General features: G+C 39.4%; 1 protein-coding gene across 1 annotated transcript; it reads left to right on the top strand.

The window, feature by feature from the left end:
- The first annotated feature begins 29617 nt into the window (after window positions 1-29617).
- Window positions 29618-67086, top strand: LOC110870457. The gene is made up of 6 exons (XM_035975849.1): window positions 29618-30604; window positions 31039-31110; window positions 48136-48201; window positions 61556-62533; window positions 62828-63727; window positions 66005-67086. Exons 1-6 carry the CDS (start codon window positions 29621-29623, stop codon window positions 66998-67000), a joined length of 3996 nt encoding a protein of 1331 aa, XP_035831742.1. The 5' UTR covers window positions 29618-29620; the 3' UTR covers window positions 67001-67086.
- The last annotated feature ends 5003 nt before the right edge of the window (window positions 67087-72089 follow it).

The raw sequence follows: 72089 nt of genomic DNA, 5'->3' as shown, positions 1-72089 counted from the left end.
GCACGCAACCATTTCATTTGAGCCGTCAAGGATGAAGAAATGGTTATGACCATCTCCGGCAAGGAAGGCTTGCCAAAGAAATGGGAAGACGTCATGGTCGCGGTCAAAACGTACGCCCAGACTCAGTGGTCCCTCAAGCCGCACGTCGCAACGGCACAACCCCAAGCGGAAGGCCAATTCTCCCGCCAAGAGCCCAAGCGCAACAAAAAGCGCAACCGGAATACATGGAATCGCGGCAGCGATTCCAAACCATATTTTCCGCGTAATAACCAGCCCGACGCAAGGGCAACAATCAACGCCCAACGAGAAAACCGGGCATCGAAGAAGGAATCTCGGGACCGTAACTGGACCGAGATCAATCAGTTGCCAAGCGACGTTCTCCTTATGGACGTGCAATTCCTGCGACCGGCCCAACCAATGAAGTCCAAGAAGAACTAGGATCTCACACTCTACTGTGAGTATCACAAGGACTCGGGACACACAACAAAAAACTGCATCAGTCTCCGACTGAAGATTGAACGAGCCCTAAAAGAGGGGAAGCTGCAACATCTATTGCCCGCCGCGCAAAAGCAAACTAAGCGCATCACCCCCCACAATGAGGGCACCTCCTCGGGTAAGAGGGCCATATACGTGGCCTCAACCCACATGATCAATGGAGGAAAAGAAAGGCCGCGCAAGGCGGCAAGAAGACCGGACAATGACTGGAAGGACGAACAAGTTGTCTTTCCAAAAGTCTGAGGTGTACCGCGCGACAGGCGCGCCGTCGTTATCACAGGCTACCTGGCTCACTACTGCACCGAGCGACTATTTATCGACCCGGGCAGTACTTCCGACATCATATACGAGTAGTGCTTCAACCAGTTCGATCAAGAAGACAAGGATAGGTTGCAAGCGGTAGACTACCCCTTGGCCGAGTTTGCGGGGGAAACCGTATTCCCCCTGCGCCAAATCACTTTTCCTGTGCGCCTCACCAACGGCAGGCACACACGAACGGAGGAGGTAAGCTTCATGGTTTTACCTCACACCTCCAAATACGACGTGCTTCTCGGGAGGGAGTCCTAAGGCGACTTCAACATGATTACGTCTGTACCCACTCTGCTGTCGGTTTCACAACCGAAACGGTGGTCGCGATAATCTACGCATGCAGAGAGGTCATGTCATCGGACGAGCTGCGTCCGACCAAGATAGCAAGGCCTACACCCAATACCCAACTAGAAAAATGGGTTCTTAATGCAAGACACCTAGAGCAAACGGTCACGTTGGGCCACACCTTGTCCCATAACATCAGAGCACGCCTGAAGCAACTCCTCTTCAGGAACCAGAATATTTTTGCGTGGACACCCGCAGACATGACAGGGGTGCCACGCGAAATTGCGCAACATTTCTTGAATACCTTACCAGGTATCAAGCCGATGATCCAAGGCCAACGCCACCTTGGATCCGCAAAGAACGAGACGATGCACGAAGAGGTCAAGGAACTACTCTCCGCAGGCATCCTGCGGGAAGTCAAATACCAGACTTGGTTATCCAACCCAGTCATGGTAGAAAAACCAACCGGGGGCTGGCGCATGTGCGTCGATTATAAAGATCTCAACAAAGCTTGCCCCAAGGATTGTTATGCACTTCCGGAAATCGACGAAAAAGTCGATAGTCTCGCACCATTCCGATGCAAGTGTTTCCTCGATTGTTACAAGGGTTATCACCAGGTACAGATGGCAATCGAGGACGAAGATAAAACGGCATTACGCACACCTACTGGGAATTACTGCTATACAAAAATGCCGTTCGGGTTGCGCAACGCGGGTGCAACCTATCAAAAGTTGATGAACGACACTTTCCGCGGTTAAATCAGCAAAAGTGTCGAAATCTATATGGACGACCTAGTCGTCATGAGCATGGAAGAAGATACCATGCTCACCGATATTGAAAGAACATTCCAAACTCTGCGAAGCGTCAATATGAAGCTCAATCCAGGGAAATGCTAGTTTGGAATGTAAGAAGGCAAGTTCCTTGGATTCATCGTAACCAAAGATGGATTCAGGGTGAACCCAGAAAAAGTTCAGGCGATCGAGCGCATGCCATCTCCTTCCACGATGAAAGAAATGCAACGGTTAGCCTGAAGGCTAGACGCACTAAATAGATTTTAGCCAACCATGCAGCTATGTCTTATCCTTTCATCAAAACCCTGCGGAACTGCTTAAAAAATGAGCAATTTCAATGGACCGCAGAGGCCGAAAACGCTTTCCGGGAGATGAAAGAGTGTTTGTTACAACTCTCAACTCTAATCGCACCACGCAAGAAAGAACCACTTATCTTGTACCTATCTGCCGCGGACAACGCGGTAGGTGCGGTACTCATCGTGGAGCGGGAGGGAGTTCAGACACCCATCTACTACATCAGCAAAATGCTCAACCACCGAGAGACAAGGTACTCTATCATGGAGAAGTGGGTACTGGCACTAGTGCAAAGTAACCCAGAGGCGATTACGGAGTTACTTTGCAAACCACGTCATCACAGTGTTAACCAACTATTGGATCGGTCTGATCCTATCAAAACCCGACATCTCTGAGAGATTAGCAAAATGGGCAATTGAGCTGGGCGCACACACGCTAAACTATAAGCCGTGCCCCGCAATCAAAGGCAAAGTTCTGGCTGATTTCGTTGCCGAAGTACCGGCAAATCGCATCCAGGAATGCGAAGAAGAACAAAACCCGGCACCACCACTATCCTCCTCAGAAACCTGGGCACTATACACCGATGGTGCATCCAACGAGGATGGTGCAGGTGCGGGTCTGCGACTCGTCAGCCACGATGGCCAAGAACTTACCTATGCAATCCGCCTCGATTTCAAAAGCACAAATAATGAGGCAGAATATGAGGCCTTACTGGCAGGGCTACGTCTGGCAGTCAAACTCGGCGTCCAACATTTGGAAGCACATGTCGACTCATTATTAGTTGCAGGGTAGGTACGCGGCGACTATGCCGCAAAAAGGGATATCATGATCCTCTACCTCGAACAGGCCTTGCAACTAAAATGAAGATTCACTTCCTTCAATATCCGCCATATCAACAGAAGTGAAAACAAACCTGCGGATGCCCTCTCAAAACTCGCATCCACTAGCTTCCAACACCTGGGAAAGGAGATACGCATTGAGATTCTGCAAAATCCCTCAGTATCCCTGCGCCAAGTCAATGTCATCCAGTACGGTACAACATCCTGGATACACCAATAATTGCATACTTGCAATCAGGTGTTACTCCCGAAAGCAAGTCAGAGGCACGTAAGTTGCAATACAAAACGTGTCATTATCAAATGGGAGACGGTATCTTATACCATAAATCATACCTGGGGCCACTTCTACGATGCGTCGACCCCCAAGATGTCACATACCTTATCAGAGAGATACACGAGGGAATCTGTGGCATACACGCGGGCCCACGCATGGTGGTGGCCAAAATTATGAACGCCGGACACTACTGGCCCGACATGCACCTAGACGCGGTCAAGGTCTTACGCAAGTGTTTTAACTGTCAGCGCCATGCTCCCAAAACCTTGCGCCCCAAGAACAACCTGATCCCCGTCACCACCGCATGGCCATTTAAAAAATGGGCAATCGATGTGGTGGGGCCATTTCCAGACACACCAGGTGCGGTGAAGTTTATTATAGTGGCTGTTGATTACTTTACAAAATGGGTAGAGGCAAAACCGCTCGCCTCAACCACCGCTATGATAACAAGGAAATTCGTTTGGGAACATATTATCTGCCGTTTCGGTTTACCAATGTGCATCGTTACCGACAACGGCACCAACTTCGCTGCCGAAGACTTTCAAAATTGACTAAAGGAACTAAACATTGAACACAGATTCTCCTCAGTAGCGCATCCACAAGGGAATGGCCAAGTAGAGAGTATCAATAAAAGTTTAGTCGAAGGCATCAAAGCACGGTTGGGAATAGCCAGACATGGCTGGGTCGACGAACTCCCAAGTATTTTATTGGCCCACAGGACAAACCCAAAAACAAGTCACGGTGAGACACCCTTCAGCCTGGTCTATGGCTCGGAAGCGGTGCTCCCCGCGAAAGTAGGTTTTCCCTCACCCCGAATATTGGCTATCAACAAGATAGACAACAGTGAGGAACGTAGGCTTGACTTGGAACTCCTAGAAGAAAGGCGTGAAAACGCTACCATCAACGAGGCCAAGTACAAAACCAAGCTTGAAAAGTACTACAATTCACGCATGCGCGTTTGTACTTTTAACCCGGGAGACTACGTCCTTCGCGATAACGAAGCATCTAACACTGAGCGCCTAGGAAAACTTGCCCCCAAGTGGGAAGGACCCTACCTCATCCTGGAGGTCCTGGGCAAAGGCGCGTATAAACTACAAACGTTAGAGGGCGAAACTATCGCACGCGCATGGAATGCACAACAGCTTCGACGCTGTAACATGTAAGCCATGTTTTTACATTTTCCATGTAACCTATCGGGCTGCAGGCCATTTTCAAATAAATAAATAAACGATTCAATGAATATTGTTTGTTTCCTTCTATTACAAATGCGTGTTCCACTTTGCGGTATCTGCAAAAACAGATTGGCAAAATCTTCATTCGCGATACCCACACAAAGTGGTAACCGCACACAAATATTGTAATAGGCCAACAAAGGCAAAACGTTAAATGTCTATCCGGATGGATACGCACATATGGTTTTCGCAAAACCTACACAATTCCTAAAACCTTAAACGGGATGAATGCAGGAATTGACTAATACTCATACGACAAAGGTATAGAGTATACTCAACCGCGTTTCCAACGGCTAGAGTTCTGCATATACACGTTCAAACAGGCAAGTAGGAAAAACACTTGTACAAATTGAACAAAAAGGGTTAAACGTTATATTCAAAAAATTTCAACACCTACGCGGTGTACAAGAGATTTACATAAAGTTCTAACATTTACATCGAGGAAACAAAAAATGGCATGCAGGCCAACCTAGTCCTTCCTTGTACCGCTGGTACCCGCGCCACCCTTGCCATCACCAGCGGTCTCTTCCTCTTCCTCTTCATCATCACCATACAGCAACCGCAAGCGGTCCACATAGTCTTCCGCGTCCAAGCATTTATCAAGTTCCTTAAGGGCGGAAATGGACATGTCGTTGTACGCCGCAAGAGCGGCAGCAAGACGCGCTTCGGTATCCACGCCATGGAACCCGGACCTTTCATCAGTATATTTGCCTTGGGATAAAACGTTGATATGACTGATGCATCGGTTGTGGCTAGCTTTAAAACCAGCCTCCCGCGCGCGCAACCTAATCTGATCTACACAGGCTGCGTTCTCAGGTGCGTCGAGGATAGCCTTAACAATCTGCAAAACAAAAGCAATAAGGTTATTACAGGCAAATCTAAACAAAAGCAAAGGCACCGGGTACTTACATGCCCAATACCGTGATCACGCATCCAATCGCGATCGGCCTTGAGCTGATCAAATGAAGAAACAAGGCTATCTCTAGCCTTGGTAGCATCCCTTGCCCGCGCTTCAGCTTCAGTCGTACGAGCAGTGACATCCGCGAGAATGGTCACACGGTTCTGCACTTCACCCTTTCAACAACAAAGAAAACAAGTATATAAACATACTCAAAACATACTTGTGAAACAAAGGTACAAGTTCAAGAGCAAATACAACTCATACCTGGAGGCCCTCAACAGTCTTGTTTAAATTGGTACGGTCAGCATTTGCCTCCGCAAGAGCCTTGACAGCGCGGCCCTCCGCCTCCTTGGCCTCTTTGGCAACCCCCTCGGCTGCCGCCTTCTCCTTCATCAAGGCAGCGTTCGCTGCTTTGAGATTGGTGACCTCCTGGCGAACATGAAACAGCTTTTCATTCTATTTTGCCCAAGATTCTTTCCAGCTGTTGCGCTCATCAGAAAGTGTTTCTTTCCAACTCTTGCGCTCATCAGAAAGCAACTCGGCAAGAGTACGAACCTGTTTAAGGCCAGCAGTTGCAGCCCACTCCTCAGTCTGTTTGTGCTTCTCAAAAGCAGCCTTCTGCCTTTCAAGCTGCTCCGCACCCTCCCGAGCAGCTTTAACCAACGCCTCAGCCTCAGCTCGCAGGCGAGCATTTTCTTCCTCCTTGCGACCCAGCACCTTGTAGTCTTCCATAATGGCATTCGCCATTATGGAATTGCCAACAAGCATGGAAGAAAGTTGGTTGATCCGGAGCTCGCGGGGCAAAGCGCGAGCCCGGTTTACTTCAAAAAGGGTGCCCAAACCACCCGAAATTTCCCTGCAAGCAGAGGAATCGGTCGACACATCATCCCCTTGCATAATATTCCAAGGGGGACGATTGTAATTCACAGCCCGGTCTTCCGTATAGGTACGGTAGTAGAACCCCAATTCAGACTCATCAGGCTGAATAGGAGGCCCTTCAAAACCCGTACCCCCATAAGCGGAACCGGAAGCCTTCTCGGCGGCAGGAGACTTGTGCTTTTCCGCATCAGACTTTTGCTTTTCAGCATCAGAAAACTTTAGATTCAGATCATCAGTATCCTGTGGGGCGATCAGATTATCATAAGAATCCACCGTGTCAAAGATCTGAGCCGCGGTTTTCTTCCCAGTATCCTCTGCCTGCACAGAGGGCTCAGTCACCACCTTGACAGAAGGATTTTTTGTAAATTCTTTATTAACCCCCGCATCCGCAGCCGCGTCATGCGAGGGGGAAAGAGGATTATCAAATAAAAAGGAGAAGCCTCCATCTTGCGGTTCTGCGAACAAAGCAAAAATAACTATCAATTACAAATTACAATGACAAACACTTGTAAAGTTATAAGTCACTTACCAGCCGCAACCGCAGGCTTCGCTTGAGAAACAGCAGTCGTCCGTTTTGTCTGTATCCTCGGACGCTTCTTCTCGCCAGCAACAGCAGACTTATCCTCTACCTTCCTTTTCTTCTCATCAGCAGGTTTGGAACCCGCAGAGGATCCACCTGCCGCCGCACCACCACCTGCAACACCCAAACCCTCAAGGGTGTCAGACAATACCACGTAATCGGTATATCTGCGGAAACGAGAACAAGAGATACCTGCCCCCTGCGGCACCAAAGGAGGAACAACAGCAGCATCAGGTTTTTTCTTGTGAGGACCCCGCACAGTTTTCTCCACATGCTTCTTCTCCGCATGCTTCTTGGGAGCACCCTTCACCTCAAACTCGCCCAGGGCCCCAAGAGTACCTGCGTTTAAATCATCAAACAAGCAAATCAGAAAGGTGAACTTCTTTACAAAGCAAGAAGATTATGGAATATACCTTTGCCTTGCGGCAGGGGTGCTTTCAACCCCTCGCGATCAGGGATGCGGAAGTTGTCGCGAATGGTTATGTTAAAACCATCTTCATCTTCCGCACACCGAAGTATCTGAACCTTGCCCGTGAAGTTCAGATCAAAAATCCTCCATAGGGCAGCATCGTCTGATAGTACACTTACAAATCAGTAACACACAAGAAAGTAAGGAAACCGCGCAAGAGTAAAAATACGTACCACCACTCTTCTCCCGCACAACAGGCCTTGCTTTCCTATCAGGCCTGGTCAACATCATCCGCAGCACCCACAACTGCGAGTTGTCCAGCTTCTTAAACTCGATGGTCTTCAACCTTGGGAACCACTCCACTGTCTTTGCACTAGGAAGCTTAATATCCTCCGCAAGGATAGTCTCAGCCACATTCCGCAGGGTCATATTGGCAACAACTGCGACAGCTTTAATGTAGAAGAACCTTGTCTTCCACTTCGTAATACCCTTCGGAGGGGTCATCAGCTTGGGGCTACCATAACGCTAACCAAAAGAAAAGAAACCAGTATTCACTGTCAACTAGTAAAACCGCCGGAAGTTTTCAACGAAAATTTCCAAACCAAGAGCACGAAAAGTGTACTCAAATTTTCGGATCCGGATCATCCCGAACGGGCTCAGTTGGGAAATATGGATCCTGTAATACTCCAGAACCTCAGCAACAAAGACAGTCAATGGTAACCGAAGGTTACCATCAACGAAGAAATCGGCCCACATGGTGACATACCGGCCGGAGCATCGGCACCGGTGTCACCTTCCTGTGGGTATATAAACCCATATTCTTGGGGCATCTGGATACTGGTCATAAGGATATCAAACTAACCCTTTGACCACTTCAACACTGGTAGGCCACCGCCGGGGCCACCACCACCTTCTTCTTCCTCTTCTGCCGCCGCTGGCGAAGATGGATCCGGGTTTTCACCCTTAGCACTATGTGGATTAGTTGGTTCCGCCATCAGGGAATGTAATGAAGAAGACAGAAGAAAATGAGTACAGAAACTCAAAAACCTCACCGTAATATTAAAAAAGTTTATCGGAGAAGACAAAGGAAGCTCTGAACTCTCACCGGAAATTTTTGAAAATTCGAAGAAGTGGGGGGAAACCACAAACGGTTTCCCCTTATATACCCATCGCAATTAATGTGATGTAGTAACCGAATCATCACGTTCAAAAAGGGCGAATTATGCGATGCCACGTGTTCAGCAACGGTTCCGCTGATGGTTACCATTCGCGCGTGGCCGCCCACGCGCCTGATAAAGGAGACGTTTATACTCCTGCTACAGTGCATTTATGACCTTGGGCAGTGCAAACGTCCTTTCGTTTCAGCACATACTAGGAAATCCTACCAACTTTCACCAACTCACACGTGCGTTCAGCCACGTATGCAACAAAAAAGCGACAACGTTATCCAAATATAAGCGGCATGCGGTTTCTCTGGTATACCGCACCATAACCCGTATCGCATGTCGTTTTTTACATACCCCTCAAAAAAGGCAAAAATATATATCTCTACATTATGTAAAGGGGTATAACTAATATCCTCATATATCCACGAGCACACGTGGAATATGCGGAGATGACACACACGAGCCCGCACAGGTGTGTCAGATGCTCAGAACCAGCATTGTTCTGTGGACAGCGAAAACCGCTTTTCAGGACAAAGCAAACCGCAATCCTTCAGTCATCTTCAAGCTTCAAATCCCTTGTGTCCGGTTCACAACCACAGAGGGTACACAAACAACTTCTCATTAGGGAAAAGGATAAGTATGATGCGCGATCGCACATCAGCAACCCTGACTCCTGATCCTTCAAGAGCCGCATCCAAGCAAAACACTCTTTTAAAGCGAGTCTTTTGTTGAAGGACCGCAGATACTCATGAGTCACTGCGGTCCCACCTCCAGCTCCGCGAATGGTAGCTACGGAAGAGCCACGACTAAGTCATCACACAGATGAACGAAGCTACTTCAAGGAAAACGGCTTCCCATTGAAGCATGAAGGAAAGTGGCTACAAAACAAGTGCGGACGAGATTCCCAATCATCTAAAGAGATCTCGTTGAGCAACAAGCGAACGAATAGTGGTAACAAGTCTGCTTATGACTTTGTTTGCCCACTTATGAGCTGGATAGAATAAACAATGGTGGGCATAGCCATGCTTATGACCATGTTTATTTGACCATTATCCAGATTCACATTGTTCGACCAAACACGGCCAACAATGACGCAAGTACCCCACGTTGTTCGACCAAACATGGCCAACAATGCAAAGGAACAAGGTAACCGCAAAGGATGTGCGGTTACTTGAGAGCTAATTAAAAGAACATGAACACCCCACAAAGTAGGGATCATCATTACATGTCCAATTGCTGAACATAGAGCTTGAGCAAAGGCCCTCACAGCATTGCATCAGCTACCGTAGAGGTTACAACCAGATTTGCGACCGCGGACATCTTCCGTCACCGTCACAAAGGTTGGTTCGAAGCCTGCTGACATCTTCAGTCACGATCTCAGAGGTTGGTTCGACACACCAACAGGTGGCACCCAACCCTGATGACATCAGGAAACGGTAGACCATACTACCAGATCAAAACCCTAGTCTGAGAATTTCGCATCAGACGAAACTTGCTCACCGGTACGGAAGAGACGTCACATGACTCTACCGGATCCCCGGCTTGATTTTCTAGAAGCAGGAGCCATCTACATGGCCTAGAATCTTCTCCAAACTACGAGCTACCTTCTAGACACCATAGTCCAGTACTCCTCCCACATGCAACTTGCATAAGGGAGCAACACTAGACTTGGGGGACTTGAAGGGGTATGGTCCCAGATCTCGCGTCAGCACGACCGCGAGTGACCATTACCCTTATCAAAAACCCCCACCAGCAAGAACTTATCTGTGTCCGTGCGGGCACGCGCGAACACAGCTGTCGAATCCAATCGGTCAAGAGATGGGAAAACAAAGATAGGCATAAGCGATTCGACCTAGCACCGCATCCTATGAATATCTCCTTACCTGGTGTATGAAAATGGGTGTGCACATAGCGATGCGGCCTCGCACCGCATCCTGTGAACGTTTTCATCAATGCAAGGGATCTGGACAACAGCAACAGTCACCACAAGCGGCAATGCGGCCTGGCACCGCATCCCACAAACTTAGCCGGAGTGAGAACGCGGAAACAACAGTAGTTACCGCAGGCAGCGATGCGGCGCGGCACCGCATCCTGCCCACGAGGCAAGTGGGACTGACACCACAGAGCAAGTGGCACCACTGGCAGTCGCCTGTCAGTCCATACGTAAGCAACAGACTGACACCGCAGTAGGACGTGGCTTCACCTCCATAGCCGACAAGCCTGACACACCTGCATAAGGGCAGCACGTTGTCTGTCTGTCAGCTCAACCACCCTCCTTCACTCCTCGGCTATAAATACTCATCCCAAACCAGGTTTGAAGTATCTCTTCACAACTCTCTCACTACTACTAGTATCACACTTTGCTTCCCAAGCAAATTACTGATTCTCACGCCGGAGAGTGGTAACAAGGAGCACCCCCACCCCATCCTCCTTGTTACGAGTCACGGTTTGTTTCCTTGTGCAGGAGATCAACCAGCGGACGATCTAGCCAGCGATCCTCGGGAGGAAGAGATTAACCCTTCTTGATGAGACCAGTGAATTAACCTCCCTTGGTTAACCACTGTTTCATCATTACTGTTTTTTATTTGACGGTTTTGATGCGCCGAAGGTGGTTGAGATGGTGGTTGTTTAGTTGTGAAGATGATACTGTAGTGGTATGTGTGATATAATTTTCATATCTACTTTCAGGTCCTAAAAATAGTTTAAATAAAGTGTGGGAGGATCTTAACTCTTTAACTCATCTCTATTCTTAAAGCTAACTCAGGTTGGTATTGCTTTGGGTTTTTAAACTGCAGCTCGCTTAGGCCCAAACAAAACCGTATTAATAATTGAAATCTCTTTTTAAATTTTACGAAAACACTCAGTAAGCTACAGCCAATTAAAATCTCTTTTGAGATTTTACTCGAACACTCAATAAGCTACGACTTTATTTAAGGCATCAAGATCACACACATAATGATAGTGATGGTACAAGCTTAAAATAGTAAAAGAATTTTATGGGAGAGTAATCTTGACTATCTATATGAAGCAACTTAAACTCACAATGCAATTCAATAAAGTTTAATATTTTATTCGGGGCCAAACTCTGGCCAAATAATTTTATAAGAAACAAAGCTGAAACACAAAATCCAAGAAAAATAAAAATAAAATAATTTTATATTTTTTTAAGTTGCAATACCGAGTGTCAAATTATATAATCAAGCAAGTGCACCGTCTGAGCCGCCGCAACGCGGTGGGTGTTCGACTAGTAAACTAATAGGCCAGCCCAATTCACATATGAGATAATGAAATCAGGGTTTCTATGTGAGGATGAAAGAAGTTAGATGGTATATTGATAATTTAGTATTGCTCTAGAGGAGTAGGATCAAATACAAACCACATTTTGTATACAAACTGTAAGAACCATTTAAAAAGTGTCACGTGTCATCTAACCAATTATAGAGAAGTGATAAAATAACATCCTAAATAATATCAATTATATTGAATTCCCTATAAATATGTTAACAAGTAATTAATTCTTTATTTGGATCTTTCTTATGTTTTCAATGTGCTAATTATCTTGGATCTTTCTTATGTTTTCAATGTGCTATTTGGATCTTTCTTATGTTTTATATGCTAATATAATTCAAAAGTGCTACTTTTATGTATGTATTGTTTTGGTATTTGCTAATTTAACTTTTTTAAGTGCTAGGATCTGTTCTTAGACCATGGGGTATGGTGGGGCTTGGGTTGGGCATTGGTTGACACGTGGAATGGGTGGCAGACATGGGCTAAACCCACATTCAACACGGTATGGTGGGGCGGGGGTTTGGGGCGTGGGTTTGGTGGGCTTCGCTGGGCTGACCCACTGGGCTGACCGCTGGGCTATTTCAATATTATTTAAAACAACAAATTTAATTTTTTTAATATTTTTAAATAAAGAAAATTACAAAAAAAATTCCTAACTTTTATATTTGTTTTTTATCTCTTCTCTCAACGCCAAGACTAGTTGTAACTCGTCACCCTGTAGGTGATCAATGGGCTGGGATAGAAATTTCAAATCATCCCGTTTTTGTTTCTGGGCATCTCTAGCGGCATCTCTAGTTTCTTTGCTCCTTCGTATTTCGGCCCTTTGTTGTTGGAATACGTTGAATGTATCCAACTTGCATGAAATGTCATCCAACTGGTCGCCGTATATTCCCCTACGCGAGCCAGAACTCCCAGCTGAAGGCGATACCGTACCAGATCCAGATTTTTGAGCACGCCTTCTTGAGGCATTTCTTCCGATATACGATGCATAACCCGCCATGTCGGGAATATGAGAGTGTATGAAAAATGGACGAGCCATTGGACGAGTGGGTGGTGGGCTAGGATTATTTTCTTGGAATGCATACGGGTTGTTCGGGTCAAAAGGACGGTTGTAAGGATGCATTTTTTCGTTTTGTAGAAGGAGAATTGAAGATGTATCGAAGATGTGGTTGAATGTGGTAAAAAATGGAAGAAAAATGTGATTTTTATAGTGAAAAAATGGAAGAAAAAAGTAAATTTTTTTTAATATAGCCGTTGGCCAACGGCTAGCCCAACGGCTCTTTTTCTTTTGGCCATAGACAGCCCGCCATGTCAGCTCGCTTCCCCCGCCCCACGCTCGGCTTGAAACCCAAGCCCCAAGGGCCACGCCCCAACCCAAGCCCACCTGGGGTGGTGCCTTGGGCTTTTTCTCCCAACCCACGCCCCAACCCAAGCCCCATACCCTATGGCCTTACAGTTTGTAGGATAAATATGGTTTGTACCGGAACCAACCCTTGCTCTAGAAGTAAATTGCTCAAGACGTCGCTTCTCTAAAAAAAATACACTAAAACTTGGGCTTCTATGATGGGCAACGACCCACCCTCCAACCAAGGTGCTACAAAACGAGCTTCATGACCCATGATCTCTTGAAGTGGGTAGGAACACCCCACCTGTATACTAATACAACTGCTTCGACAACACGATGGTTAACATTAAACAATTACATTAACCTCCTTGTTTTTACCCGCATCACGGAGATCTTCCACACCCAATAGATTTCTCATCTAAGGGTGTAGGGAATGGTTAAGTGGTAAACTTTAAAATCAACTAATCAGAGGGTGCCATGTCATTCTATCTAAAAAGTTTAGACTATGCTGAAAAGTGTTGGCAATGGTTAAACACTTGAATTGGTAAACTATTATTTAAAAGAAAAAACATAAAACACAATATACCATCCAATCATCGCTCCCCAATACATCACTCATCATCTTCACCGATCGGTAACCAAACACCGATTACCAACCCTCACCGCTCGGCAAAGGAGGTTGGCGGCGGTGTGCCCGAGCAGCAAAGTCACTTTGTCGAACCCCTCTGCCGCCCACTCCCTACACCCTAAGCAAATTTTACCCCTGCCATGTCAGTTCTCTACAGCTCCCGGCTGACATGCTCAACATTGATTTGCCCCGTTAAACACACACTCCCTTATGAAATGGCACTTCATGTCTTTATGTTTGCTACAACCATGTCGGGTTCTTCATAAGAGCAAGTGTAGCTTCATTATCCACACACACAACTTGAAGAGACACCAAGTTAATTCGGAGATTAGCTTGTGGTTGTGTCTCTTCCAAATAAAGGTTAATCTTCTTTCGTTCCCAACAAACAGCTGTGATGATCCTGCAAAACAATCAACACACCGTGAAGCTCGTTACAAGGAGGAGAATAGGGGGGTTCTCCTTGTAACAATAAGAACTTGCTTTGAGGATAAAAGTGTGTATATTAAGTGAGAGAGAAAGAGAGCGATCCTTAAACCTGGAGATGAAGTTCACTATTTATAGCCGAAGAGAGTTGTAAAGGCTGATGGGCCTTGGGCCTGAGATCGACAACAAGGAATATCCGTTTTGCCTCTCCTGTCACGACCGTTAGTGTTTACAGGCGAGGGCATAGTTGGCGCAAGTCGAATGGATCCACGTGTCCTGATGATTGTCCTTATTGTCTGGTCTGGTCTGGCATCAGCAGTTAGGTGGAGATCATTGGGCAATGGTCAGCGCATGCTAATTGGTGCCATGCACGTGTCTTTGTGTACTTCTTGTCTCTTGCACGATTGTTTATCATGCGGCACGATAAATTACAGCCTGTCGTGCGCTCATTGGCCAACTGCTCTGGCGATCGTACCTTCTGTACCGTCCAACATTGTCTTGCGCTTATTGGCCTTGCGCCAATTTTCTTGTAGATTGAACTAAGTGTTAGATCTAATCTATTCTGGACGTTACCTCGCACACAACCTGATGTTAGCTCATGCAGTCTGCGTAAGGTCAGGAATGCCAAATCTTTTGTAGAAAGAACTAAGTGTTAGGTTTGATCTATTCTAGGTATGGCCTCACGCGCGACCTGAGGTTAAATCGAGTGGTCAGTACAAGATTTGAGACCATACCTAAAGATAAAAAACGCTCGTTTTCTTGGTGCAATTTTTATAAAAAAATAATGTCGTATGAAAGAGTTATTAACGTTTAAAAAATGGGGGGGGGGGAATTGGAGGAGAGAGAAACTATTGCCTTGGATTGACTAGAATGCCCCTAAACAAACTCACGCGCCTCTTTTCTTCCCTTCAATTTCCATCATTTAATCTTAGCCATTGATTAACTAAATGGATGGTCAAGATCACTTCGTAGCCTTCTTAGCCAAATAAACTTCCTATTGTATCTCCACCCTCCATTTATAACCGGCCCAAGTCAAATGTATTTCAATAGCTACTCCTTAACTCCTTTCTTCCCAATTATTTAGCTAAAAAACGGTTTGTTAACGGGAACCGGTTAATACCAGTAGAACAATAACCGGGTGGTTAACAGGTGGTAGTAACCGATTATAGATCGTTAGGATAATAAATTGTTATTTTTTACCGGTTTTTAACAGATGTAACGTTTAACTGAGATAGAAGCCCAAAAAATTGAATAAAAAATGAAAATAACTGGTTAGTTAACTGAAAATGACCAGTGATTAACCGAACCGGTTAAAGTGAATAACCAAACCGGTTAAAGCAAAATGTTGAAATTAACCGGCTAAATTGATTAACCGAACCGATTTGTGCACCTCTTCCCAAATACGTAGCGACAAACAAACCCTAAATCTAATCCTCCTCCACCATCATCTTATATTCCTTAAGTTCGATGCACACCTATACATTTTTCTTTTTCTATATATGTTTTACTCATCTTCAACAAACACATACTCCGATCAGTCATCGACCAAATATGAACACATAAAAAAACACCAAGTTCGCTTGTACAGATAAATTCGTGTGAAACTCTGAATCACATTTGCTTGAAATTGATCTAGTTTCACTTTTCAGAAGTCCGTTCACCAGAAATTCACTTACACCGGAAAACTCATCAGAATCTTTCGGATTCTATCTCTCCCTACTCGTTATTCTCTCTCTAAAACACACACTAATTATGCGTTTCTTTCATATTCGAATCACAAGTAAGAACAAGACGAAGATTTTCTAAAAACTGATGTTAACTTTGTAGCTTTGAATTTGATTTGATTGTCGAACGATTAGATCTCAAGATTTGACTTTGCACAAATTTTGAGATTTCATACACTTATTGACAATTCACTAATTGAATCTTGAATCTGACATCAAGAAAGTAATTGTTGTAATTTTTGAGATTTTATACATCGATTGACAATTCACTAATTGAATCTTGAGTCTGATTTCTACACTGCCTTGAACAAAGTTTTTAGCGGGGATTCCTACACCTTATGTTGGGATGGAGGTTGTTTCTTTGGGAGGGATGATGGTGAACAAGCTTTGCTTGACCGTATCTTCTCCCTTCCTATCAAGACTGCTAAGAGTTCCCATTATAGTTGTCGTATGGCCTTTTCTTAGGCTTTTAGAACTATTTTGTGCGAGGTGGTGGTGATACAAGAGTATGTTGAGGCGTGGGTTAGGCTTCTGTTGTTTTCACATTGCACGTTATAGTTTTCAGGCCTTCTGGCCTGTTAAAGCACCGGATCGATGATGAACATCAACATTGCACTTGATTCAAGACATAGAAGATATCAAAACAAAACAAGATAGAAAGCTGTAGAAATGAATCTCTTTACTAATGAATCAGTCATCACATATTACAAACAGAAAAAGTATACATCATCTATAAGCTGGCTTAGATCACAAAGATCTAAAATGAGTTTTCTCTCACTAACACATAGTCACTCTCTCTAGAATATGCACACACTGTTGAGGAATTCCTTAGGGTTTGTGAGAGTTTGCACACAACATATCACCACAGAGATGGATAGATGCCCAATTTTAACCTATACCCACATATATATAGGCTAGGGCATAAGTCATAAGTACTAACAATATCATATCCACAAATTCGGACAACACTTAAGGAAACAAAATATCTGACAAACCCTAATCCACAAATTCGGATGCCATAGTACATAACTTGTCCGAATTTGTTAGGGTTTCAACATATTCTATCCGAACTTGTTGGATCTTGACTTCTCTTTGACTTTGGACTTTGACCAGAACTGATAAAGCACAGTTACTTGACGAGAGCTGCACTTACAGACTCCCCCTTAACTGTGCTATCAGGTTTGTTTGGCATCGATAATCTTCAGTCCCCGGATACTGCGCTTACAGACTCCCCCTTGACTGATGATGTCATGCCTGCTTTCTACTTTCGCTGAGACTTGATCTTTCCGGCAGAGCACAACGATTTTCAACCCTTCTAATTAAAGAATTGTTGACGATCACTTGAATGGCCGCTTTGTGAAACCAGAAGAATCCAACATCAAACACTGTAGATTCTCCCCCTCAAACTACTCCCGAATTAAGTTAAGGCAAACCAACCTACAACCAAATGTAAGAATATCACTCAAAACCTTAATCTTCAAACCTAACCGGCAACATAATGAAACATTGGATTTCCAATCCCCAACCTTGAACGCTTCAAACTTCACAAAGACATGAAGTTCAGTTCGATAAGTTAATAACAAACTGAACTTTATAAGTACATCCACCATCTTTATCATGATCTGCAACCCTTCATGTATGATATCATCTCGTCACGAATCTTCATGAATCAATCTCCTATCTTCACGAATCCACTAAATCCCCGATGGCTTTCATCTCCGATCTTCCCCTTATCAAGAATCACCATAATATTTCGAGAACAGACTAGCAACCATCTTAGAAGAGGGACCAAGAAACCAATCATCTCTACTCTAAACAACAACTAATAAGGCTGAATCTTTAACTAGTCGTCAACCGAGAATCCAACTTCATCACGTTAATACTTGATTAACAACACAAACACACGTGACAAAACTCCATCACACAAGAGCCTTTTTACACACAAGCTGTCAGAGTCTAACCAAGTCACGATAATAGTCCAAGATTGTCCCAAAACTCAAGTAAGGACCAAATCCGTACTCCGAGAATCTTGAAAAGAACACCGTGGACCACCATTTCCACTTCTCATCCCCTCACTTGATTCGGACAACATAGTTACCTTGTAACTTTTCAGTAATCCGAAAATGACTTCAAATTTCCAAATTACACAAAATTCTGACATTTGCTAATTATCCGGTACCTCCGGTAACCCAGCATAACTAGAAAAACTCGGAACATGCACAAATCGAAACCTCCGAACTACACAAATTTCTAAACTTAACTAAATATCTGGTACCCCAGGTAACCCGGAATTCTAAAAAGTTCGGAACTCGTAAAACCCGAAAGCTTTTGAAACCGCGGATCAGATTATCTAAACAATACTTCAGAATACAAAGACATTCGGATCAAGCAAAGAAATTCCGAATATAACTCATAAATGCGGACTTCAAAGGAATGAAGAAATTCAGAAAACACAAAGAGAATGAAGAAATCCTGACAAACACTTAAACTCGCACAAAGAGAGAATAAGTACTGACAAACACTAAGTTCAGATAGAACAAAGAATAAGTTCTCACTCTTAAACTCGGACAAGAGAGTTTATGTACTGACCATTTATAAGTTCGGATAGATGAGTCTATTTACTGACCAACTTATAAATACGGACAAAAGAAGGAATAAGTTCTGACTCTTTTAACAAATGAGCAATTAAGTGCGGACAAAAGATATGTTCTGACAAAACACAAGCCCTAAATGCGGACAACATCAAATAACTTTATAAGTTATGACAAAACTATTCCACAAATGTGGACACTTTAACACAAGTGCGGACTAGAACCGATAAATGCACACAAGGTATGATAAGTGCGGACAAGGATTGATGTGCGGACAAATGAATAAGTGCGGACACCAATTGATAAGTTTAGACAATTAGACTTAACAATATGTGGGGACAGCCAAAAATAGATTATAAGTGCGCACAAAGACACATGATTAAGTTCTGACATATCAAACCAATAAGTGCGGACACCTAAACATTGAATAAGTCCAGACAGTAATGCTTGATTGAAAAGTGCTGATGAGGTCTTATAAGTGCACACATCTTATCAACATTAAGTGCGGACAAGAGAATATTATCACAAGTGCGTCAGGAGCACAGGTCGGGGAATATGAAGTATTTACAATGTCTTAGTATTCAGTGTGCCCTAGCAGCTTAGGGAGATGGGGATGAATTCACTAAACTTATCATATCACCTTTTGTCTAAACCTCGGAAAGTTATGAATGCCCACTTCACTGCAGCGGTTAAGGTGTTATGCTCTTCGGGGGTATCATCTCTTAGTGAGGATACTATGAAAGTGTCGGTGGCTAAGCATTCTAGCATGCCCCCTCTGCTAGCCTATGTAATGCCCTTGTAGCCCCATCTTGCTATGGAAGTTGATAGCGCGCTTAGGTGCATTAAATCTTTCCCCAAAGAGACCTCTTGTGGGAAGGATGGATTAAGGGCCCAACACATATGCTCTCTGTGGAGAGGGATCAACAATCGCTAGTAGTTAATTTTAAAATGTATTTACTAATTCAATTTTCTAATTTGAGATTTCATTTAAACTTCTTCATTTATTCGTCATTTTAGCATGTTTTATCTTAAAACCAGAAAACCTAAAAACTAACAAAACTAGTATATTATATAATAATTTCGATGCATTTTATTTTAATTTAATTAATATAATCTACAGTGAACCTAAAATGCACCGATCAGCTAGCTGGTTGCTTAGGGCTATTTTTGTAGCGGTCAACTTGTGCTTTAGTGGGAGGTGCCCTAGGGTTTTAGCGGAGTTCGTTGTTTTTGCCCCCCTCGTGCGTTTGCTTAAACTAGACAATGGGATAGGCCTATTGCTGTTAGCACGATTGGGAGGAGGTTAGCTTCTAAGGTGGCCATGAGGAGCATCGGGAAGGAGATGGCTAAATATCTCGATGATTATCAATTTGGGGTGGGGATTCCTAGTGGGGTTGAAGACAAGCTCCATAGTGTGAACAAGTTCTTAAACGAGTTCCACTCAGATGGGTTGTTGGCTATGATTATTGTTGATTTCGTTAATACCTTCAACTTGGTGGATAAGAGTGTCCTTATATCAGAGGTTCAAACCAAATGCCCGTTTGTTTTTTCTTAACAACAAACTTTTATTTTTTTTTACTCCTTGTGAGACTCCCATGATCTCCCTAATTTAGGTGCTCTTAGAAGCTTTGCTTCTCCAATTGGACCACCACCACAATGGCGGTCGTCCATTACCCTATGGATGGATTTTCTATATGGGAAGTTTGCTAGGTTATATGTCAGAGATCATATTTGGTCCATCACCAAGGTTCAACAGGGAGACCCCTTGGGGACTCTTTTTTTTTGCTTAGTTTTGCATCCCCTCATTAGATAAATGTAAGTTACTCATCCATGGTTGGTACCTAAATGATGGTACGCTTATAAGAGATGCAAAAGAGAAGGTTAAAGCTTTAGATATCATCAGGTCTAAGGGGCCCTACTTCGGATGAACGTCAGGAAAACATAAGTTTTTTGGCTGTTGTGCAATGGAGTTAAGGTGTAGGAGGTTCTGTTTCCTTGCGGGATTCGAAGGCTGATATTAGGTGTAAAACTCTTCTGGGACACTGTTAGTCAGGAGGATGCGGGGTTTATCAGTATTTAGCCGTGAAAAGGGTATCATGTGCAGTGGATCCGATAAGTAATCTTCCATATCTACAGGACCGTTAATGCGAGCTCCTCCTGCTCCATTCCTTCATTGGTGTTGCTAAGTTGTTGTTCGACCTTAGACTGTGTTAGCTTAAGTTTGTTGGCGAGGTTGTTTATGTTTTTGACAACGACCTTCGAAGAGTGATCATCAATATTATGGTTTACGGGGTCCATTTTTGGGATCTTCAATGGAGGCTGGCATCCCTCCTGACTCGTTTTGGAGGTTTAGGTTTATGTTTACATATGCTTCTGTGGCCTCGAGGGTGTAATCTTGGAGTTTGGAGGATCGTATTCTTCGGGATTGTGGTATTCTCGGGTTAGATTATGATTATGTGGGTGCGTTGCATTGTTTACACATCACCCTTCCTGATTTTGATCTTGACGATTTCTCTATTAGGACACCCCCCCCCCCAAAACTGATGATGCTTTGGTGAGAGCTCTATTTAGTAGAAATATCCAGAGTTTGGGAGAGAATTTTGATTTATCCCGTCATCATAAATTGGTGTTTGATTGTCTTCGGGCTTCTCATGCTCATGATTTCATGATAATCATCCCCGGATTGGGCCAACACATGTCGGTTGTGGAGTACCAAGAAATTTTCTGAAGTACCGATTAAGGATCCCTATGTTTCCGATTGATGAGCCTTACCTAGTTTGCTGCAAGGTTTGTTTAGATACTTTTGACGAGCATGTGGTCAATTGTATACCTAGGTTTAAATCCATGATTTGGTCAGGCGTGTTCTACACGATGTTCCAGAGCAAGCAAAGATTACGGCGAAAAAGGAGGCTCCGTTAAATTTTCTAAAGGATCTGCTCGATGGGAGGTCTAATCTTCGGTCAGCGGATATTCTTGTTTTTGGTTAGGCAGGGGAAAACACGTTTGTTGGACCTTACAGGTGTGTCTGTCTTGTTGGGCTCTGAGACAATATGTTTCTTGCTAGTGTTCAAGGCGGAATCATGTAAAGTGGCTTAACAAGAATAAGCTTACTTAGAGAATCGACACGTATTTATCCCCTATGCTTTTGATACATTTGGTTCCCTAGCCCCGGAGGCCATTGAATTTTGACCAAGGTCTCGTGGGTCGTCGATAGTAATTTCTCGATCCCTAAGACCCATAGTTTTGCCTTTAGTAAGATCATATTTACTATTTAAAAGGGGGTTGTGGCCCAGTTTGTTACCTATTTACCTGCCATTTATTTGTAATTGGTTGTTTTAGCATGATATGGCATACATCTTATTGTATCTATATTATTTAGATCATGGTTTTTAGGGTGAGACTCATATTTAATAATGCAAATTTTTTTGAGAAAAAAAATTGAATTGATGATGAAAAATTTGATGCAATCCACAAACAAATTTGATTCTTGAATATTATATGAATTGAAGCACCAATTGAAAACGATTGATTATGATGATTGATCAACAACAACTTGAGTTTGACTTATTATAGTCAACTTTTTATCACAAGCTACTGATCTTCAAAAGTCAACCATATATTTCTAAATTAATCCATAAATTTGAACAATCAACCAGTATCCTCAACGGAATTCGAATCAATTTTCAAATTCATACACAAATCAAACGAATCCAGATGAATTTGAAGATTGTCAAATATTGAAACTCGAGCACCCGTTGTGACACCACTTGTAACCTCCGGGGACAATCTTATCCATTCGATTAACGAGTTCGACGTGCGGAATATGTCAAACACGATGTGGTAATCAATTAAGAACACATGATGTAATTAATCGGGTTTTTGTATAAATGTTGACAATGTTTGCCTATTTGGTTATAACTAGAATGATCTGAGCAATAAAAAAGGTGTGCATGAACTAGGGTTTTATATGATCCTTCATATTTATGAGTTATGATATCCTTCATATGAGATCCAGTTGTAAGTTGGTAAGTAATCCGTAAGTGGATCAAACTCAAGAACAAGTAGAGAGAAAAGATCAAGCCTTGGGGCAATTTTCTGATGATTTTCTATTGCAAAACCAAACGTGATTAAATACAAATGCAATGCAGAAATAAAGGATGAACATGGATGCATGATTCCTAAATGCATGGATAATGGTAGACATGGGTTATACTCCTAAATGCATGCTGGAAAATGGGAAACGTGAATAATGGAATGGTAACTAACAACTCCAAGCAATCTGGCTGACCTAGTCTTGCAGCTTTTTAGGAATCCTCATTTGCCTCTTGGGTCGGGTCTTGGGCTCATCGACTGGGCTATCTTCCTCTAGTACGTTTGGGCCGCTTCCACTGGGTTGATGCGTATCAACTGCCCCCTGCTGAAAAAGGACATTGTCCTCAATGTTAAATACTGGAAAACGTTGTTTCAGTGTTTCTAAATCTTCCCACGTTGATTCCTCCATTGGTTGGTTGAGCCACTTGATCAATACTTCGGTTTGTCCCAAGTCACCTACTCGAACATCTTCAAGGCTCTCTGGTTGCAATTCTTCGAGGTCTTGGTCTCCAAACATATCGAGATTCCCAGTGTGACATGCAGGATCCCCGAAACATGGCTTGAGCAATGAAACATGAAATACCGGGTGTACTTTCGAGCCCTCCGGTAAGAGCAGTTTGTAAGCTACTTTACCAACACGCTGGACGATCTTATACGGCCCAAAATAGCGCCTTGCCAACTTGTGATTCTTCCTGTTCTGGACGGAAGACTGGCGGTATTTTTGCAGCTTTAAGTAGACGAAATCATCGACGTTAAACTCTTTCTCCAGCCTATGTTTATTAGCTTGCTTTGTCATTCTTGCCTTTGCTTGAGCAATTGCCAACTTCAATGCTTCCATGAGACGTTGATGAGTAATGAGAGACGTCTCCAGTGATGCATTTTAGTAGAACCCGGTAAATAATTGTGAATGGACGAAGCCTCATACCCGTACAACGCCTTAAAAGGTGACATTTTGATCGCTGAATGATAGTGCGTGTTGTATGAAAACTCGGCTAAGTATAGATACTTATGCCACGTTGTTGGTTCATCCATAACATAGGCCCGTAAATAAGACTCCAGGCATCGGTTCACCATCTCGGTTTGCCCGTCGGTCTCGGGATGATACGCACTGGAATGCAATAACTTGGTACCCATGAGCTTGAATAATTCTTTCCAAAAGCGACTAAGAAAGAGTGGATCACGGTCTGAGACAATGGTTTTGGGCAGCCCGTGTAGCCGATATATTTCTCGCATGAAGGTAGCTGCTAAGGAGATGGCCGTATATTGAGGTGACAAGGCGATGAAGTGGGCAAACTTTGATATTCTGTCCACAATAACCCATATAACCGATTTCCCCTTAGACGGTGGTAAACTTGTGATAAAGTCCATGGAGATATCGAACCATGGTGCTTCGGGTGTGGGGAATGGTTGTAAGAGGCCGTACGGTTTATGAGTGGGTACCTTGATCGCTTGACACGTTGGGTAGGCTCGTATGAATGCTGCCACGTCCTTCTTTATGCCCAACCAAGAAAAAGAAATCGTGATGCGCTTGATTGTTGCCGTGACACCTGCATGGCCTCCCAAGAATGAGGAATGAAACTCCTCCAACAACTGTTGACGTAGGTTCTGAATAGGGGGTACCATAACCTTTCCGTTTACGTACACAAGGCCATCTCTCAGTGCATGGTGTGGAAAAGAATGTGGCTCGTCTTGTATTTTCGCTATCAACTGTTTGCCATTCGGGTTCTGTGAGAAATAATTCTTGATGGTTTTCAACCATTCCGCTGTAGGGTAAGAAATAGCAAAAATGGTTGGCTGTTGAACCCTACTAAGAGCATCCGCCACATGGTTCTCCTTACCGGGTTTGTAGTGGACTTCAAAATCGTACCCCATTAACTTCGTGACCCACTTCTGCTGTTCTGGAGTCTGGATTGTTTGGGTAAGGAGGTGCTTCAAACTGTGGTGATCGGTGTGGACCCGGAATCGTCTACCCAAGAGATACTGACGCCATTTTTTTACAGCTTCTGTAATGGCATACAATTCCTTTGTATAGGTAGATTGCCCTTGCATGGTGACACATAACTTCTTGCTGAAAAACGAAATCGGACGGTTCTGTTGTGACAATACGGCCCCAATTGCGTATCCTGACGCATCCGTGGTGACATCAAACGGCTGTGAAAAATCGGGTAAGGCTAAAGTGACTAACCGTTGCATGGTTGTCTTCAATTCTTCGAAAGCCGTGGTCGCTTTATCATTCCATGCAAACTCTTTTTGCTTTAGAAGGTCTGTTAACGGGGCAGCAATTCTAGCATAATGATGAACGAACCGCCGATAATATCCCGTTAACCCCAGGAACGCCCGAAGTGTTGTGAAGGAGTCGGGTCTCGGCCATGTTTGAATTGCTTCTATTTTATCTTGTTCAGGTTCCACGCCTTCTCCTGATATCTTGTGACCCAGAAACGAAACCTCGGCGACGGAGAAAACACATTTTGATGGCTTCGCGGTGAAGTTGTTTTTCAGCAACGTTTCGAACACATGGCGAAGATGCTGATAGTGCTGATCTGTGGAGCTGCTGTATACCAAAATGTCATCAAAAAAGACGAGAACGAACTTGCGTAAAACTGGGCGAAACAAGTCGTTCATGGCTGCCTGAAAAGTCGATGGTGCGTTCGTAAGGCCGAAAGGCATTACTAGGAATTCATAGTGGCCGTCAGCAGTACGGAAAGCGGTCTTGTGCACATCCTGTTGGGCTACGCGAATCTGGTGATAACCTGCTCGTAAATCAATTTTGGAAAATACTTTCGCACCGAATAACTCATCTAGCAGTTCATCTATTGTCGGTATTGGAAAACGATCACCAATCGTTACAGCATTCAGTGCACGGTAATCCACACAAAAACGCCACGATCCATCCTTTTTTTTCACGAGGAGAACCAGGGATGAAAACGGGCTATGGCTGGGTTGGATAATGTCGTCGTGTAACATTTCTTCAACCAAACCCGTCATAATTTGTTTCTGGTAATGCGGGTAACGGTATGGTTTGACATTTACTGGGGCTGATTCATTGGTAAGGGGTATGTGGTGATCGTTGTTTCTTTTAGGGGGTAAGGTGTGAGTTGGTTGGAACAGTTGGGAGTAGGTGTGAAGCAGGGAACAAATCATAGGGTCTGTATGTGATGGAATGTTGGGTTCTTGGGTAACATGGGGTGCATGGTACATGAACATGGTGTGTAGGGAGGAAATAGAATCACGTTTGAAAAGGCTGGAAAGTGAACTGGTAGAAAGTTGTTGGTTCATGGGTTCCCCTCGTATAGTGCATGGCTTACCGTCTTTGGTAAAAGATATTTCCGGGATCGAGAAATCAGCCGATAAACGGCCCAAGGTGCTCAACCATGTGATGCCTAAAACGACATCGGCACCCTCCACAGGTAAGATGAAAAGCGGAAGTTGAAACTGGCTTTGGTTGATAATAAGTTTTACCTCTGGGCAATAGCCGGTGCATTGAATAAATTGACCGTTCCCAACCATAACCGAAAACGGAACTATGGACTTGGATTCCAGTTGTAGTTGTGAAGCGACACGAGGTTGAAGGATGTTGTGGGTACTGCCGCAGTCCACGAGGACGGTTACCGGCTTCCCTGCTGTGTAACCCGTTACACGCAGTGTCTGGGTGGAAGCTAAACCGAAGAAAGCGGCGTCTGACAACGACATCATCTTAGGGTGTGGTTGATCGGTGGTTGGTGTTGGTTCCTTCTCGGCAGGATCGGGTCGGTGTCGGTGTCGTCGTTGTCGACGATAAGAAGGAACTGCGGACGCGAGCATTTATGGCCCGAGGTGTAGCGCTCAGGACACCTGAAACATAAGCTGTCCTTTCGACGTTGGGCTATGGCTTCCGGCGACAGGCGGGTAACCGGTAGAGACGACGATGATTTCATGGGTGTGGGTAGTAGCGGCGGTGATGGTTTAGGGTTTGATTGGGGCGGAGGGGATGTTATTGTGGAAGATGACGATGAGGATGGGGCCCAGGAAGTATAGGTGGGTTTGTTATAGGAAAAAGTCTTGGGCTTTGGGTTCGGGTTTAACTTATCCTCAATTAATCTAGCGAGTGCACATGCTGCATGAAGAGATGCCAGCTTATGCAAGGCTAATTCATTCTGAATGTCGGCACGTAATCCGGAGATGTAACAATCTCGTAAAGCCTCTCGTGAGAGACCCGTAACGCGATTGCTAACACGTTCGAATTCCGTTTGATACTCGGAAACAGAGGCTGTTTGCTATAGTTTAAAGAGGGTGGCTTTGTGATTTTCATAGGTCGACGGTCCGAAGCGCAACTCGAGGTCCCTCTTAAAGGTCGGCCATGTACCGAGAAGGTCGTTGTGTGCCAGATTTTGATACCATGACAACGCGTCACCAACCAAGTGAAAGGCGGTGAGTTCAATGCGTTCTTCGGGTGGGACTTTGTAATATGAAAAGTAGTTTTCGGCTTGAAAGATCCATCCCAACGGGTTCGATCCATCAAATAACGGAAGGTTAATTTTTGGAGGTTTAGGAGTGGGGCGACGGTTGTTGGAGGAAGAGCTATCATCAGTGGATTTGGGAGTGCCGTTGCGAAATGAATCAGTGGTGATGTTATCGGTAAGTTTTGTGATTTGGGTGGCTAGGTTAGTGGTGGTCTCGATGAGGGCGGTGAGCTGGGCGGCAGTATGGGATGACGAGCTGTTAGTGGCGATAATAAGTTATGACAGTTGATCGGAAACGGTGGGTGGAAGGTCGTCTCCGGTGGTGTCTTTGCGGGGCGGCATGGTGGGGAGGTGATTCGGGAATGAAAGCACCAATTGGTAAGTAATCCGTAAGTGGATCAAACTCAAGAACAAGTAGAGAGAAAAGATCAAGCCTTGGGGCAATTTTCTGATGATTTTCTATTGCAAAACCAAACGTGATTAAATACAAATGCAATGCAGAAATAAAGGATGAACATGGATGCATGATTCCTAAATGCATGGATAATGGTAGACATGGGTTATACTCCTAAATGCATGCTAGAAAATGGGAAACGTGAATAATGGAATGGTAACTAACAACTCCAAGCAATCTGGCTGACCTAGTCTTGCAGCTTTTTAGGAATCCTCATTTGCCTCTTGGGTCGGGTCTTGGGCTCATCGACTGGGCTATCTTCCTCTAGTACGTTTGGGCCGCTTCCACTGGGTTGATGCGTATCATAAGTCCTCGGGATGATCCAAGCCATTCGATTAACGAGTTTGATGTGCGGAATCCGTCAAACACGATGTGGTAATCAATCAAGAACATGTGATGTAATTTATCTAATTTTTGTATAAATGTGGATAGAGTTTGGTTATAACTAGAATGATCTAGCAATGAAAGGCTTTTTTTTTATGATCCTTCATACTTATAAGTTACCAGATTCTTCTTACTCTAAGATCCTTCATTTGTATGAAGGCCATACGTATAAGACCATGTGCCCAATGTTTTAAAAACCGGTATTTTAATCGTACCGGGTTAGACTCATAAATGGTTTAACCGCTTAAACCGAGTTGTAACAGACGGTTCAATCGTGTTGACTAATTAACTATATAAATCCATAAAATATAATTACAACTCAAAAAATAATCCAAAACTACATCATTTTATAATAAAAAAAAAATATTCCAAACGTTAATCCATAATCAAAAAATTATCCAAAAGTTTATGATTAAATACCCATTATATAGCAATTGCAAACACTATAACAATTAACAACATAAATGATTGAACAAAAGTCAAAAGAAGGTAAAGCTAGATGATCTGTTGAAGAACTTAATTTGAAAAACCCAATGATTTTCTATCTTTGAGTGAGGAAGAAGTTTGATCGATGTGGATTGTCAATTGTGAACGCTAAGTTTTACACTTTAACTAAGTAAGTAAATAATCACCTTTTTTAGGCACATAAAAATTAAAAGTTCAAAATTTTGACCTTTTGCCCGGTATGAACCGGTACCGGTATAACCCAATTTACCGGTGATACAACTTTTTTGCCGTTTCCTTAGTTTACCGGTATGATTTGTGCCGGCCAAGCATCCGGCATCCGGTTCAACCGGCCGGTTTAAACCGGTTTTTAAAACATTGCATGTGCCTCTTTATACGTCCCTTTAGAGTAAATTGTCATTTTAGTCCCTGAATTTTTGTCTAAATTGTCATTTTTGTCCGAATAGTTTTTTTTCCTCCTTTGGATCCCTGACTTTTCCTTTTTCTTACTATTTTGATCACATTGCCTAAGTTAGTCTAAAAACCAGGTTAAAATCAGGGGTATTTTTGGCATTAAATTATTATGAGGTTTATAAATTATGTTAGTAAACTACCCTTGGTTATCGATACACAACATTTATGCCAAAAATATCCCTGGTAATTATAACCAGATTTTTAAATTGAGTTAGCCAATGTGATTAAAATGACAAGAAAATGGAAAAGTCGGAGACACAGAGGAGAAAAAAAAACTATTTAGACTAAAATGACAATTTAAACCAAACCTCAGGGACTAAAATGACAATTTACTCGGTCCCTTTATATGCTAGTTCGTGCACAATCTCTATCGACCTATAACCAAACTTTAAACCAATAACAAACACCATACAAAAAAGACAAACATTATCTGGACAATATCTTTAAGCTATTGACACCAAGCGTGAACTAACATTTATCACCTAAACTAATAGATAACAAAAACAAATCTTAGAGAAAAAATATATCACCTAGAAAACTAATAGATACTCATTATTGCCTAGTGGAGATGGATATGATCGGGTGGTTCTGCTGGTGGCACGATGATACTCCAGTGGTCCGTCAGTGATCCAAATTTGCCGTTCAAAAAAAAAAAAAAAGAAAAGAAAACTAATAGATAACAAAAACAAATCTTATATTTATGGAGTAAACAAGCCTCAGATATGGTGATAGTTTTGAATGTCTTTATTTTCAAAAGCAATCAAAAGTTAATTAACCACAAAAAATTGTTCTCATATTTCTATAAATTTCTATAAAGTACATATAATTTCACAACTTGTGATTCTCTTTTCCCATTGTCACATGTTTGTAGAGAAAAAAAATGGAACACTTGAAGATTTCACTCGTTGATTTAAAATCAGCAACCCATAATTTTTCGGACACATACGAATTTGGATCTTGGGGTTTCTATACTTGGTACACAACTGAACTCGGCCATTTTGATATAGAAAAACCATCCTCCATAGAAGAGAAAAGTAAACGTGAACTACCTAAAAGACACGGTGCTGTAGAAATAAAACGCTTCCCTCCTGAGCAATATGAAGAAGAAATATTTTTTACAGATCTTGAAATGCTTACTAGCGTTAAACATAACAACATAGTCACTCTAGTAGGTTTTTGTGTTGAAGGATTTGAGATGATGCTTGTCGTCGAGAAATTATCTAGTGGATTCCTTTGGAATTATTTGGGAAACGTAAAAAAGATGTGTACGCTGACTTGGGAAAGACGCTTAAAAATTTGCATTGGTGTTGCACACGCACTAAAGTACCTTCACTCTGAGATGGAAGACAAAAAAATGATAATACATTGTGATATAGCTAGCAGATTTAGGTTGGATGAGAAATGGGGGGCAAAGATTGTTGACTTTGAGTGGGCGGTCTTCCAACCTTCAAATCAAAAAGACAAAACTCTGCGTGAAAGAACATATTGTAATTGCCATGTGGATCCAGAATATGTGAAGACCTGTAAGCCAACAAGAGAGTCAGATGTGTATAGCTTTGGAGTAGTGTTGTTTGAAATTCTATGTGGAAGGCATGCTTACGACCAAATTTATTGTAAGGAGAGTGAGAAAGGGTTGGTTCATGTGGCAAGACAGAAGTTTAGCACGGGAACAATAGAGGACATAATAGATCCTACATTAAAGGAAGAAACCGGTAAAAAGAGTTATATTTCAAATACAGGAGCCAACAAAGATTCTTTGCATACCTATATTAAAATTGCATACCAATGTGTGGCGGAAACTCAAGACCAGCGTCCAACAATGAAATATGTCCTAAAGGAACTTGAGAAAGCATTATTCTTTCAAGTAAGTTAGACGTGTGTTTGTGTGTTTTTGTTACTTGCTCACATTCTCATCTAGATTCAAACTGTGTGCATATTCCATTACATTATATGCATTTATCAGTAAAAAAAGAACCTAATCTCATGGAACATCAGATTTTTTTTTGGTAGAATGCATATACTATATGCATATTTGATTTTAATTGAACAATGATATTGTTTCTATCATATTTTAGTTTCCTTTTTCTTATGTTTTACTTTAATACCAAATTTGACTTGTTATTTATTGTTAAAGTTTATTTGATGGTTTTTAAGGTATTTTCTTTGAACACAAATATCTTATCATCCATTGTATCATCATTATATTCATTGTTTTATTTCATCACCGGTGTGTCGTCATTATCACAAATTTATAGTTTTTAACAATATCTTTTTTTCTCTCTCATATTATTCCTTAAGGAGGAGCCAATACAACATCTAAATAAGGACCAAGTTGTCAACGACGTTGAGATTGCGACTCATGAAATTCCTGTAAGAACTTCCTTTTGTTTTCTTTTTTCACTTCATTTTTTAGTAGTAATATGTTTTTTAAGAAATGAAAACTAAAGGTGAATTCGAATTTGATAAAATGGGAATATGATAAATTTGGAACCGTCACGATTTTTTTACTGAATACCAAGCAATTGAGATAATAAATATTCTAAATATTGTTTTGAAGTGAAATAATAATATAAACAAATATTAATAACAAATTATAACTATGATACATGAAAAACTAGAATAACATCCTACAACTAATTTGTCTACTGATATGATGTTTGTCATTCACAAAAGTAGCGCAAGTTATATTTTTGCAAGTTGAAGAATAGATTTTGTTTGATGTGAGTATTTTTTTTTTAAGAAAAGGTAACTAAAATAATAATAGTAAGGATATAATTCAAAGTTATTCATGACCTTTTGTTTGAATTATGAATAGATATTTAGAAAATTTAATAACAATGCTTACACCTTTAAATTACACCAAATAAATTCTAAATTACACTATGGTTGGCATTAAACTCAAGACGTCCCTTCTAAGAAGCATAAGCCTCTATCAAGTAGGCTAGCCTCACACTAAAAAAATATAGTGAAAACTTTTTTTTTTTGACAATATTATATGAAAGCCAATGATTCATCAAACAATAAATAAGCAATTAATAATTTTAATAAAACACTATTTTAGCTGATTTGTTTTATGTGGAAGTTGAAATCAATACATGCAATCTTGAAGATATAGATTTTTCTGTTATCATCCGGTTTGTAAAAGATTTACTATAAAGAATAATTATATATACAAAAATTCTACCCATGTGGAACAGAATATGTTCCGGGTGTTTTGATGGATGAGAGAAAAGATTTTGAACTGATTGAATGCTCTCTTCAAATCAGTTGCCTTCTACATTTGGTTGTATTGCTATTTATAGGATAAAGATTCAAGCATGTTTTTTTGAACGGCGAAAATTCTATATATATATATATAGAACCCAGCAAGGAGCTGGGAAAAAAAACAACCAAAACGAGACACCTCCACATGGAACAGAACAAATAAAAAACAAGGAAGATTACAACAATTCATAAATGTCAAAGTTAATCCATTTCTTCCAGTCCAGGGCATGCGATTTCCTCCTATGGCAGATCCAAAGGTATGAATCTTTCTTGATCATTTCCACACTTCTGCTGACAGGAACGAAGAATCCATCAAACGTTTTCTTATTACGCGCTATCCAGATCCTCCAGATTGTAGCTAGAACAACGAGGTGCACCGTCTTTCGCCACTTGCTCAAACCCGGACTGTGTTTGATACAGTCGAAGATATCCAAGAGCGATGTAGCTGTCAACGGGAAGGGAACTCTAATCTACACAAAAACATTCCACCAAATACTTCTGGCAAATAAGCACGAAGTAAATAGATGGTCAACATCCTCCCTTCTGAGCCTGCGTCTATCGCAATTGTTATTCGGAATGCTCACTCCTCTTTCAGATAGACCCACTTTTGATGCCACCTTGCCCATTAACGCGCGCCAAGCCAGGAAATTAACCTTCAAAGTTGCCCAATTGTTCCAATCGAATGGCTGAGCGAAGCTTTGATACAAGAATGTGTAATAAATAAACTATTTGTTTATTTATCCCAGTTGTCAACTTGTACTTTATCCCTTTGGAGTTCGCACACAAATTGCCCACCTGTATTGACTTCCTTTGCTTCTAGAAGGCTTATACTTAGAGTCTTCAATCAGTGAGGCTCCAGGTGTACTGAATGATTTTACTTCAAGATTCTCGTATTCTAATTGATGGCTTTAACCTTAGTTCAGCAACTGATGTCTTCTGATAATTACAGAAGTCTCCTGATCTTCATCTAAATAATTCCTTCATCGTTTGAAGTTATTATCAGACGTCTGAAAATAAGCTCCATTCATCTAATCTTTTTGGTTTAGTCGTCTGATATCTCTTCTTCAATACCTAAGATAAAGTTCTTCCACACTTGCTATATGCTTCCGGAGAACTTTAGTTGCAGCTGAGTGGACTTCAGACGCTTCATTGTAAAGTTCAAATGACTCGTTCTGTCATCAATGGCTCATCAGCTGCTTACGTTCTTCTTAAAGTTTCCTTTTCAACACTTACATAAAAATGGACTAACAATCTCCCCCTAAGTGTTGTAAACAAAATAATATACTAAACTTTTGAATAACAAATAGAAAAAAATGAAGGTTACAATTTTAAGACTCAGAACCCGTTGTTATGTCAATTTTCAGTTGAAAATCTGGGTGTATGGTCGTTTGACATATATGCATCATTTTTCAGACAGTTTTATCCCTTAGCTCCGCAAGGTTTTTATTGTAGTGTAGTATTCTTTTGTTAATGTACCTGAGTGTTGTATTTGAATGTTTTCTTACTTCTTCTTTGGAGTACATCTTTTTCTTTTTATCCTCGCCTCTGAATACTACTCGGTTGTGTTCTCCAAACCCTTTGAATATTTCTTTAGATCTAGCTCTCTTCATTGTTTCAAATATTGTGTCTCTTGGAGGACTTACTGAGATCTTGGCAATTTTTCCATCTGACTCAGTGGCAAGTTCCATATCATGTTTTGAAAATCTTAGGAACACCATTTTTCCAACTTTGTTTATCTTGTGGATCACTCTTCTATGTTTGAGCAGTAGGGAACGCATGTTTTCAAAATGTGCCCTAAGATCAATTAGATCTCTATGATGTAGATCATCCAAGTCTTCATCTGAGAAGGTGTCAATCTTTTCATCATATCTAAGTACCTCATTGATGTTATACATCTTCCTAACCATTTTCCAAAGATACTCCTTTTCTGAAGTCCTAAGCATTGACTTGATTCGGCTTTGACTCCAGAAAGTTGTTCTTTTCCAATTCCATTCATGTTTATTCAAATAGTAGAGCTAAGTTCTCATGGCTCTTAGACTTCCTAAATATGTTATATTATCCTTGTGGTAGAGTAGGCATATGTTTTCTCAGGAAATTCTTCCGGCTATGAAGTGTTTTGCGTTTGTGTAAACTCGCAAGTTGTTGGTTCTTCTATTTTGGGTACTTTGAGTTGAGTGGCGGGACTAACTTTTGTTCTTTGTTTCTTTTGAAGTTGTTCTTCAGCAAAAGTTGTCATGCTTGCTTTGTAAGCTCTCTCTAGTTCTTCTTCTTCTCTTTTCAGAATAGGGATTTTCTTAGCTTTAGGAGGACCAATAGGGAACTTGCTTCCAAATGCTTCTTGATGTGCTATTTTAGTTGCTTCTAAGCTTTGATAAGTAATTTCTTTTCCTTTTTCTTTTCCTTCACCGAGTCCTTTTCTTAAATTTTCTTTTTCCCTATATAAAAGGAGATTTTTTTAAATGTAGCTGTGCTGATGGTTTGTGGACATGTTTCTAATAGTATTATCTACAAGTTGTTTCAGTTCAGCAACCTGTTAAGCAACAGTTATCTTTTCATTTGACTGTAATCTTTTTAGTTGCTATATCTGCTGATTGGATGATGTTTCCCACATAGTCCATTTGTTCTGGAGCCATAGGTACTTATCGTTGATTCTTTCAACTGCAAAGATTTTACTTGTTACTTCCTTCCAGATACTTTTGCCAGCTTCAGCCATATTGGTTTTCTTCGGTTCCTCCATCTCTTTGACCATTTCCTCTAGAATATTAAGCATTTCATCTAATTGTTTGCCCTTTTGATTATAAAAGATTTCTTCTTTGTCAGCTTCAGGCACTTTAGATTGACTTACCTTCTTAATACTTTCCTATATATGTTGAATGGCCATTTCATTTTCTTCTATCTTGGTTAGCAATCCTTTTATTAGTTCTGAATCTTCTTGTTTTTTTCTCTTTATTTGTGCAGAATTCAGATTCAGATTTTTTATGGATTACTGTACGATAATTATTGATGTTGTGATCTTATTTTCAAATTCTGATAAATTTGACTTTGAGATAAGATCCTGGGGTAACCATATTTTAGCAAGGCATGCTTTAATACTTTCTGAGAACTTATTCTCTGTTTTGTTAGGTTGTTTGTTAATATTCTCCTCTCCCAAGGAAGAGAGATTGCTATCATCAATGTTGAGACTAGATTGGAAAAAACATACTTTCTATTTGGATTTCCTCATTTCCTCGAGCTATCTATAAAAATGGCTCTCCATAAGTTTGTGAGGAACGCAACTTATGTGTTTCTCTTTTTGAGTTACCTCATTGTTTCCATCACTACTACTTTCATTGTTGGAAAGATCTGAATTGGCTCTGATCTTATTGACAAATATTCTATCATGAGTTATGTTAAGAGCAATAGTACCTTCTTCAAAAATCAACTGAATCTTAAATGTGTGTAGTGAGTGGACTATCTTCATTTTCTCCTCCTTCTTCTATAGCAGTTGTGGCATGAGTTGGAGTTGAAAGTTGATATGATTGAGTAGTTGAATCTTCAGCAGTTGTCACTTCTTTAGGATGTGAGCTTCCAAATTGAGTAGTGCTTCTCTTCTTGTTTCTGATGTAGTTTCCTAAAGCTTCATTGCTCCTTAACTCAACTTGGATCGGCTGATAGTAAGCTGAGTCTTCTAGTATGTAGCTTCTGAATTCAGCAATGAGTTTTCTAAGGCCATCTACCCAAGCACTTGCATCTGGTTTGGCGTGATAGGATTGAGTTTCCAAAATTTTGACAAATTAACTCATGCTAAGTGTATCTGATCCACTTATTATGTGATGGATCATAACACTCCAGACGCGCATGAAAGGTATCATAGACTTATCGTTTTTGTTCATTACAATCTTCTTCAATTCTTCCCTTATTATTGCACCATAGTCAATATTTCTGTTTTTTACTAAGGTAAGGAATATGTTCATGATGTTCTTGTTGCCTTGATCCCAACTTCCAATGTTGCACGCTAAAATTTTAATTAGAATATGAAAACACATATTCCAAGTAGTTAGTTGGCAGTTTTATTCTTTTGAAGTTGCTAATAGCTCCCAGATCTTCAATATAGCCAATCTCCTTCAACGTTTATTTGACTTCGTCGTCGGAGGGTAGACTAGAATATTCCTGCTTTCTTGGAAGCTTGAATATTCTTTTGAAGACATTCAAAACCATGTGGAATGGTTCGTCTTTTGTTATGTAGCCCACAAAGGCTTCTTCTTCAGTTGCCCATACCTTTTAAGCAATGTTCAGGAGGGGCATTGTGGCTGATGGTTATGGCTCTAGCAAGAGGTGAATTCCTTAGAGCTACTATTGTGTTCCAGAAGTCTTCATCGTATGTTTGAGGATCAAGATCTACACTAACTTGATTGATTTTGTATGGTAATACTATGATTTGAGACTATCGTGCTTGTTTAATTCAGATCATGAAGAGGCCATTTGAATGATATTAGTCATGATCGCATTGATCATATAGACTATGAGGCTTGGGCATAGCCCACCACCTTGGACAGGGAACCATAAAGGTCACAATTGTCATCGTCTAAATTGACAACAAAATGTAGCCCGTAGGCAAATCATCACTAAGGATGTTAAAATATAGCCCATAGGCACTTCATCACTAAGGATGTTAATAATATGATCATCGCATCGATGGTATTACCCATGATCTATTCCGATCAAATAGGCTATAAAGGTTTGGATGTAGTCCATCACCTTGACGGCTAGTGTGGTTCCTTAAGTCACACTGCCAGGAGTATTAATATCACTTGAATGTTAACATAGAATAATTGTCTTAATGGTTAACTAATAAAGCTGTTGGTGCATATGTCTGTCAACTTCGTCTTGTATCGAGTCTTGTAATAGAATTGATAGAACAGAACTCGGTAGTCAAGAAAATAGGGTTTTAGAGAAAATTGTCCAGTTCGTACGAACTGGCAGAGCCAGTTCATACGAAGTGGCCACTTCCCACGAACTGGACATGTCATGTTCATGGGGACTGGCCTGCCTATAAATATGAGAGCTCATGTCTTCATTTGTAACGTTGCTGATTCCGGAGCGGAGGTGCTGCCGAAGTGTCAATTGGTCTGTAAAGCTTTCAAATCAATATACAAGACAATTAAAGTGAATCCTAGTGTTAGACAAGCCGTAATCAAGTCCGAATCATTGAATTCCGCCTTTGGTTTGGATTAGAACTCTTCTGATCGACTCGTTTAGGTCCTACAACGATCCTACAAAAGCCATGGTCGCATTTGACCATAAAGGCTTGGAGGCTTGAACATAGTTCACCACCTCTGGATAGAAGGGATAATCTTCCTTAACTATCATGATAGAAGGGCTATTCATCCTTAACTACCATTTAAAATTGCCAATTAATGTGGACTTGCCACTTGGCTGGTGTAAACCATTAAGAAGATCTTTGGAGTTATTTAGCAGATCGATAAAGTTCGAATTAAAGTCGAGACGATCGCTGGAAAAGGATGTAATGAATACATATATATAATAATAAAAATTCCAATTTTTTCCATTAAACAATTGGAAATTACAATACGTGCCTTAAATAGGACTTTGAAATAAACTTAACTGACTTTTCCACGCAGGGACTAAAAAGGAAATACAAGTCAACGCAGGGACTAAAAAGATAAACATGTCCACGCAGGGACTTTTGGAAATAAACAAATACAATACAAAATAAAGAAAGCCTTCATTCGTCTTTCTTTTTCTTGATTAGTTCAGTGAGCTTCTTGAAGAATTTACTTGTTTTCTTCTGACTTTTCTCAGCACGTCGCTGAACGTGTTCCACCCTTTCCAAGGCTTGACTAATGGCCTCTAGTTGTTGTGGTGGCAATGGCTGTGGCTGAGGCACAACTGGATACTGGTATCCATAACTTGGATAACCAGTAGGTAGGTAAGTAGGTGAGAAAGGAGATGTGTATAAGGCGTTGTGTACGACTGCTTGCATGTATGGGTCGTACGGGGGTACCTGGTAGTTAAAATCTACCGGCGGGGAAGGTTCAAAAGGGTTGTACCCAGACGTAGCTGGATACAAAGGAACTGGGTTGTCAAAACCCACCGGCGGTAGTGGCTGAGCAAATATCGCATGCGTTGGGTCAACCACAGGTGTAGTATTGGAGGGTCCACCTAATTGTGGGTCCTTAGGAATAGGTGGGTAAGATCGTGGAAATGGTGGTAGTGGACTTGACCGTGGTCCCATGCGCACAGACATGCGTACGCCACGTTTCCTTCTTGGTGGCTTAGGAGGTGGTCGTGGTTGATCCACAGCTGGTGGTGGTTGTGGATGTTCCACCGGCTCCATGTGCACGTCCTCTTGTGGAGGTGGCGGAGGCGGTGAAGGAGAATGGTATGAAGGTGTGTATTCAAAATTTAATTGGCCCCAGTATTGGTCCTATTCATTAGGACCTTGGTATTGTGACCCAGCATAAGAAGCGGAACCACTTGAAATCTCGATGGGGTGAGCTAGCCACCACGATGGTGGCATTTCTGGATCTAGATCTTCGTCCACATATATGTTTTGGTTCACGTTTTGCTCCAACTGGTTCTGCGCAGCTGGAGGAGTGTTAATGTATTGATTTGGGTCAAAAGACCCGTTGAAGGAATGCGAATGTGAGTGGTGTGAAGAATGGTGAGAATGAGAATGCTGCGAGTGGTATGAATGGTGATACAAAGGTGACGAGTCAACAGAGTGTGTCGTGGATGAATAGGAATTCCCCCAATCTTGAAAGGGATCCGAGTCGAAAGAGGGGGATGGTATGTATCTCGAAGATCCTACATGTCCCGAAGGTCCTCCTCTTATTGGACCTTTGCCTCTTCCCATTCCTTGCTGTCTCGGCGGCATTCTGATTTAGCAAACCTGCCAAAAAAAATCAAAGAAAACAATATATATAAACTTAATAAGGATAAGAGTTAATCCTAGGTCATTTGCCTAGACTCAGAAAGTCTAATGAACATGCTACTATGTCATTTGAGATTAAACACAAAAGGCAAGTGTTTAATTCACTCAAACGCTGGTTCTGAGACTAACCTGTCACACCCGATTTCCAACACAAATCTCGGTGGGCCGGGTTGGGGAGTATCATGACGTAAGATTGGTATCGTCATAGTCAAACAATCACAGATAGCACAGCGAAAGTCTTGGAGTTAAAATGTTATTACAAACCAAATGTCCAAATGTTCAAATAATATACTGACGACTCGTAATAATAAAGATCCACAGGCGGATAGTAAAATGTACAAAAAAGGAGATCAACATACTACTAGGCTTTATGCAAAGGAGTTGCAAATTCCTCTTCTAGCATTACCGAGCAACTTTCAGCCTATTTACATACTTGCACCTGTAACTTAGTCTTTTGAAAATACGTTAGTTTACACTGGTAAATACAATCAACCGACACATTTTGAAATATTTTCAAAATTGTTTTAAATGCACAAGGCACATGTTTTTATAAATAACTTGGGACAATTCAAAATGATCTTGTATACAATTTTACATGCCTGTCAATACATATGGGGCCCAGTACTAAACACCGAGACATGATTAACCGACACACCACTTAAACCCATGGAGGGGTATCCCCACGTAGTGGGTAAGAAAACGTTTTATATTAGCATTAAGTATCTGACGGGTGTATGCCTACACCCCGAGCCTGGTCGTGGCCATTAATAACTAAATGAGCCGAGGATATCCAGGACATGGTCGCGTTAACCCCAATGTTTAAGTTATCAGACAAAACAGATTAAAACGGGTTATGAAGATTTTGCAGCCATAATCCAAAATATGATCCCATACCCAACCAAGCAGTAATAGTTTACCGTATCCCAACTTATATAGGGAAAAGAGGTTAAGAGTATTTATCTGAGCTAATACTTGTCTTAATATGCAAGGTTTATAAATAACTTAGCCGTTAATCAATTGACAAAGGTAGGCAGCAATTTACTGGAAGGCTCTAGTCTGGAATGATGGTCTAAATAACCAATTAGAATGCTAATGGGTCCTATTTAAGTCGTAGACTTGGACCAGTTAACTTTAAATATCGAAAACGGTACGATACGCTTGATTAATTAAGGACCGGAATAGAATGTGGTTTAAACCCAACAAGTACTAAGACTTGTATAATATGGGTAAACAAATAACATTCTGAAATTTGAAGTAAAAATGATAAGGTTTGACCCGTTTCGGAAAACTTATGTAAACTAGTTACATAAGCTTAATCGTACGCGTATAAGCGATATCGGGTAACCGGATGAGTCATGAACGAGTTCTATATGCCAATATACTTTAAATAAGTTGTAATATCAGTAGGATATCAACTTATATGACCATTAAGGTTTAAAAATCAAACTATGCCTTATAAGGGCGTTTTAGTCATTAAGCGATGTATTAAAGGAACTTGCGTATAAACTGATGTTATGGATATGATCATTCTGTAAAAATACTTTATTTATGATATAATATCAGTAGGTAATTAACATATGTTAGTTTTGTGGTTTAAGACCAAACTATGGACCGTAGGGGCATTTTGGTCATTATGAACATAGTTTGAAAACTTATTTGGGAATCTTAGTTATGACCAAGTACCTACTGTAAAAATATTTTAAATAAGTTATAATATCAGTAGGTATCAAGTTCTGATTGATAGTTATGGTTAAAAACGATACTATGCGCCAGAAGGGCGTTTTAGTCGTTATATGACGTAATTTTCGATCATATATCAAAACAGATGTTATGAACGGGTTCATACTGTTAAAATATGTTATTTAATATAACATAATAGTAGGTAATTAGCTTTGTAAAAAAAATTAGTTTAAAACCATGTTATGTGCCAAAAGGGCATTTACGTCATATTAGGACATAATTCAACAACTTGTGCATAAACTCAGATTATGAATTGATTTGATATCCCAAAATATTTTAATTATGAACTTATATCAGTAGGTTATGAGTTTGATATGATAAATTATGTTAAAAACAATTCTAGGTGCCGAAAGGGCACCTTGGTCATTTTAAAACACAATTTACGATCTTATATGAAAACTCAGTTTATGATCAGTTTAATAACATCAAAATATGTTAATTACATTAACATATCTGTAGGTAAACCATTTGGAAGTTCGTTATTTATTAAAACCGGATTTCTTGCAAAAAGGGCAATTTGATCAAATTATGGCATAATAACGAAACTTGTACAAAAACTCATAATACGATTATGATCATGATATAACCTCAGAGGGTTATGCTACACAAAATAACGATCATAATGCAACCTTAAATTAGTAGGTAACTAATCTAAATCGGGTCGGAATCAAAAGTCAAAGCAGAAGTCAAACTTTGCGACTTTCGGTTGCGAACCGACCTTAAGACTTGAATTGACGAGCCGGACATGTTTACACATGTTCTAATAATTATTAGCAACTTGTTTAAGTGTCAAAACATAATTTATAACGTCTACATTTTCAGATTATAACATTTATAAAATCTGACCCGTTTGACTTTTTAAACATTAAAACTTTGACCCGTCAATTGACCTAGTAAACATGATTTTCAGGAGGTGCCCTTTTGAGGGATTAACACCTACCTAATTACGATCACGTAGCCATGTTCTTCACGAACAATAGCTGGACCATTAAGGTCTAAACCGAAAGTCAAAGCATTTATCGAAAATGCTTGACTTTTGGCTTTAAAAGCCTAATAAACGAAAATGCAAATGAAAGGATCACTTACCAGTGAACCTCTGATGAAAAAGAACTAATTTGGAAGCTCCCTTCAGTTGGGAATCTCTAGAAAGATGAGAGGAAGTGAAATAAAGAAGGTGTAAGTTCAAATGAATGAAAATGGCACCTACTTATAGGGTTTGGAGGATTGTTGAGATGAAACCAGGTGTTATGGAGGGTTAGGAGATGCATACAAGTGTCCATATACGTGTCTAAAACAACCGTGCAACCCATGGTATTGATTTGGAGGTGTATGGCAGGTTTGTGTGGGCAACAAGCCAAAATCTGCATCTGTGCAGGCTTTGCGAACCGTAAAGGCTGGTCCTTTGTGGTCCGTAAAGGGTCTCGGCCAGCCAATTAACTTTTGTAACTTGGCATGTCTAGTCCTTTAACCTCCATACTTATATGCATCATCATAATTAGCATAATTAGCCCCTCATGGCTAATGTTTGGCACATCCGAGAGTATGACCGAACATCATCAAGCTCCCGGTTCGTTAAAGGGTCACTCAGAGGTATAAATTAACATGTTGACGCCTTTAGTCCTCCATATATCAAACTTCCATATAAATTCACAAATGGTCCCTTTCGTCCAATAAATGGCTCATTTGAGAGTACGGACACCGTAAAGGGTCACTCAGAGGCATAGTTTCAGCATGTTGACACTTTTAGTCCCTCACATTCATACTTTCCACAATTGGAAAAATTAGTCCCTCCTAGCCAACATTAGGCATAATTAGGAATAGGGACACTTGTCAGTGCATTACTAGACATGATTTTACGAGGTGTTACATCTCAAGATCTGGGAATTGTCCTCAAACTGAAATGCATCCCTGATAATTCGTTCCATAACGAAGATCGACACATTGTGGACCTTGGAGTGGATGGAGTTTGGCCCGTAGAAGACATCGATATGAGCGTTCGCCTAAAACTCTATTACACGAGGTGTGTAGCAGAATGTAGTGGGTGATGGCATTGGAGTTGCACAGAAAATCCATCATCCATTTGAAGCAGATGAATTGGGGTTCATTAGAAGTATGTAACTAAAGATTGTGGTGAGCAGGAATTCTTCGAACAATTTTTGGTTTGTGAGGGTTGAGGAGATAGAAGTGCAAATGTCAGAGAATAGGTGTAGGGATGGTCGTAAGGATGTGCATGGTTGCGTATGTGTAGAAAGAAAAAGCAAGGTCAAAATGGTCATTTCCCTGGTTTTACTTCTTCCAAGGGCACCTTGAGGGGTACTCTTGTTTCTTTGCATTAAATGTTTGCAGTCGCTAGAGAGATTTTCAAAGATGGGATGGACGGTTCTGGGATTTTCTGGGACCCTTAGTGGCATGTCTAGGGTTTAAAACATAATAAAATAATCCTAATGGTTATCTCTTTGTGTTTTGACATTATTTTATTATATCATAAATCATGTTTTGCCATAAAGTTGTGTACAAAACAATACGTCACATTGTAACGTGTTAGTGTGAAAATGTGATAGATTATCGTAAAAACTAAAATCTAACATATAATAAAAGACTTCAAATAATGCCACATGGCATTCTCTCCTCCAACCTCATAAATTTTATTTATATTTGCTTAATAAATTTCTTTTAATATTAATTTTAATTAATAACCAATATATAGATATCATTTATTTTTATCCTTATCTTTATATAAAATTAATAAATAAGTTCAATTTGCAATTTAGACCCTTTGTTTTTTACTATTAACCCAAAGTTTTTCATCTTTTACAATTTAATCCCAACTCTTTTTTATTTTCAATTTTGTTCCACCATACTTTTCATCTTTCTTAAGTTTTTCGTTTCGTTCTAAATTTTGTGAGTTAACGTACCGCAACGTGCGTGTGGGGTTCAACATTTTTTCGTATATTTTTTTCCCTTTGACTGGCCCGTTGCGTCACATCTATTTTTCTGCGTTTGACAAGTTCGTCAAAGACGCGGGTTCTGGATGGTCTTGGATATTTTTTTCTATGTTTTACGTTTCGGTTTAATTTCTCAGCAACGAGCGTGCGTGATTCAAAGATTTTACGTCTGCTTTTCGCTCGGCGTTATTTTTCTCCCGTTTTTATTTATTTTGTTTTTACGAGCTTTTCCGGTGTTGGTGGTCGCTGACAATGGTATAGTATTGCTACTATTAACACAGTTTTATGACAACCGTTGCAACGCAAGGGCTTAATACTAGTAGAAAAAAATAAAAGGTGAATAATAAGGAGAGGGGATTTACATAGAATTATGAAGTGCATGGGTATGAAGGAATATGAACTCATTAAATTAAATGTGACTATATTCAATGACCAGAACATTAAATATATTAATTATTGAATGAACTTAAGTTCATTAGTTGAGATTCTACATTCCAAGTTGGCTTAGGCTCGGTGTAATAGGCATTATAGGGGCGTGAGAAGGTTTACTAACGCCCCCACACCATTCCCCATTGGCATTATAGAGGCATGGAGAGAGAAGAGCATTTCTAGAATAATGCTCAATGAGAAGGAAACACATGGAAAGTAATGAATGAAAAGGGCATTAGGGGGTCTTAACCATTTACATGAGGCGTTATGATGCTGATGTGGCAAAAATGACCTTTAACGGGCATTAACCATTACGAATAGTCTTACTAGAAATGTGAAATAGCTTTCCTCTGATGTTTTTGTAAAGATGTCAACAAGTTGATATTTTGTAAGAACAAAATACATCTCAATTTTTCCTTTCTCTATGTGATCTTTGATAAAATGGTACCTTAAATCTATGTGTATAGTCTTAGAATGAAATACCAGACTTGCAGTTATTGCTATAGCACTTTCAAAGTCACATAACATTGTACCTGTGTCGACTTCACAATCTTGAAGTTGGGTTCTAATCCACAGAACTTGTGAACAACATAATGCAGTTATGACATATTCAACTTCAGCTATTGATGTTGAGACACAAGACTAGTTTTTAGATGCCCAACTTATAAGTTTTCCACCTATGAGTTGACAATTACCTAATGCTCTTTCTGTCTAATTTGAAACCTGCATGATCAGAGTCAGCATAAGCAATAAGATCAAAGTTGGAATCTTTTGGGTACCATAGTCCAGGGTTTAGAGTTCCTTTCAGGTACTTGAAGATTCTCTTCACATCCTTCATATGTGATTCTTTAAGATTACTTTGATATCTGGCAAGAAAACATGGAGCAAAGGCAATGTATGTCCTACTTGCTGTTAGATATAACAATGAGTCAATCATTCCTCTGTACAGCCTCTCATCAACTAATTTTCCTTCAGGATCAGAATCCAATTTGGTGCCTATTGCCATTGGTGTTTTAGATGCTGAACAGTTTTTTAATGAGTATTTCTCCAGAAATTTCTTTGTATATTTTGACTGGCATAGAAATACACCTTCAAAAGATTGTTTGACCTGAAGTCTAAGGAAGAATGCGTGTTCTCCCATCATACCCATTTCAAACTTTTTCTTAATTAATTCACCAAATTGCATTGAAAGATCAAACTTTATAGAATCAAATATGATATCATCAACATATATCTGAACGATGAGGATATGACCTTTATGTTTTCTAAGAAATAGAGTGGTATCAATTTTACCTTTGGTGAATCCTGATGGGATTAAGAATTTAGATAAAGTTTCATACCAAGCTCTAGGGGCTTGTTTTAGACCATAAAGTGTTTTATCTAATTTGTACACATTATTTGGAAATTTTGGGTCTTCAAGGTTGTTGCTGGACAAATACTTCTTGAGTAAGTTTATCGTTTAGATAAAGGTTGTTGCTGGACAAATACTTCAGGAAGATTCTTACAACCTCTAATCTTCCAACTGGAGCAAAGGTTTAGCTTTGTTTCTTTTATCTGTGTACCAATTTCATCGGACTTGTTTCTGAATACCCATTTGGTTCCTATAACAATTTTTTATTTGGTTTAGGAACTAAAGTCCACATTTATGCTTTTCAAATTGTGCAAGCTCTTCTTACATATCATTTATCCAATGAGGATCTTTAAGTGTATTTGAGACCTTTTGGGTTCACCAAGGCTTAGGAATCCATAGTGTAAACATTCATTGGGTGATGCTTTCCTCTTTCTGGTTTGGATTCCTGTGTTTGGATCACCAATTATAAGATCAGGTGTGTTGTATTAGAAGAAGAAGAAGAAGAAGAAGAAGAAGAGAGGAGTTAGAAGAAGAATAAGAATAAGAAGAAGAAGAAGGGTTAGAAGTGTTAGGAATAGAGATGAGTTTCAGATTCTGTGGATCAGACGTCTGAGTTCCTTCTCCTGCTGAAGTCTGAGGGCCTGGTCAGCTGAGTGTCCGACTCTTTATCTAAACTCTAATTGGCTTCAGTTAATTCCAGATGAGTAGAGATTTCATCAGCTACAGTGTTAACATCTGCACTAGATATGCTTTGTTAAACAGGACATGTTTCTTTTGTTAATTGCTACTGAGTTGCGGTACCATGTGAAGTCTGCTGAGTTGGTTCTACATTAACATTGATCTGCTGATCTATTCTTGCACCTTCTAAGGTCTGTTGAACTGGATCTGCACCATTTTTTGTTTTCTGATCTGTTTCAGCACCTTTAGTGGTCTGCTAAACTTTTTCTGCATTGTTTGATGTCTTGTGTTCAACACCGTCTAAACTACTCTTCACTTCATCTGCTTTCTCATGAATCGGCTAAATTATACATCTGTGGTGATTATTGCTTTCAGTAATTTTCATGTTAATTGCAACTTGCTGATCCTAGTTTGTTAGAACTTACCGGAATATCCTTATTTCCTAATAACTCATTAACTAATTCTTCTATTTCTATGTTATTAGTTTTCTTTTCCACTTTGGTTGGGGGTGGCTTCAGGAATTCTTCCTGTAATTTGGGATTCTAGTTCAAAATTGTTGTGTGCGGAAGTGAAGTTATCATAGAAGGTAACTTTGATGCTTTCTCTCTAAAGGCTTTAGAGGTTAAAGAGTAACCAAGAAATATGCCTTCGTCTGACTTACCATCAAACTTGGATATATCATCTTGATTATTTAGGATATGGCATCTTGAGCCAAAAGCATGCATATTCTTCACATATGGTTTATGCTTGTTTATGATCTCATTGGGCGTTTTCTGAAATCGTTTATTAACAATGAACCTATTTTGGGTAAAACATGCGATGGATACAACTTTAGCGCAAAAATAAGTCGAAAGACCTGCAACAACTAAGAGTGTTCTTGTAGCCTCAACCAAAGTTCGATCTCTCCTTTCTACAACTTCATTTGGTTAAGGAGTTCTATGAGCAGAGAAATCATGAGTTATGCCTTGCTTAGTTAGAAATGAGCTTAGTTTGGCATTTCTAAACTCTGTTCCATTGTCACTTCTAAGCTTGATCACTTTTGATTTCATTAGATTTGCACTCTTTCAATGAAATTTATGATAAGATCAGGAGTTTCACTTTGATGGAAGGATTGTGAATACTCTTAAGTTTTACCTTAAAATTGAGTTTTCCATACTTATAACAAGCTAAGCATGATTAGTAACGATGCTCTAACTTAAGGTGACATGTTAGATTATATGTCATTTATGTTAGGCGTTAGGGTTTAGCTTAAAGGTGTTCCATCTTGTGTATTGTACAGAAGAGTGAAATACACCAATAATTCATAAATATATTTTGATTTGTTGCCCTCGAACTTAATACTAGCCTAACGCTGCTAGGGCTACCTAGTTCTGACTAATACCGGCCATAACCAATGCGTGTTCGGTAAAAGGCAGCCAAGGGGTCTGCTTATAGCATAATGACTAAGGGTATAGGGTATGGGGTGTCATCCCCATGCCACCTAACAAATTTTTCATCAATAGCGCCATACCCTCCAAGTTAAAGGGGAACACTATTAATGAGGTTGAGCTGAGATGGCACAATAAAACCGGTATAGGCTCCATTTCCATACCTTGTATCGTAACAGAAATCGGTAATATAATCACATGGTTCTTAAAGAGAATCTTTAATATAATCACATAAATCGGTAATATTTTCTCTAGGGTATCTTAGATATATTCCATCGCAAATTTTTCTTCTAAGTTATGACTTTTTTAATTTTTGCATAGAAGGAAAAAATAGGAGACTACAAAGATTGGGAAGCAAATGATTTTAATTTAATTTGTTTCTAAATGCGCTAATTTACTCTATACGATTCTCATCTCTAGCTAATTCTACTGAAAAAGTTGAAGTTTATTCATGATATGCTACAACCTATCAGTAATTAATCATATTCTTTTAAGTTTCTCAATAATAAAATACGAAAAAGACATATAAGAGGATGTAGGAAGTTGCGCGTATAAGTAATAGTTAGTTTTGATATTCATTCATGGTTTTTAGCACTAATTTTTCTTCTTCGTATTATTGCTTAAAAGGAGGAGAGTGTACAACGCCCAGATACTGAGAAACCATTGGAACTTCAGTCGACACATGAAATTAATGTAAGACCCTCTATCATTCTATCATATTAATTTAAAAGCATGCCATGGCTTGTATTATATAGTGTAAAGATGAAATACAAATAAATTTTAACATACAAATAGATTTTAACATGAGAAGTGAAGAAGGGATTTTTTTTTTGTTTTTCGACTTGTTTTTCCATGCTTATTAAGTATGATGTTTAGTTGAAAATGTAAAAAAAAAAATCGTATATTTACTCTACATAGTTACTCTACAAGTGTAAATACACAATATTTTTAGATTATAAGACTAAAATCGCGAGACTCAACACAATTTTTTTTAGCTAATGTTAAAACTCATTTGTATGTTAAGACTCATATTATTTAATGTATATAAATTTATTTTTGATAATATCAATAATTTTAATCATACGCATATAAGGGTGAGCGGGGCACTTCTCGGGGAGGGGAGCGGGGAGTGAAGTCCCCGAGCGGGAACACCGCCGCCATCAATTCGGGGAGGGGAAGCGGGGTGGGGGAGCGGTGTGTACTCACCGATTGAGAGAGATGAGAGAGAGAGAGGGAGTGATTGGTTGTTAATGTGGGTCCACTCTTTTTCCACCAATCATATTTTTTTCTTCTTTTTTTATAAAAAAATAATTGTGTGAGTGGAGTGATGCCAACGTTTGAGTGCAAAATGAGAACTTAAGAGGGGAGTTGACGTGACGCGTGCTGATTGGGTGTGTGTAAGAGAGGTCACTCCCCTAGGAGAGGAGTGTCCCTCTCACCCTAAATCCTTTACATGCTTTTATGGTTTTTCCAGAGATAACTGTAAATTGCAGTTTACAAACACGTAAACTGAAGTTTACACTATTTTATTGGTTCTTGCATAAACAAAAGTAAATTTCTTTGTTGTTTACTATTATAAATATAAATTGCAGTTTCACGAAATCAGTAAAACTTTTAATAAACTAATTTCTTATGTTCTTTTATTCTTTTACTCTTTGAATTATTTATCACTTAGTATTTTTTTATTATTTATGTAGTTTCTCTTACTTTTGACAAATAACAAGGACTTTCACGTAATTAACTCTTATAATTTAACAGAGTTTTTCTTTTTCTTTTATTATTTAACTACACTTTTTTTATTATTTAACTAAATAAATTTTGAAATGGTAAGTTTGGCTTGATTCCGTACAACGAAACGTAGATAAAAATACGATTTGAGTTCGGCTTGGTTTAACACAATGAAAGGTATATAAAATATATGTCGTGATGTAAATTAAATCTTTTAAAATATATTACTTTTCACACAACGAAACGTAGACAAAAGAATTACATTATGAATTCTGCTCGGTTTCGCACAACGAAACATAGATAAAAAAATACGTCGTTGCGTAGATAATTTTATTAGAATACATAACTTTTTACACAATGAAACGTAGATAAAAAATAAGTCATGAGTTCGGATCGGTTTCACACAACGAATCATCAGTGGCGGACCCATGAATTTTTCCATGGGGGTGCGAAACATTTTTAAAAATTTTAGGCCCCTAGGTATATAAGTAAAAAAAAATTGGTTCGTATCGGGTCGGGTCATGTAAAACAAACGAACATCAAACTAAATTTATATAATCATAAAAAACATGTCAAACCTTGTTACAAACATAATTAAAACGTCGACGCCCTACGGGTTTTCATTTTTTGAAATCTATCCAAAACATCATCTAAAACTAATTTCTTAAGCAATTCTTTCTCTGTATAACATAAGTTCATCGCTCCATAACATAATGTTTCAATTTTAATTTTAATTTTCAACTATTCAAGCCCTAGAAATCATAACGTAAGTTGTGATCACCCTAAAAATATATAAACAACATAATCACACCCTAAAAATATATAAACAACATAATCACCCTAAAAATCATCTAAACAACCATAAACAACGTCAAAACACACAAAATTTCAAACCTATTTAACAACTTTATTACCCTTTTTTCTCCTATAATATCAACCAAAATCATCAAAATAACAAAGAAACTTACCCGTGTTCGGATCCCGGTTAGATTTGGTGTCAAATGACGGTGGTATAGTGGCTGATTACGGTGGTCGCCGGCTGCTGGACTGTTGTCGCTGGGTGATGTTATTCGTTGGCTGTGCAGGGACGCAAGAGAGAGAGAGAGAGCGGGAGAGAATTTTTAAAGGTTTTGGGCTTTAATTATTTTATTATAGTTTGAAATATTGTTGGATTTTATTAATGGGCTAAGACTTAGTGGGCTAGCTAGTTAGGAATTATAAGTGGGTAAAGGTATGGGTATTGGGGTTTAGTTAGTTAGGTATTAAAAGTTATATAATTTAGGTAGTATTTTTTTTTTAAATAAGAGTTTACTAAAAAATTTAAAATATAAATTGATAACACTTTTTACCTAATGGGTGCGGACGAAAAATTTCAAGGGTGCGGTCGAAAAATTCCAAGGGGTGCGGACGGGATTTTCGACGGAACTTAGCACTAAATTTTTTTTCCCCGGGGGTATGCCCGCCCACCTCGGGTTGGACTTAGGTCCGCCCCTGCGAATCATACATAAAAAGTATTTTGTGACATAGATAAAATCTTTTATAATATATAACTTTTCACAAAACGAAACGTAGATAGAAAAATATGTCGTGAGTCCGGCTTGGTTTCACACAACGAACCATGTAATTAACTCTCTTATTTATTTATTATTTATAATTATATATGTTATTTATTATATCTAAAATATAATTTCTTATTTATTATTTATAAGCTATTTCTTATTGTTTTATTATTAATAAAATTTAGTTATTAATTATTATTATTATTTACCATTTATTATTATTTTTCATTTATATTAATAATAATAACATCAAATAAAAAAACTAGTACTTTATGCTCTTGATCTAGGTATGTTTTTATAGATTTTCTAAGTTTCTGGGGTTTTCTTTTTTTAAACCTTTATTTTCAAAATCTTGATTTGTTATGGATTGAATTTGTTGTTTGTTGGTTGACCGTTGATCATGAAATAATTAGGGTGATTAAGAGTTGTTTTACACATCATTTAGATGCATTTTTAATTAGATAGAAATGTTTTTGGGTGAGTTTTTTGGGTTTTTATTGCAAATCTGGACTATGTTCTAGTATTTATAAAGTATTTTATAGTATTTAAAAAAATATTATTAAAAATAAAATATTTTCAGAAATAAATAAATTCATTACAATGATTATTATGTCGTTCATAATATTTATTATTATTGTTATTAATATTGATTAATTAGTTAGTTAATAAACAAATATAAAAAACAAATAAAACAGCCAAACATTAGAAAAACATGAAAGGGGTATTAAAATAATATATTAGTGAAAAAAAAAGTAACCTGCAGTTAGTAACTACGTAAAAGTAAACTGTAGTTTACTTTTAAAAATTTGTATGTTCTCAATAAAGTTGAACAGTAGTTTATTTTTAATGTAAGACCATGGGGTATGGTGGTGCTTGGATTGGGTATTTGGTGACACATATATCTTGAATATTCCCAACGCAAAACCAAGTTTTCAAAGGGTATGGTTGGGGCTAGGGTTGGGCGTGGCTGGGCGGGTGGCTATGCCACATCAACAATTATTTTTAATATATATTTATATTTATAATTACATAAAAAATAAACATACATATTTAAAAAAATAATACATAAACATACATAATAATTATCAAAATAAAAGACAGTCATTCTTCGTCGTCTTCGTCGGTTTCGAACCCAGGAATCGTTGAAACATGTTCCACCAAATCAGCTCGAAAGTTCTGATGTATATCTCTTGACTTTATTAAAAATTCATTTGCCGCTTTATCTTCGTCTGTTACGTTACCTGGTTGGGGGTCATCGTCATCATAGTAGGTAACGACCGCTCTATCTTCATCCTCCAAAATCATGTTGTGAAGAATGATACATGTGTACATCACGTTTCCAATCTGATCCTTGTCCCATAGTCGACAAGGCATTGCCCGATCATTGAAAAGAGGTAGTACCCGTACATGTACTCAATCCCGTTTACAAAGAAAGTTCCTTTGGGTCCTATACCATTTACCCGATCATTGAAAAGAGGCGAGTGGTTTATGATGGTAATATCATTATGTGAACCTGGTATACCGAAGAACGCATGCCATATCCAAAGATCTTGGGACGCAACCGCTTCAAGCATGATGGCTGGCACCCCGTGAAATCCACTGGTGTGAGCGCCTTGCCATTGGGTAGGACAAAGTTCCAAGGGCCATTTCATACAATCTAAACTACCTAGCATCCCGGGTAGCCCATGATAATCAGCGTGATGTTCCAATATTTGTTGCATGTCACTGAAAGAGGGCTTTCTCAAATATTTTTTCTTATAAAGTTCTAGAATACACGAACAAAAGTTGTGAAGAGTTTCTCTAGCTACACGTGCAGACATTTTTAAATAGTCATCCATAATGTCCGAACTATTGCCGTATGCTAACTGCCTAAGTGCGGCCGTGACCTTTTGCCACGTACTAAATCCTAATTGCCCGGTTACATCGGGTTTTTGTTGGAAATAATCATATTTCTCCTCAAGATCTCTAGATATTCTTAAAAATAAGTTTCTACTCATACGAAAACGACGCCTAAACATTTTTTTTATCATACTTAGGTTCCGCTGAGAAGTAATCGCTTACCAACAAATCGTTAGCGGTGTGCCGTTCACGAGCGATGTACCTTCTCCGTTTAGGTTGTTGAGTCTCTTCCTCATCGTCTTCGTCTTCCACGATAGCTTTCACCACCGCCGCGATCGTTTGTAGAAATATTTCCGCACCATCGTCAGATGATGATGACTATTCAGTATAACTTGAAGAACTCATGGTAATATTTTGTTTTATGTGTTTAATATTGTGTGAGAAAAATATTAAATGTCGTAAATATTTATAAAGGATTTTTTTTTTTTTTAAAGTAGCCCCCAACGGTAGCCCAACGTCTAGCCAACGGCTACTTTTAATGGGCCAATGACAATCCGCCAACTCAACTTGCTCCCCCGCCCCACGCCCGGCTTGAAAGCCAAGCCCCAAGGGGCCACGCCCCAACCCAAGCCCACCCGGGGTGGTGTCTTGGACGTTTTACTCCAACCCAAGCCCCATACCCTATGGCCTAAACTGCAGTCTACCTTGACGGCTCATATGGTGTAAAAACCCTGTACTCTCCTTTGTGAATCCTCCATCATGGGTATTCTGTTTTGCGTCGCTCTTTGTCTGAAACAATTCGGTTTTAGTGGAACCTCGACCTAGTGTGTACCTAACAGTCTTGAATCCACATACATTTTTTCTATCAGCCGTTCTAAAGAATGTACTGTGAAATCCGCTAGAGTCTTTGCCCAACCATAACCATCTATCTTTGTCTTCATGCACCTCGACCAACCGTGTATAAATTTATGCATAAAGGTAACTACTAACATAAAATATCTAAAGCTTAACGGGGTTAAAAAAAATGAAGTCACTAATGCTCAATTCAACTCTTTGGTATCTCTCTTTACACATTCCAGACAACCAGCTTGCACGAAAAAGAAATGTATATTAAACCAACGTGTAAGTTGTCTTTTTCTTATTAACTTGTCTTACCTTCAGGCTTGTTCCTATTCGTTATCACTTAATTCTTTATAAGATCATCTAAATTTTCCATTTAATTTTTGAATCATGTAAATATATAGGTTCCATAATTTCAAGGGTAACAATATACTTATCTGTTATTGCTTATTATTTAATTGCATCTCAATCATTTAATTATATCCAGTATAATTTCATCTATAGCCAAGCTATTGGTAGGGACTGAAGAGGGTGGGATGTAGACAAAACCTTAGCTCTATTATAGGGGATAGAGAGACTACTTCAGTTGAGACCCCGATCCCAAATTCATATCCAAACCAAATAGTCAAATAAAAACATGAGTATACATATATTCACCTAAAAAGTATAAAAAGTATATATTCACCTAAAAAGTATAAAAAGTATGAAAGATATTCTTACTAAACTACCAAACACGAGAAATGGTGAACCCATATAATAGGAACAGATAACACATCAAAAGATACACATGCAAGCTATAATATTGACAAGCCATTGAAACAGACTAAAAAAGCTAAAGTCCTAAATCGATAGACTATACAAAACCATAACATCCTTCTAAAAGTTTATAACCTTAATCCTAGGTCTCCACGAACTCCTATCTTCGACCAGTGGCGGACCCAGAATTTTATTTCAATGGGGTCCATTTTCGGGTCGGTCCTCGTTCGGGTCGAGTTAAAGTGAGGTTTGAACTAGATTTTTTAAAAAAATAAGAAAAATGCACTTATTAAGGATTGAACCCATGACCTCTTGGTGGAAAAGAGGGAAATTTACCACTACACCAGCATTCTTTTCATTTCTATGGTGTCCACCTAATTGTATTTATGGGGTCCATATACAATTTAATATACCGAATCTACTATTTTTTTTAAAAAGATTGGGGTCCGAGGACCCCGGTGGCACCAATGTGGGTCCGCCCCTGTCTTCGACCATGTCCTCTGAAAGGTGAAAGTCTAGCAAATCCTGCCTAATCCGCTCCTCCATAGTTAATTTCAGTCGGCCCCTACTCCTCTTCCCCTTAATATTGAGAGATTCCACGGTACTGACTTTGGCTGTCACCTGCCTCTTCCTAACATGTCCAAATCATCTCAACCTTCCCTCCTTTATTTTATTCGATTTACTAGCTACCCCTAATCTTTTTCTAAAAACCTCATTTTGCCCAAGCTGGTGTGCCCACACATCCATCTTAACTACCTCATCTTAGCTACCTTTAGCTTACACTCATGTGTCTTCTTGATGACCAGCAATCTGTTTGATATAACATAGCAGGTCTAACCGCCGCCCTATAAAACTTCCTCTTTAATTTACTTGGGAAGCTTTTTGTTAGGATCTGACTTTTAGCTTGTGTGCTTTTATGTGTGAATAAATGAAGTGTTTGATGAATTAAATGAAGTATAAGTGGAAATGATAGATGAATTGCAGTGGAATTTAAAAGAACACACAAACTTGGAAAGATATCATACTTTTTTCTATTAATAAGGAAAAGGATTACAAATTATAGATATGATTATACACTCCCCTCAACCTAATCACAAAACTTTTGTTCGTACAAAAGGATGTAATGTGTTGTGATAACTGGATCTCTAGCAGTGAAATCTATTTATACGGGTAATGACTTCCGTTGGCAATCAGGGATGACATCACCCTGATAGCGACATCTAACATTCCTAACAGAAAAGATTCCACAGATGTTAGAAACATCTTGATGGAATTTGACAATTGTTCTAAGATATCTAACATCTATTTAAACATACACTGTTATATTGGAAACAATTGTTCTTTAAACCTCTGTTTACTTGTACCAAACATTTGTCCAGACCTAAACAAATGCTTGGCCTTCTATATCAGCGCTTTGTCTTTAACAGGGTTTTGGCCTTTGAACAGACTTCTGGTCTTCTCTAACAATGCTTTCATGTCTTCAACAGATCTTTGATAACTTCAAATAGATGCTCTGTTAGTGTTCAAGATTCACTATATTTGGGAGTAGATGAACATCATAACTTATTTATTTCTTAATCAGGATAGCATATTTTGGCTTTTGCAATCGTCTGTTCTTTTGTAGGTCCAACAATCTCCTCTAAAACAGATGATGACAAAACTCATCTTTATTTGATCAACTTTTATTCCTACTTCTCTCTAATCTGTCCTTTGAATTATAATTCAAATTTCAAGGAGAAGTTATCTTTTGGGTCCCTTTCAAGTTCAAGACCCAGTAGGTCTTGTAGATCTTCATTTTTAAGGCCATGGGCACTATTCATGGAAATCTTTTTAACTTCTCCGTTAGCCCTGATCAAAGTCAATTCATGGCATGTCTTGTCAGACTTCCCATATTAGAATTTTGAAGCCAGATGGATATCCTGGGCCAAAAGTTATTTGTGATGAGTTTGGTGAAGGAGGTCTTCCCAAGATTTTTCCAATAAGATCTTCAATATTTATATCTGGATGACCATAGATCAATTCAAATTCTCATGCCTTCTTTTCTATAATAATCTCGATACATCTTCATGTCTTGTTCTAACATCTCTTTTTGCATTTTAGGTAGCTTCTTACAGTTGTTGTGATGTTCTTTGTAGAAGGAAGTTTAGACAGATCAACCAAAGTTTTGATAGGGAAATCAACTTGATCATGAACTGGTTTTCTTGGGATTGAGGGACCTTTTTCTCTTAGGATTTCAAGCTTTTTGTAGTTCTCAGTGATTGTCGACTCGTCCTATTTGGCCATTGATCTAAGTGTCCCAAAATTAGCTGTCACCATTTCATCCAACATCCTCTTCAACTGTAGGGCCTTTTTGTCATTAGGCCTTTTGAATGCTTTCTAGTTTGGAGGTGTATGCTAGATCTATGGATTGAGTTTTAACTTTTCTATCCTTAATATTTCATCTAGTAAGGTTTCAATTGACCATCCTGAGAATTGAGCTTTGGTTGCTTTGTATGGCTTGTTTTTCATGATATGGTTCAAATAATCTTCTCTCAATGTCCTTATAATATCAGGATCAATGGTTGGAGCATGAGAGAGATTATTCCAGATATCTTTTGCATAATCTCCAAGAGCATTCACCTTTTGGAGTTCTTCAAACAAGATTAGTTTTGCCTATTTGTCATCATTTCCTTTGCTTCTCTTTGCAGTTATTTTCTCAGCCTGCTTTAACTATAGCTCCAAATATTCTTTGAAATTTGTGGGCTTTGGAAAGTTTTGGAAAGATGGGAATGTGAGTTGGCTTGAATCTGTTGTAGAGTAGACAGACTATATTTCTTGTGATACAGTGGTTTAAGTGGGTGTGTAGATGTGATTAGGGTAGTGGTAGTTGATGGTATTGATAATGGACGTGATATGGGAATGGATGTTGATGTGGTTGTGGTTGTGGTAGTTTGTTGAAATAATGATGTGGTTCTGATAGGAGATGCTTGTAAGGTTTCTTCATCATTATCTTGGATGATTAATTTTGATTTTTCCCCCTTGTGTATGGTGTAAATGCTTTAGGTGGTGGTGACAGGGTGTGTGTAGGTAGTTTTCTTTTGATGAGAACACAACAGGAGCCTTTTGGGAAATAGGCTCGACTGGTTCTAAGATGGTTGTAAGTGATATTGTAGATGTAACATCTGTTTGTATATTTATAATGCAAACAGATGTTTGGATTGAAGGAGCGGTGGTTTAGGGAGCAGTGGTTTGGATAGTGGCAGTGGTTTGGATATATGGAACAATGGTTATTGTAGGAGAGGTTTGAGAAACTGAAATAACTGTGCTTTTCACTTGTCTTGTAGGCTGTCTTCTTACAGGATCCTCTGTTAAAGAAACCAAGTTTTGTAGAACCCTTTGTTTTTCAAGCATTTCCTATACTGCTGAAGCATCTTTTGCTTCTCTTATATCTTTCCTCTTTTCTTTTTCTAAGGAATCCTCCTTTGCCTTTTTTGTTGAAAACAGATCAAGGCTTTTCTATGCTTTCTTGCTTTGAGGAGGTAGTTTTCCCATGCCTTCTACATTCTCCCCCTTTGGCATCATCTTCAGGATACCTGGGTTTTTGAGCAGTGCCTGTTGATTGAAGAAGGTGATCTATGATGGCCTTTATCTCTGCTTAGCTATCTTTATACCTTGCATCAATCATATTCTTGATCTGAGTTTTGGCTTATGTGCTTTTGTGTGTGAATAAATGAAGTGTTTGATAAATTAAATGAAGTATAATGGAAATGGTAGATGAATTGCAACGGAATTTAAATGAACACACAAACTTGGAAAGATATCATACTGTTTTCTAATAATAATCAAAGCGATTACAAACTATAGATATGATTATACACTCCCCCTTAGCCTGATCACACAACTCCCGGTTCGTACAAAAGGATGTAATGTGTTGTGATAACTAGATCTCTAACAGTGAAGTCTATTTATATAGGTACTAACATCTTTTGGAAATCAAGGTTGACATCACCTTGATATCAACATCTAACATTCCTTACAGAAAAGATTTCACAAATGTTAGAAACATCTGATGGAATTTAACAACTATTCTAAGATATCTAACATTTGTTTAAAGATACATTGCTATATTGGAAACAATTGTTCTTTAAACCTCTATTGAATTGTACCAAACATCTATTCAGGCATAAACAAATGTTTGGCCTTCTATATCAATGCTTTGTCTTTAACAGGGCTTTGGCCTTTGACCATACTTTTGGTCTTCTCCATCAATGCTTTCATGTCTTCAACAGATCTTTGATAACTTCAAACAGATGCTCTATTAGTGTTCAAGATTCACTATCTTTGGGAGGAGATAAACATCATAACTTGTTTATTTCTTGATAAGGATAATATATTTTGGGTTTTGCAATCATCTGTTCTTTTGTAGGTTCAACACTTTTGTTACACAATACCCCTTTGGCTGCTCTCCACTTAGACCATCTAACCTGAACACGGTGGGCTACATCACTATCTGTCTCCCCATCCCTTTGAAGAAACGATCCTAAGTACTTAAACTTAGTTTTCTGGGAAACCACTTGTCCCTCAATGGTAACCTAAGTGTCCTCGTCTATGCTTGCACCACTGAAATCACAGTTAGATACTCAGACTAGAACGACTAATCTTTTAACCTTTGCCTTCTAAAGTTACCCGCCACTCCTCTAACCTTGCGTTCAGACTTTGGTTACACTCCGTAACTAACACAATATCATCCAAAAAAGTAGGCACCACGGAAGTGTCTCTTAAATCAACTTTGACAACTCATCCAGGACAATCATAAAAAGAAACAGGCTAAAAGGAGACCTTTGGTGGAGGCATATCTCTACAGGGAAGAAATCAGTATCCCCTACCGGTGCATGTATGCTAGTTTCAGTCCTAAGATACATATCCTTAATTATGTCTATATACTTCCTAGGAATCCCTCTATCGTCTAAACTATCCCAAATCAATCTATGTGGCACACTATCGTAAGCTTTTTCAAGGTCAATTAAAAATATATGTAGATCCCTCTTCTTCTTCATATACTTTCCCATCAATCTCCTTATAATGCGTATCACTTTCATAGTTGATCACCCCGGCATGAAACCAAATTGGTTGACCATAACCCAAGCTTCCTTTCTAAGTCTAGTCTTAATTAACCTCTAATTTAATAGTATGGCCTAGCAACTTTATCTTTACGTAATTCCCACAACATTGAGAATCTCATTTGTGCTTATATAGAAGCACTACAACACTACACCTACACTGATCTAACATTCTTCCAGATTTGAGAATAAGATAAAACAAATTAGTTAGCCATTAAACTCCTTCCTCTCCCAAACACTTCCACACCTCAATTGGTATGTTGTCCATACCAACTTCCGTAGCCTTTCCCATCTTCCTAAGTGTTGTATACACCTCTGCTGGTGTGACACGTCGACAGTAGCAATTATTCCATTATTGGCTTTGAGTAATATGGTTGTTGCATCCTTGTTAGTGAGACATCCCGTTGTAGAAAAGATTGTAGAAGTAAGTTCACCATCTCCCCTTAATGTCGTGTTCCTTGACTAAATATCGTCCATCATCTCCCTTTATAAACTTCACTACCCCAAAATCCTGCCTCCTATGCTCCTTTGCTTTTGCATTCCTAAACATTTCATGCTCCCTCTCCTTTGTTTCCAGGCGGTCATACATCCGCTTATAGGTTGTGTTCTTTGCCTCTATCACTGCTTTCTTCGCCTCTGTCTTGGCCTTTTTGTAACTCTCCCTTAATCTCACTCACTTTTCCTCGTCTGTGGATCTCGAAAGATCCCTAAAACTCCCTTGCTTATCCCTTATTTTGGTTTGTACATCTTCATTCAACCACCAGGACTTCTAATGCCCAATTTTCTTACCTGCTGAGAGTCTCATTCACCACATTAATAGTGGTGGTTTCCATAGCCTCCCATGTTCTGTTTGTGTCCCCATCTCGTCGAGTCGATGTCGTCGATATGACCTTATCTTTAAACATTGCAATCTTGTCACCCTTTAGATTTCCCCATCGGATCCAAAGTCGTATTTTCCCTCCTTGCTAGTCAATTGTTCTCTCATGCCTATATGTACCACTGGTAAGTGGTATTGAGTCACTATCGCCTCCCCTCCCCTGGTATAACCTTGCAGTCCCTCCATCATCTTTAGTCTCCTCGCCTTATCCAAAGGTAATCGCTCTGTGTGTTATGTCCTCTACTACTAAAATTAGTTAAACGTGATTCTCTATTCTTAAAGAACGAATTTATGATACCCAGGTCGTGTGCCATCATGAAGTCTAGAAGGTCCTTACCCGGGTCGTTCCAATCACCAAAGCCAAAACCCCCCATGCACCATCTGAAATCCATCACTATCCTTACCGATGTGGCCATTAAAATCACCTCATGTACAAATTCTTTCCTCCCTAGGTACGACCCCCGCCACTATGTCTAGACAGTCCCAAAAGTCTCTCTTCTCTCCTAATCTCCCAGTCCCACTAATGGCACGTACACACAAACCACTGTCACTATTCCCCCTCTTGATACTAACCTCAACACCATAATCCATCGTTGTGTAGTATCACCTCAACCACATTGTTAAAAAAAGATTTAACATATATAGTCATCCTTTCTATTCTACAATTAACTTAATTAGTTGGTCTAACAACTATTTTTACTTCACTGACGTAATACATATTACTAGCAACACTTAGCAAATTTATTACTACTATTTGCATGTTATAATTAGTGGACGTTTAATTTGATCAAGTTAACATAGAGGATTTAGCCCAGAAAACTATCTTTATTATAATTTGATCTAACTAATAATAACTTTGTGTATAAATGGATTGTGGTCTTGGCAAATATTTTGGGTTGACCCTTGGTAAGGCTAACCTTGATGTATGAATGGAAAAGAAGGGCATATGAAAAGAGGGGAAGGAGAAGCAGGGGTCTAGGATGTAATGAAATTCAAAGTGGCTTTAGTTGGTCTGGGATAAAATGAAATTAGAGTGAATTTACTTGAGGTTGTATTGTTATAACAACATAATCGAAATGAAATTAGAGTGACTTTAGTTGAGGCTGTATTGATGTAACAACATAACATATATGAATTATGGACGTAATGAAATTCAGAGTGTCGTGTGTTTACCTCTGTCCACATCATGTTGTAATCAGATGGAGATTAACTTGAATTGAAATCTCATGAACATTAGAAAATAACAAGTTGTCATATTGACTAATAGGCATCTTTAATTTCTAACCATGGAATTTCCTTGTCATTTTTCTAGCTTAGCTATTAAACCTTGTCCCAAATTAATTTTGCAGGGGAAGAACTTGGAACACTTGAAGATTCCTTTCATTTATATTCAGTCAGCAACTGATAGTTTTTCAGACACATATATGATTGCAAATAGGGATGGTTGTACTTTTTACAAAGCACAACTCGACTATTATGATAAAGAAAATCATTCATCCGAGAAACACAACTTTGTAATTATAAAACGCTATCCTTATGGTGGACATCGCCTATATGGAAAAAAAGAGTTTCTTATAGAGATTGAGATTCTTAGCAGTGTTAAGCATCCCAACATAGGTACTCTACTTGGATTTTGTCTTGAAGCTTCTGAGATGATCCTTATCATTGGCAATTTTTATAATGGACTCCTTGGTCTATATTTTGAAAATCCAAAGTACTTGCGTGTTTTAACATGGGAAAAACGTTTAAAAATTTGCATTGATGTTGCACAAGGGTTAAAGTACATCCACTCTGAGATGGAAAACAAAAATATGATTATAAACCGTGATATAAATTGCTACAACATTGGGTTGGATGACAACATGGGGGCAAAGATTTTTAACTTTTGGTGGTCTATATTCCTGCCTCCAAATCAAGAAGACAAAGCTCTCTATATCAATTGGGTTGGCAGACACTCCTATGTAGACCCACAATATAAAAAGACTGGAAAGTTAAAAAGAGAATCAGATGTTTATAGCTTTGGAGTAGTTCTGCTTGAACTTCTATGTGGGAGGTTAGCCTTCGACCCAATATACCTGAAGGAAAGTGACGAAGGGTTGGCGTTTGTGGCAAGACGAAGCTTCTACACAGGAACACTTGAGGACATGATAGATCCTATAATAAAGGAAGAAACCAATGAAAACAACTTTGTTTTAGATATAGGACCCACTAAAGAATCTTTGCACACATTTATTAAAATTGCACATGAGTGTGTGGCAGAAACTCAAGACCAACGTCCAACAATGGAAATCGTTGTTAAGGAACTCGAGAAAGCATTGTTCTTTCAGGTAAGTCATTTTTCGTGCTTCATATTATTTTTCTCTAGAAGTAATTAAAGTGATGATTCACTATAATACTAAAAACAATTTATGTAAAATGTTGGATTTCCATATATGGCACAAATTATTAGGTCTACATAATTAGATGAAATTCATTCCACTTTCTGACGTCTAGTCCTCAACAATCAAAATATCTTGTTCTTAAACATTGTAGGGATAAATTTATGACTTTGATGAATTGTTGACATGGAAGTGCCAAAAAAAAAATATATTATAAAAGTCATGATGTTTAATGTTTGACAGAAAATCAACAAGGATAACCAAAGAATTTCACTTGAAGATATCATTCAAGCAACACAAAACTTCCATAAGGACAATTTAATTGGCGGAGGAGGATTTGGAAAAGTATTTAAAGGATACCTTCAAGATGGTGATAGATTTAAGACCATTGTTGCAAAGCGACTGGATACAAAGTTTGGTCAAGGGGAAAAAGAATTCTTAACTGAGCTCCAAATTTTGTTTGAATATAAGCATGAGAATGTCATCGGTCTTATAGGCTATTGTGATGAAAAGGATGAAAAAATCATTGTTTATGAGTATGCACCCAAAAAAAGTCTTGATAGGTACTTGAATGATGTTTCTCTTACATGGATCCAACGACTTAATATATGCATTGATGTTGCAAGAGCATTGCATTTCTTTCATGGAGGAGTTGGAAAACAAGCAAAGGTGATACATAGAGACATCAAAACTGCAAACATTCTACTAAACGATGACTGGAAAGCAAAAATTGCTGATTTTGGGCTTTCCTTAATAAGTCCAATAAATCAGGAAACAGACTTTATCTTTGATCATGCGTGTGGCACAAGAGGATACTTGGACCCACTTTACAAAGAATCAGGATTCCTAACTATAGAATCAGATATTTATTCATTTGGTGTTGTTTTATTTGAGATATTGTGTGGGAGATCAACGTTAATATTCCACAAGCATGAAGGTCACTACCTACCTGATTTCATTAAAAACATATTTGAAAAAGGGAAGCAAGATGAGTTGGTGTTTGAACAAATAAGGGATCACATCGAGCCAAAGTCCCTAACTACATTCCAAAAGATTGCTTACCAGTGCTTACAACACGAAAGAGAAGAACGACCGTCAACAAAAGAAGTTTTAAAGCAACTTAAGAAAGCATTGGCATTTCAAGTAAGTTATCAAAGTTATACAATTACATGAAAGCAGATTTCTTTAAGGCTGGAGGGTGTGGGATAAAGCTCCTCAGGGCTTTATCACGGCACGTCAGCGTCACGTCACGTCTTGTCCACGTCAGACAGGGGGCTCTAAGGCCCCTTCCTTTAACTTGCAGGGTGTGGGATAAATCCCCCCTATTAAACAAAATAAAAAAAAGATTTCATTGGTTGAAAAGAGGTGGGCCCCACCTGCACCCCCATTTTCTTCTGTTAACACAATGGCGAGAGACCCATGGTGCCCCCTGTTAAATTGCTTGGTATGGGTGGTGGCGCCTTGGGGGCGCTATTGGTGGTGAGGTGGCAGGGGTGATGCCCTCCATATCCTCCGGCCTAAGTGCATTAATATAAACCATATCTTGAACTCGTTTTCATAAAAAAAAAAAAGGTTACCAATTGTAATTTAATATACCTTTATTGTTTTAACGACGTGTGCGTGCTCACACACACATATATATAGGGTAAGGATCCGTTAGGAACCACCATTTATTGCAAGAACCATGAGAATCAATGTGAACACAACCAAAACAACTTAAAAACACAATTTTTTTTTTAAATTTTCGTTAAAAATCGCAGTTTTTTTATATTAACTTTTTTTAATTTTTTTGTTGTTAAAGTCGCGATTTAACAAAAAAATCTTTTTAGCATTTTTTGTGGTGTTTAGCTTTAAAGTTTAGTTTCTAGCATTTAGCTTGGGTGGGGGGGGGGGGTAGGTTTTTGTAGGTGGGGGGGGGGGGAGGGGGTTAGGTTTTTTTAGGTTTTTGTGGCTGAGGGTGGTTTAGGTATTTTTAGGTTTTGGGGGGTGGGAGTTAGGTTCTGGGTTGTGGTTGGGTGGGTTTATTTTATTGTGTTCATATTGGTTCGAGTGGTTCTCGCATGAACCCTACTATATGTGTGTCTATATATATATATATATATATATATATATTGAAAACAGTAATTATTCTCGGAGCATTGTTTTACTTTTTGTGTTTTAACTAGGTGATGCCCCGCCCGCGTTGCGGGGTGATGGCCGAATAATTCTCAATCAATTGAAAAAACACTACTATAATTTTGTCAGTAAAAAAACTAAAACGACGATAAGACCGTTTTTTCCGGCTCAGAACAAAACTACAATTTTTCAGTACTAATGAGCGAGTGTTAGGCAGCTCATTGACACGGAAAAAAATTAAATCGAGTGAACCAATTAAAAAAAAGATTTCTACTTTTGCGAAAAAAAACTAAAACGATGGGAAAACGTAATTTTGAACTGAGGGCGAAATCATAATTTTTATTCAGGGATAAAATCGTAAATTAAATAGACCAATAGGGGAGTGTCAGGCAGCTGCCGGCATGACTGTAATTTTACACTGGGGGAAAATTGTAATTTAACCAGGGAAACAAACAAAAACGATGGAGAAAATGTAAATTTAATTTGAGGGCAAAATCGTATCGTGGCTATGAAAGGAAAAAACTAATGGGAAAACTCTAAATTTAAACGGGGCAAAATCGTAATTTTGAACCGATGGTAAAATTGAAATTTTTTGCTGGGAGCAAAAGCATAAATTTATTTTCAAGTCGGGGTAGAAACATAACTTTGAACCGATGGCAAAATCATAATTATAAGGGGGAAAATATTAATGGCAAAACTGTAAATTTAAACGGGGCGAAGTCGTAAATTTTAAACCCAGGCCAAAATTGAAAATTTTAGATGGGAGCAAAACGTAATTTTATTTTTAAGTTGGGGCAAAAAAATTAATTTTACACTGATGGCAAAATTGTAATTTTAAAGTGGGATAAAATTATAATTTTATTGGGTTAATAGGGAGTGCCAGACAGCTTTCTGACACTATTATCTCCACCGCCCATTTCATCCAATAGGTGAAAACAACTATTGCTGCCAATTGGATTGTACATCTTGATAATTATTGATATATTCATTCTAAAATACTTGAATTTTATCTCGTCATTGAATATTTATAAAAATAATCAAAAACCAAATAAAAATAGTATATAGACAGTGACGAAGCTTAAACGAAAAATAAATAGGGATGACTCAATACGTGTATACAATTCCTTTTTTTCTTTTTGAGTTAATTATGCATACTTGGTTAAAAGGAATAGAAAGTCATGGAAGAGGCTGCTAGATCGTATATATTTTTGTATGTGTGGGGGCTCATACATTTTATTAGATCTTTTTAGCTTCTCACTCATGTGTAACCCATTGATTTTACACTCCTTTCTACTTGATAAACAGAACCTGCCATCAACAATCACAAAGGTTGCTCCCTTACAAATCCCACTTGAAGACGTACTTAAGGCCACCAACAACTTTGATCATGATAACTTCATCAGACACAGTGGATTTGGTAGCGTATATAAAGGACGTCTCTTGCGGTCCGGAACGTTGATGGAGATTGCTGCACGGAGGTTTGATTGTAAGCATGGGGAAGGAGAGCTCGAGTTTTTTACAGAAATTTCAGTGCTTTCTGATCTCAAGCATACAAATCTAGTCTCTATTATTGGGTTTTGTTATGAGAAAGATGAGAAGATCATCGTAACCACGTATGAGTCCAATGGAAGTCTCAAGCAGTATCTAAACAGCCCGAACCTCACTTGGAGGCTAAGATTGAAGATATGTATAGGTGTGGCTCGTGCGCTAAGTTACCTTCATTATGACGAGGGACGTGATTATGCTATCATACATTGTAACATCAATAGCGACACAATCTTATTAGACGATAACTGGGAAGCCAAGTTATCCGGTTTCGAAAATTCCATCAAACAATCTTTCAAGGACGAGGTCCATCCTTGTGAACCTACAGATGCAATGGGGTGTATGGACCCTGCAATTGAAAAGATAGGAGGTGTGACCTACAAGTCGGACATCTACTCATTCGGAGCCGTTTTATTCCAAATGTTGTGCGGGGGGAATGCGTGTATTACTATTGATAATGAGGCTAATAGGTTTCTAACTCTGTCGGCCAAATATCATTATGAAAACAAAATGCTGTATGATATAATCCTTCCTGATTTATGGAATCAAATGTCTGGAGAATCCTTCCCTGAATATTCACAAGTAGCATATTCTTGCCTTCAAGAGGAGCCAACACACCGCCCAGATATGGACTATATTGTAGCCAAACTTGACCAAGTGTTGGAACTTCGCGTGCGACAAGAGAACCAGATTTTTTTAATTTTATTTTTTTACTGTTCCTTACTTATGCTCCTTGACAAATTTATTAATCGTTAACAAGTTTCCATTATTTTTTTCCTTAAAATCTTGTAAGATCCCTTTTGGTTTTTGTTATTGTTTCTATTATTGGCTTTCATTTGTTACAGTTTTGTTAACTAGGGGAAGGTTCATTGGGAAACACTAAAAAAGTGGGGAACAGCGGGGAACCGTCTCAAACGAACTCCGATTGGACTCATTTCACCGGCGTTGGAACCGGCTCGTCGAACCCTAATTAGGATCTTTTAACCCTAAACCCTAAATCCTAAACAAGTCAAATATTGTTTTTGAAAACTATTGTGTTTCTATAATTTGAAGAAACTTTCTCTTACTAGTATTTTATTATGTTTCTATAAAACGTCATTAGAATTAATAAAAAATTAATTTGAAGAAAGTTTATAATACATTATTAAGCAAATTAGATGGATACAAGAGTAATTTCCCATAAATTTTAAGAGGCGAGGTGAAGAGGCACAATGTAATTTTCCGTTATATCTTCCCTTTTCTTCCATCTTTGCCCCTGATACCCATAAGACGCCGAAGAAATTCCATATTGCGACCTTTACTAGTACATGTAATCACTCATTCTTCTCCAGGGCGATTGAGTTCTTTCGGAGATATAACGGACATCATCAATGATGTTCATCATGGGCATTAAAGCTTCGACCGGAATAAATCTGATATTCGCTTTTTATTGGTGTGTTTTTCATCAAAACTGATAGCGACTGCGTTAATTCCAGGGTTCCGGTGGCCGATCAATTTTATGGCGAAGCCTCAGCCACGGCCGCCTCTATCGCCGGAACTATTAGTTTCCGTCTAGAGGTTTGTTTTTAATTCGAGGGTTTTAGTTCTAATAATTTACATCGAGATAGTTTGTAAACGGGCAACAAGCTGCGCCGCTACCTCTTTTTGAATAGCGAAACTAAGCCTTTTAAAAACTACGTCCATAGATCTCGGGGTCATAACATTACTATGCATGACCCTTTGAACTCGACTAAGTAGGTCCACAGCCTCTGGCGCAAGAAAACCAAAAGTATCAAAAGCAAATGGGATAAACACGTGCTGGTTGTCAAGGCAAGCTTTCTCATGCTTGATCACTTTACCCGAAGCAGCCTGACCCACTGTGAAAGCACTACTCCCTAAGCCCACGAGCGGGGAAACCCCTGTTAGATCCACACAGGCGTGTTTTCCTCTTACCCATCCAAAGACAAGAATGTCGGCTGGTCGAAGGGTAGATCTCCCTTCCAACGGGTCTGTTAAGAAATTAACGGGTGCCTCTTTCTTAGCAGAAATACCAGCGCACCTGAATATGTCAAAAAGGACATCCCTAACCAAATCATGTCGGTATTTGAACCCCGGGAGCTCTCTACAATGAACTGCATGCTCACCAAAAGAATACAAACACGCCTTATGACAAACTGGGCATACCTCGTCAACTGGGAATAAAGGAATCATGAGGCGATACTTAAGGATAGTACGGTACTCCACCGGCGACATATGCTGGCCTAACCCATCTATAGGTATAGCAAGAAGAAAATCTTGTGCATGTGGTGCTTGGAGACACTCAAAAACGGCTTTTTGTCTAACGGTCAAGTCAAACTGCACTTCAATTTCGTGGACAATTTTACTAAAAAGAGCACTCGCCAATGCATGTTGGGCTTTAGGGGGCGGTGTCCTTATTAGTGAAACCGCTGAAATCAAAGCTTGGAATCGTATCACGAAGACAAGCCAAAGCACAAACATAATCAGAATCCATACCGCATATGCCACTGTCTCTTAAGATGTGGTCCTGTAGCACCCACGATTGGGCCCTCGAGGCCACAAAAGCGTAGGATGAAGCCTCTACAGCCGAATACAACCCCAAACCTCCAAACCTAATAGGTAAAGAAGCAAGACGCCACTGGAGGTCTCCAAAGAAAGGACCTCCACAAACCACCAATTCCTCAATCTCCTCACGCAAACCTTTGTCAAAGAACAACGCTGCATCTTCCATGTGTATAGGTTGGCATGTCCTCAAGCCAAAGAAAAGTTTGGCAATGCCCATAAAGGATCGAAGCAAGAGTAGTTCACTCTGCGGGTCACCTAATTTCGGTAGAAGACGCATCAAATCTACTGCCTTAGCAGCTCTTTTCTTTGCCAACCCACTAATAAAGCTTGCGTCTCTACTAACAGCCCCCCCAAGAAGCTTCACCCCCACTAATGGCCTCCCGATGTCCTTAGGAAATAACCCTTCACGAAACTTGCTACCATCACAAGAAGGCCAAAATAGCTCAGTTTTCTTAATATTAAGTTCAAGACCCAATGTTGGACCCGACACCCTAATGATGTCCAACACTCTAGCCACCTCTTCTGAACCTCCAATGACAGTCCCATCATCAAGATACCAAGCATGAAGGAGAAGCTTGCATTTGTCTCTAATCTGATGCACAAGGGGGTCACAAATGTAACAGCCCTCCACTTGCTGGTTAAATCTTGTTTTGCAATGTGTATTTCAGTTATATTGGTTAATCCTATTGTTTAATTTGTGCAGAATTTGACGATTTTTCTAATTATCCTGAGTGATTCGATTGAGTTTCGTGTTGAATCAATGTAAACTCTAAAGGGCTGTTTGACTACTTCTGAATGGTTAAGTGCTGAACCAATAAGAGGTCTGAACCATTAAGAGTCAGTATAATGCTTAACCGTTCAGAGGCAAATGTTTGACCAATTTAGATTAGATGTCTTAACCATTCAGACTTAATATAATGCTTAACCATTCAGAGGCAAATGTCTGAACCATTCAGATATCTGCTCACGAAACAAACATTAAGAGGTCTGAACCTTTAAAAGCCCCCGTTAAGAGGTAAACAAACAGCGCCATACCTCTTGAATTGGTTAGAAATTGGATATTTCCGTTGAATATTTTCATTTTTTTAATAATTTGGGTTTCTAATTTCAAGATACAATTTAGGTCTAGGTTTGAAATTGTGCATAATAGTTTATTTAGTTCAAGACAATGATGAATAATGTAAGTAGCTAAATCGTAGTGATTCCGTTGTATAGATGTGTTTTGATTCCGAATCATTCCATCTAATGAGTTGTGTGTTGTTAATTTGTTTCTATTACGCATCATCGGACATCGTCAAACGGATTCATGAAGCAATTTGCTACTTGCTTGAATTCAAAATCAAAACCGATGTTACACGATTCAGTATATTAACTTTCTATTTTGGAGTTAAAAATTTAGTTTCTGCTGATAATTTGGAAGAGTAATGTTGACGAATACTGCTAGGAGGTTTGTGATTGTTGGGTTGTAGACTTCTCGACACCTATGGGTGTGGCGCGATAGTTAGGAAGTCGGCCCAAGTCGCGGCCCATTGGGTTTCAACCCTAATTATGTAGTCTATATATTGATCTCTTGTACTTGTAAGGTTTAACACCTCAATAAAAATATCCTAGTTGTCACCCGTGGACGTAGGTCAGTTTAGACCAAACCACGTAAATCCTTGTGTTCGTTTATTGCTTTCGGTGTCGTGTTCGTGTGTGCACTCGATCCTAACAACTGGTATCAGAGCTACGACTCGTTACACACGGGAAACACATCGCGAGAGAAGAGTTGCGATCTAGGGTTTATTCAGGTGGTAGTACTGCCGCTGTCAACCCAGCTGATCGCCGTTCAGTCCCGCCGCCGATTGGAGAAAGGAAAGCACCGTGGAGTAGTTGCTGTAGGTTGTTGCATCGGAACAAAAAAAATTAAAAGGTTGCCAGCAGACGTAAGTCACAACCCATCTTTTTTTTCGTTTGTTGGTCAGGTTTGAAAATCAAGGACTGTCGCCTCCGTTTTGTTTAATTGTCGGCAGAAGAGAAAGTCTCCGGTATTTTCGATTTATAATATCATAGGCATTTTTTTTCTTGTTTTGGCTTTGATTATTTCAAGACAATAGGTTAGATTAAGGTTGAACGTGCTAGGAAAGGTTCAGAGAAGCCAGTCAAGGGTTTTCGTGGCAGTGGGAGCACATGTAGTGCTTCAGTCAGAGCTCCCAGACGACAATGGGTCAAGAGAACTTGTATTCTAGCGGTGAAAGTCTCTCCAGTGAATTAACTGCTTATGATGGAGAGTGTTAGTTCTCAGGTTTTCTCAGGGTCCGGCAGTTCGTTTAAGTGGGAGCCGAAAGGGACAGAGAATGAGTCACGGGTAGTGACTGATGAGTTGAAGCTCAGTGGGAGCTTCAACGCGCCTTCAGGTTAATTGATGAGAAGGCCGGTGGCAACTAGAGGTGGAGCATAGAGTTTCCGTTGACAGATTACAGAAGTACAGTGGAGCGCAGTTGATCGTGTCTTTGAAGCCTCCAAGTGGGAGATTTTTGGGTTGTAGACTTCTCAACACCTATGGGTGTGGCGCGATAGCTTCAACGCAACTTAACTAGCCTCCTCAGTAACCAGGTGCTAAATTTCGGGACGAAATTCTCTTAACAGGGGGAGAATGTGACAACCCTCAAAATTTCCATGTATTCCGTACAATTTATTAATGATAATTAAAGTGCTTGACGACTGTGTGGAATTACTTAACTGCTCTCTGATGACTGTGTTATACTTACATATACTTGTTAACATACTAATAGTGTACAGAAAAGTCATTAAATAGTCTGTTATGTTTTCCTGAGTGTTGAAAAGTAAAAACATTACAAAAATATATATGTATGACACTTTACGGATTAATTAAGCACTTTAACGGAACAACACCGAACCGAACAACCGGACTTTACCCGGAACACAAATATATTGTCAAACACATTATTTCGACTTTTCTGAGCTAGTTAGGGTCCCCGAACACCTTAACGCACCTTATATTGCATGACACACACTAATGCACTAACTAAGCACTTTAAAACTAACTAGAGTGTAACTAGTTCCATAGAAACCCAACTAGACCTACACCCCCCCCAACCGGTTATGAACACTAGAAGATCCCCCATGATTTTATTGAATATTTAATTGGACATGTTTAGTACTTAAGGAGCATAATACCTAGTGGTTAAAGGTGTGTTGGAAGACTTATATTATAACCTCTAGATCTTCATAATTTTCATATCACCTTCATCCTACAACAAACAACTCTCTCTTCTCTTCT

Source organism: Helianthus annuus, chromosome 8 (genome assembly GCF_002127325.2).
Source record: "Helianthus annuus cultivar XRQ/B chromosome 8, HanXRQr2.0-SUNRISE, whole genome shotgun sequence".
NCBI lineage: Eukaryota > Viridiplantae > Streptophyta > Magnoliopsida > Asterales > Asteraceae > Helianthus > Helianthus annuus.
This window is presented reverse-complemented; position numbering and strand designations above follow the sequence as displayed.

Excerpts from the sequence above, each read along its gene's own strand:
- LOC110870457 (XM_035975849.1), top strand. The coding sequence starts at position 29,621 with ATGGAACACTTGAAGATTTCACTCGTTGATTTAAAATCAGCAACCCAT. Across the intron at positions 31,111-48,135 it reads TTGCGACTCATGAAATTCCT|GAGGAGAGTGTACAACGCCC; the intron begins GTAAGAACTTCC and ends ATTGCTTAAAAG. Across the intron at positions 63,728-66,004 it reads AGAAAGCATTGGCATTTCAA|AACCTGCCATCAACAATCAC; the intron begins GTAAGTTATCAA and ends CTTGATAAACAG.